The sequence below is a fragment of the Labrus mixtus genome, chromosome 1, assembly GCF_963584025.1.
Source record: "Labrus mixtus chromosome 1, fLabMix1.1, whole genome shotgun sequence".
NCBI lineage: Eukaryota > Metazoa > Chordata > Actinopteri > Labriformes > Labridae > Labrus > Labrus mixtus.
In genome coordinates this window covers 35,941,711-36,002,658 of record NC_083612.1, presented here as the reverse complement: position 1 = coordinate 36,002,658, position 60,948 = coordinate 35,941,711, and the positions used below count along the sequence as shown (strand labels likewise).

General features: G+C 42.4%; 2 protein-coding genes across 12 annotated transcripts in view; one reads left to right on the top strand and one right to left on the bottom strand.

Annotated features, from left to right (window-relative positions):
- Positions 1-1,141: 1,141 nt before the first annotated feature.
- LOC132978965 (aggrecan core protein-like) lies at positions 1,142-32,351 on the bottom strand. Its single transcript, XM_061044369.1, has 19 exons — positions 32,144-32,351; positions 21,958-22,049; positions 21,141-21,432; positions 20,631-20,805; positions 18,547-18,674; positions 17,996-18,289; positions 16,680-17,165; positions 16,384-16,558; positions 16,175-16,302; positions 14,635-14,928; positions 14,429-14,527; positions 12,854-14,245; positions 11,686-11,763; positions 9,920-10,033; positions 6,963-7,121; positions 6,798-6,880; positions 4,812-4,956; positions 4,157-4,339; positions 1,142-4,040 (listed from the first exon to the last, which is right to left on the bottom strand). The coding sequence occupies exons 1-19, from the start codon at positions 32,229-32,231 to the stop codon at positions 3,955-3,957; spliced, it is 4,491 nt and encodes a 1,496-aa protein (XP_060900352.1). The 5' UTR covers positions 32,232-32,351; the 3' UTR covers positions 1,142-3,954.
- Positions 32,352-58,827: 26,476 nt separating this feature from the next.
- The window catches only part of ppip5k1a (diphosphoinositol pentakisphosphate kinase 1a), a 52,364-nt gene continuing 50,243 nt past the window's right edge, over positions 58,828-60,948 (top strand). For all 11 annotated transcript variants that reach the window (XM_061043561.1, XM_061043606.1, XM_061043578.1 and 8 more), the window contains exons 1-3: positions 58,828-58,922; positions 59,965-60,389; positions 60,619-60,814. In XM_061043561.1, coding sequence (XP_060899544.1) covers positions 60,246-60,389; positions 60,619-60,814 — 340 coding nt within the window. In that variant the 5' untranslated portion in view covers positions 58,828-58,922; positions 59,965-60,245. The remainder of the gene's footprint in view (positions 58,923-59,964; positions 60,390-60,618; positions 60,815-60,948) is intronic.

The window sequence follows — 60,948 nt, the reverse complement described above, 5'->3', positions numbered from 1 at the left end:
CTGTCAAGATGTTTCCAGGGCATCCAGGCGCTTATATTTATCTACCTATTATATATGAAAATAAAAAGGAAAGGAAATAACTAAATCCTCTCTATCCATATTTTTCCTCAGGTTATGTGTTCCATGTCAGTGATTCAGGTTTAAAAGAAAGCAGGGTGAGACGTTTGGGGAGAAAATTCTACTTAAACATGTACAGGACGACATCAGCAAAAAGAGAAGAGGCACCACTCTGTCCACAGGGGGTGCTGGCGGCGGGGTCAGAGTGTTGTATGAAGCAGCAGTGACCTCCGTTGTCCAATCAGGCGTCTCTGCTCGTCCACATAGTGGGAGAGTAACTGTGTGTGTATGTGTGAGCGTGTAAAAAGTCCAGTTAGCATCTTTAGCAGCAGCCCTAGTTTGGTTAATTCTGCCATCGCACTAATCTCATGTAAACTGAAGTGACAGCGTCGCACGATGACGTCACACAGAGCGTGACCTTCTCCCCGTCTTCACAGAAACACCTTAAACAAGGTTTCTGAACATCTTCACCCTGGAAGGAGTTTTACTAACAAAGAGATTACAGAGATCTGAAACACAGTTCGTGTACGAAAGGTCAAAACGCAAAGAAAAGCTATGTGTTCAAATAAACACGCCTTGGAGGGTTTTCTAACAAGACTCCTTTTATTGAGGGACACAGAGTCTCACAGTTCAGCCATTATATTAAACCAGCTCTAACATGACATGGTCTCCGTCTGTGCACAGCCAGCAGAACTATATGTTCTCGTTAAAATCGGGTAAAAATCATCTGTGAAAGAGAGAGAGAGGTGAACCTGTGTGAGGAGCCACGGAGCGAGGGGCTGAAGAGTCCTTATAAAGACTTCATTCAGTCTCAGAGAAATGCTGCCACCACCGCCCAAAAGACACCAAACACACCTCACACACCCTGTCCTGTTCTACTTTGGCATCGTGTTATTTCAGCTGTTCACAGAAGAGACACACAAACAGATTATTTACCCTCAGAAATGGCGGTTTGTCGTCAGTACCTGGAATCTTTGGGCGTGGACCGTCCTGGAAACATGCAGGACAGACGGATCTCTGCCACCATGACATCATCATGAACATATTTCTCTAAAGCTGCAGTTTGAACAGAAACCAGAGTCACTCCTGAATCAACCAAAGAGTCTTTATTCGGCATGAAAAGAGGTACGGACAAACATTCACAAACAAGACAAAATGATGAAATATATGAACAGCATGTTTGTCTGAAATCAGTATTTAAACCATGACGTCCCTGAGCCTAGAAGACCCAGTGTTTCAGAGCAGATTTTAAAGACTTCAGATGTGAGGAAAGTTTGATTTGATACTGTCAACAACTAACGTGGTGAAAAGACCAAAACCAAGGATGTGTGCGTCTGCCTGTCGCTGCTGTCGGACGACCTTCAAAGAAGTCACAGAGAGAGTTCAAGGTGCTGAACTCTCTCTGGACTCTTTACTTCATCTGTATTAACTTCTCTGATAAGACCATGTCTCCAATAAGGAGGATCAGGCTAGTCCAAACTGGTCAGTCCACACTTTTGTTCTTAGTTGTAGTCTTTTCTTAACATAAAGTCATAGAACACATCATGAGTGAATAAACTGATGGAGTGTCTCAGTTCAGGGGCAGCATACTTTGAAGACAGAAAACGTCTTGTGACACAACAAAGGCTGTAGAGTCATGTCCCGGTGTTGTGGCTAATTGCATGTAGCCTACCTTGCAGGAGAATACAAAAATGGGGGACATAATTTCTCTGCGGCTGTACTTTGCATCCACCCTTACATCCTGTCCTGCCAGCACTCAATGCGAGCAAGCGTCAGCGACAAAATCAGCTTGAGTCTATTGTACTGTTGGAGTGTCCTAACTGCCCGTGAGTGACACAGCGCGATGGAGCGCCCATTACCCATTTTAACCCTAACACCTCGTTTCTATTTTCCAAAGAAAGAGAGGGCTCTACACAGCTCTGACCCTCTCTCGCCTCACTCAGCACAGCATGTTAGCTTGCTTTAATAAGTGGAGATAACCGTTTATTTAAAATATCCACATCTGTGATTGAAATGTTGACCTTTGACCTGTGTCAACACCTGAGCAAAACCTTTTTTCTGGCTGACCGCGAGCTGTTTATTGACGAGCCTCGAGTGTTGTAATTTGAGTCAACAGAGCACAAAGCACAACACTTCAGTTTGTACCCCTTCAAAATAAAAGCACCAAACTTCAGTTTGTCACCCTTCATAATAAAAGCACCACACTTCTGTTTGTCCACCTTCAAAATAAAAGCACCAGATGTCATGCTGTTTGCAAGGGGAAACAAAATTTCTCAGAGCAGAGAATGAAAATATTTAACTGATGAAGTGTAGCCCTAACCCCAATCTGTACCGTACCACAGCATGTCTTTTTTAGTCCGCCTTGGTTTAAAATGTAATCGATTAATACATTTAATTTAAAACGGGGCGAACAAATGTGTCCTTTCCCCAGCCAACAAAGGATACATCCTGCGCATGCTTCGTATCCCAAGATTCATTGCACACCAATTGAAATTGGACGATGACCTGCCAAGCTTCTGATATCTATATATGTCGATGATGCAGCTTTAAATATTGGTTACTGGTCTCTGTCACAGCAGACGATACATTATTAAAGAACAAATATAGAAATGAAATGAAAACGGCTCTGCGACCCACTTTTGGGTCCCCACCCAACATTTGAGAACCACTACTTAAAAGGATGACACTCCTGAAATGAGACAGAGGTGCAGCTTGTCTTTGGTTTATCAGGTGAGACGATGACAGGAGGCCCCGCCCCCAAACAAAACATTAAGATCACAACAGGCAAAGTTTCACACTGTCATGGAAACTGACGCTTATCCTCTGTGGTTACACGACATAAGAGACGTAAAGGGTCCATCACACACACACATACACACACACACACACACACACACACACACACACACACACACACACACACAGCACAGCACTGCACTGCACTGCACAGCGGTGTGAAAGACGAGAGAAAACAGACATGCTGACAAACTGCGGTTTGACATCACACATTCAAATCTGAAAGGTGAGCGAGTAGAACTGGTCCCACCTGTGTTCAGTGTGATGTCTAATCTGGTTGAAACACGCTGTGGCTGTGCGTCATTAATAAATAAAGTTAATATCCGTTTACTCACAAGTGTAGTGTGTACCTCTGATCTGGTTTACGGTCCAATTAAACAACACAGTACTGTGAAACAAACATCAGACCATCCCAACATGTCTTCATTCTTACATTAAAGCATCTTTTAATCCGGGATGAAAGGAGAAGATAATACACATCTGTGTGTCTCAGCTTCGGTGATTAGCTTAACTTAGCTTAGTTTAGCTTACCAGAAAGACTGAGAACAATGGTAAACTGTTAGCCTGCCTTTGGCCAAATTTGAGAGAGAGGTAAACTTTGAGCTTTAAAGCAAACTTTACAAACATTTTGTCTCATGTTTGATACACAGAAGGATAGTTAAAGTGCAAATGTGTCAAAAAGACACAAATCGCACACAAAGGGTTAGGGCGTCACATCTCTTAGAAATGTCGTGGCTCGGTTACCACCAACTCTCAGCAGACCCTCATTTTTCCACTGTGCAGAGTGCAGCTCCGTCAGTGTGAGAGTGCACCTCCGTCAGTGTGAGAGTGCAGCTCCATCAGTAACTAAATGTCATCCAGTGATTGTTTGCAAACTTCTCCAAAACAATAAACCAGTTTAACCAGAACAAAAATCCTGTCGTCCAATCAGACGCTGCCTTCTATAAAACGGATTTAACAGCAACAAAGTTGTATGACATCACACACAACTCGATAAACTCAGAGCATAACAATATGTATATTATTTAAATATATTAAAAGTAGAGAAAAATCACATCAGCATGATGCAGCACCCTTCAACATTTTAACCCTTAAATCATCTTAAATATAAATGTTCTTATCATTTATTCCTGGTTTGAGTTTGTGTCTGCTCTCCTCCTCCTCCTGTGTTCTTCTTCTGGACTTCACTGCACAGACAGATACACACACACACACACACACACACACACACACACACACACGTCAAAAATGTCACCTGTGATCATCTGTCGCTGAGTTTTTTTAAATTAGTGTAAAAACTCACCGTCAGTACACTCCACCTGTGGAGTCTCCCACTGCCCGTCTGCTTTACAGCGGACCACAGGCAGGTAGCGCTGTCTGAAGCCCGGGTTACACTGATACCTGATGATGGAGTTCACAGGATACTCCTCCCTCCTGGTACCAAACATGTGGGTGTTCTCCACCTGAGGGGGGGCGCTGCATGACACTGAGGACAGAGCCAGAGAGAGAACAAAGGATATGATGTCACAGCGGCTTGACACAGCGAAGAAGGACGAACGCGAACAAAGAGACAACATGTGTGAATTCAAACCGGTGAATATGACGGACGTGGACGTAGCAGCAAAGAACTAACCCTAACCCTATATAATCAGAGTGAGGAGAAACACCAAGCGTATAAAGCTCGTTCTAAAACAAGGGTGAACCTTGTGTTGTCTTTTACCTGTGGACGTGAAGTTGGTGTACTTCCTGTTGGACAGGCAGGTGACAAACACCGGCGGTTAGCTTGAGCTAGCATGCGTTAGCTTGCAGTGTAGCTACAAGCAGTAAACATACACACTACGTCCTGCAGGGGGTGGGGCAACGGGAGCAAATGGGGGTTAAGTGTCTTGCCCAAGGACACATCGGACTTGACCGAGCTCAGAGAAGCTACAGTAACAGGATGTCATGTCTGGACGTACCTGGGCCTTTCTTGCAGGTAAACGGCAGGTGGTAGTTGCAGGGCACGTCGTTCCACTGACCGCTCTCGTTCCAGATCATCACCACACAATCCTCCATAGAGTGAAAGTAATCATCCGGCTGGTTGGGCATCCAGTTCTCATATTGCTGAGGAAGAGGAAGAAGAAGAGGAGGAGGAGGAAGAAGAAGAGGAGGAAGAAGAGGAAGAGGTAGAGGTTGAGAAAGGTTCAGTCAGTTTCTTCAGGTCTGAATCAGGGACGGTACAAGAGAGTCCAGTTCGTCAGCGTAGCTTCAGAGTTTCGTACAGAGACGATAAACAAATATTCCATCAACGAATCAGAAACGTTACGGCTCAAGTACTCGTGCTTTTGAATCACATACTTTCCTATACACAAAGGAGGAAGAAGAGGAGGAGGAGGAGGAGGAGGAGGAAGAAGAAGAGGAGGAGTAGGAGGAGGAGGAAGAGGAGGAGGAGCAGGAGGAGGAAGAGGAATGAGAGGAAGAGGAGGAGGAGGAGAGGAGGAAGATGAGGAGGAGGAGACGAGGAGGAGGAAGCTCTCTGCTGTCACTATGCAACCCTACACTGCTCCTAGCCGTTTTATACATTTTGAATCTTAGGATGTATAGCATAATTTCAGAGGGCGTGCACCACCAACACTCAAACCCACCGCAGGATACACGAGGCTGATGTCATCAAATGATCCTTTATCGTCCTTGTAAAATAGTCCAAGCCGACTAAATGCTGGAGTTAAAGGTGACTCCAGGAGAACATTTAGTAAAACCAGGATAAAGGATCATTGGATAATGTGATAACCTGTAATCCTGCTGAATGCAATGTGTGACAAAGAATCCCAGGTGGACTTGGCTATAATGGATCCACACGTGTTGGTCTCCCTGTATGACAGCAGACATCACTACATGCTCTCTCTGAGACCAGTTGCAGATCAGTAGATTTTATCCCATCTCTCCCCCTATCCCTTTCCAAGCCCGGCGCAGTCTAGGCCTGTGAAGACTGTTTCGTCATGAGTCGGGGATCCGGCCGAAGATTTCTGCCTTTTAATAAGACAGTTTTTTCTAACCACTGTAACTTTTGCTGCTTTGCTAAAGTGCTCATGATGGATAGGCCGTATCTTTGTAACATAACAATGAGTAAGGTCTTTTACCTGCTTTTTGTAACATAACAATGAGTAAAGTCTTTTACCTGCTTTTTGTAACATAACAATGAGTAAGGTCTTTTACCTGCTTTTTGTAACATAACAATGAGTTATGTAAGTTACACTTATGTTTCCTCAAACTTGTTTTTAAATGTATCAACAATCTGGCCCCTGAACCTCTCTCCAGATATGTTCGAAAACAGGACGGAAACAGGGTAACGAGAAGCACTGTGAATGGAGACTGTAGCATACAACATCGTAGATCTACGTTTGGTCAATCAGCCTTCTCCATCAAAGGCTGTAAACTCTGGAACACCTTACCACCTGAAATAAAATTAATGTCCGACTTAAAATCTTTTACAAAACAGGTGAAATGCTCAAAGCAAGCCAGAGCTGTCCCCACTTTTAATTAATATCTTCAAACTTTATTTTAAACTGGTTCATAGCATTTGTATTGTTGTACATGTATTTTAATGTATCCTCATATCGTGTTATGGGGTTTTATGTAACTGAATGTTGTACATTTTAATCTGTTGTTTACACAAAGGCCCAACTGGGGACACAAGTTGGAAATTAGCAATAGCTATATACTCTTTATGCAGCACATCAGTTTCATGCTTTGTATTGAAATTATGTTAAATTGCATTGTCCCTATTAAAATAAATAAATTCAATTCAATTCAGTAAGGTTTTTTACTTGCTTTTTGTAACATAACAATGAGTAAGGTCTTTTTACCTGCTCTTTTGTAATATTAAAAGATAACATTTGTTATGAGTTGACGCTATACAAATAAAAATTGGTTGATTGATTGAATTGAGTAGAAATCACACTCACCAGAGGAGTCCCGTCTGTCCATCTGAAGTCGTTCTCCATCGTCTTATCGTTCAGGCCGATCCACTGGTAGTCCTGCACGTTCACTGTGGAGAGAAACATGTTTGATTGGATTCTTCACACCCTCTGTCTCTGTATTTATCAACACACACCACATGACACACTTACTATTAACAAAGTGCTGCTCCTCGGGGGTGATGATGCTGACCAGGTGTGCGTTCAGGTCCCTGCAGCTCTGCTCTGCCTCCAGCCATGTCTGTCTGTCAGAGACGTGCAGGTAGCAGTTCCCCTGAAACTTAATCCAGCTGTCCTCACACAGCTGCTTATCTGCAGCCACGACATCAAACGTGTTAGCATTCTGAATGAACTAAATATTCTTTTATTTGGCTTTTAGGGCTTTGACACTCTGAAATGATCCTCAACATCTACTAATGGATGGTAGGGTGAGCCTTAAATTGTAGAATCCTCAATGACTGGTTGGTCAGAGCCTCAGTGTTTAATGTCTCACTTTACATAGATGTGTCTCTTTTAAATCATTCATGGCTCATAGCCTCTCTTGGTATAAATATCACCTTATTAGTACTTTTAATGCAGCTCTGAAAACCACTCGTACTTTAAATCACTCTCCTCGGTGTGTGCATGAAGAAATCCCCCGCATTGATAGAGGCAGTTGATCCATGTTCAGAGTATTTCATTGGCTATAAGATATGTCAGTCATCGGCACAGTCACGTTCAATTCTTCGTCAGAACAGGGGGAGGCACCTCCTTTAAACAAAGGCTCTCATTGGCTGTTAAAGGCTGTTATGAGGTGTCATCAAAAGGTCAGAGAAACAGTGGAGGTACATTTGAATCAGTCTGTGGATCTTTATGGATGTAACGTGTTTGGATTCAATCTTTCTCTGGATTTCAATCGTGGGGGCTCATTAAGGTGGATTATTACCAGAGTCAGGAGAATCAGGAATCAGGAGAGTTCAGTCAGTTTGTTTGTCGCAGGTCTGACAGATGTGTAGATTGTGGCTGCTGTGGTGGTCTGTCCCGCAGACACGGGGTCGTCAGTGTGTGTGCCTGCTGTATTGGTCATGTGTAATATGGTTATAAGGTCACATTAATTCAGACTGAATGAGTGGGACGAAGGATGGATCGAGTCCTATCATAGAATAAATTGTTATTCCAAATCTTAAAGACAGTTAATTGATGTGGTTAAACTCAAAGGAGAATGAGGATCAATGAGCACCAAAAAACCACCAAACAATAACAGCAAAATCTGTAAGTCCTTAGTCGGGGACAGGCCTAATGGATGGTAACACTAAAGCACAGCATGTGATGAGGAAAGGTCGTCAGTGTTCATATCATTGAGTCTGCTGTCTGTGTTCTTATTGTGTGAGCAGATAGAGCTCCTTAGTGTTCATAACCTCTGTTCTGTTTGTGCAGTGAGTCAGGGAGGAACGCGTTTCTCTGCGACGCCATCAGTCTGTCCTAAACCATGTTTCCATCCTGACACACAAACAAACGTCTGCTCACAGAATGGAAAAGTCACAGTGAAGCTTCAGTTGAGCGGGGAGAGTCCCGCCCAACAGTGAGGTTGAGTGAATTTCCCATATTTTTCTTTGACGGTGACATTCAAAGGTCCTATTCATTCTGCTGCTCCAGGGAAACGTCTTTATTCCAACGATCAGTTCACCCAAATTACACCTAAACACACTCAGTGACACTCAGCCAGTCACCAATCTTCTGTTTTATGAATGTGCAGGTATGACACACCTTCACCACATGTTCTCCTAGAGACATTAACTCTTTGAGTCAACTCAAAGTCCATCTAACATCTCAAGGACTTCTTGGTCCGACTTGTGGCGGGCTGAAACCCAGCATGTGAGGTTCCCTGAACAGTCAGTGTATGACATGCTCCCAAATCCATCCAACCTAGTCTGCTGGGACAAAGTTTAGACCCCTGCTCCCTCTTTGTGTTCTGGGGCTGGACTCTGTCCATGCTGTCTGGCTCATCCACAGCCTGGTACAAACACCACAAACCAGCACAGCGAACCCCCCTTCATTAAGTCCAGGTAGAAGACCAGAATGCAGGACTTCATGTACTCTGTGTCCTTTCACTGCTTTTATGTAAAGTGCATTGTGTTCCTAAGCCTGGTACAGACTGTACAGTTTTGGGCCGTCCCAGTCAAATGATATTCAAGTATGGTCATGTGTTCCTCCGTTGTTCTGTGAGATTGGATCTGTAGCCATTGGCACTCCTTTATGCATCTCGTCTCTCTTAATGCATGTAAGATGAATCATTTAGGTCAATTTTTTCCTTTAGATCCCGATATGAAATTATTTTCCCATCCCTGATTATATCTCCCAGACAATGAATGTTAGAACTCTGCCACCTAGTGTTGACCAATGGTTTGCCACCTGCTCCAAAAAACACACCATTATGCCAAATTCTTGCACTGTAAGAGGACCAAAGATAGCCTGAGACTAATATCTGATGATCATCTCACATATGAATGCTTCTACAATCTACTTCAACTAACCAACCAATAGAAATGCAGCGTGAAACTTGGCACTGAGCAGTGTGCCGAGCTGTCAAAAGCGTATGCTAGCAATAATGTGACTTATCTCAAACTCTCTTTGTAACACTGGCATCCAAAGTTGGCCTCTTTTCCCTCGCCACAACCGTGTCAACATTTCTTTATTCCTCCTCATTTTTCTTTTTATCTTTGCACTATGGTGAGAGCTCGCTTTCTACTGAGTGCCATGGCAACCTCAGCCACACTGATGATGCTGATGATGCTTATGGCGCTGCGTGTTGACTCGCCTTGCAGTCTACACTTCACAGGTACCTCATGGCACAGTGTCCATGCATGTGGTATAGAACATGTGGTACCAACATTATGATGGTAGGATTTGTTGTGATTGCAGTGAACTGATCCCCGAGTTAATCAAACGACCTTTTCTCTGATAGAAACACAAACACAGCTATATGTTGTCTTTCTTCATCTGCTAGGCAACCAGGTATCCTCTTCACTTCATTTGTACACAGCAAGATTGGATGTGCTCGTTATGTATAGCATCAGTTGTTTTTTCCAGAAGCTGCTGTTAGTGTTGATTAGCTGAAGCTGATGTCGTACCGATCTCACAGCGCTCCCCTCCATAGCTCGGCAGGCATAAGCATTTGTAAGAGTCTGCGCTCTCCACACAGGTGGCTCCATTGGCACACGGGTTGGAATGGCACACATCTATCTCTGCAAGAAAGGGGGCAGGTGACACTACTGTATCAGCAAGGGATGTGTTGGTGGAAGGCGGGGGGGGGGGGGGGGGGGGGGGACTATCAGAAGTCAGGACTGAAGAGTTAGTAAAGATTCTGTCGTTGCTGCAACCTCTGATTCAGATTCTACTTACTGCACAGCGAATCATCAGACATGTTCTTTTTTATCTGATGAATCATATTATCTGCCGGCCACCATGTTACCACAGATTTAAACCTGCCGCTGCTGTCCACAGGAGCAATACATTGACGCAGTGGCCATCTTGGGGAGGGGTAGCCCCAGCTCCTAAAGACCATAAGTCTAAGACAGCAGGAGGTCTCTACACAATTAAAATATTCATAACTTCATGAAATGTGAAGCAGATTGTTTTGTCACAATCGTCAGACATGAAGGTTTTTATTCTGAAATTTTCTCCCACCTCGCATGTTATTCCTCACTCTCTCTCTCTCCCAAGTTTCTGACTCTATCCTCTGTCCTATCTCTAAAATGAAGACATTAAAAGCCCCCAAATCTTAAAAAAAAAGACTTAACTGAAGTCTGAAACGCTTTCAGGCGGACTACATGGTGACTCAAGCGATGATGAACTTTCTGAAACTTTAGAGATAGCTATCTTATTATTGGTGTCATTGCTGTCTCATGTTTAGATGACTTTCTGCACCTGCTAAAAGGAGCAGAAAGGTTTCAGGGACCTTCGATTGGCACCAAAGGGCTCCAAACTGTTCCTACTTTTTGTTGCTTTAAATAAGTATCCTGACTCATAAATACATATCTGACGTTTTTGACAAAACAATGCACTTGGGAATTGAATCACATTTCATGAAGTAATAAATATTTTAATCGTGTTGCGACCTCCTGCTGTCATGGACTTTCATTCATTAGAAGCTGCAGCCACACCTGTCCAAGATGGTGGCCGCATAGTCGCATCTCACAAGCCCATAAAGTGGCATCTAGGTGTTTATATCTATTGCAATGTTATCAGATGCGATTTATGAGATTTAATGCAATCAAATCAGACAATGAATGCAATAACATGTTTGTTTTCACCAAAGAGGACTGATAATTGTACTATCTGCAGTAAGTTCATGTTCAAATCTGTTTGAAGATTAGTAATACATGACATCCATGTGATGGCAGAGGGCTCATATGGTGCTCGGTTCTTTAGCATACAAACAGCAGAGCGCAGGTGGCCGTCTGGCAGCAAACCAAAAACTACATACAGGCTGAAGACATTTTTCGTATCTCGTTTGACACTGACATCGAAGACACATTTTCAAACAAGCATCTCAACATTTAGTCTACCTCACAAACACAGAGACCAGGAATCAGACGGACAAAATGAGTCAAAGGAAATCAACAGATGAGAAACAAAACAGCCAAATCATGATACAAACACATCCAGGCAGGACAGCAGAGAGACAAAGAAGATGACAGTAACTTTAATTCTACTGAATCACATTCAACATCACAAACAGTCCAATATTGATCTGAAAAGATGGTTAATTAATACATATTAATTGACAATACAAAAAAGAGGGAAACCAAACCAATCCTCTGAAAATATTTAAAATAGGATTTTTTAGGGAAATGAAAGGGAATGAGTCAGGTATAGCTGCTGTTTCTGGACTTACCATGGCAGTGAGGAACCCTGTCCTCTACTGTGCATGAAGAGTTTCCACAGGGGTTTGGTTCAGAGAGGTTAAAACCACCTGGCAAACAAAGTAAGAACTATTCAAATAAAGCGCTGAAATATGTAGCCAATGTTAAGGGCAAAAAAATTGCAGTTCCGTAAATGGCCACTCTTGCAGTTTCCTGTCTCCTGCAGGGAGTCAGTCCCCATAGAGCCCCATGTTAAAATGTCCAACTTTACAGCTGCAGTTCCTCCACTGTCCACTAGAGTCTGTCTCCTGCAGTGAGTCAATCCCTATAGAGCCCCATGTTAAAATGTCAAACTTTACAGCAGAAATAAACATGTTTACAGCCTGGTACTAATTCATTTTAACCCTGAATTCTTCTGGCCAGCCTTCTGGTGAAAATTCTGCGTGAAGCTTTGCATCATTAGCCTGCCCTGTTAGCAACAAGGGAAAGAGTCGTCGCCTCTCAACCCCAGCTGAGCAACATGTCCTTGGGCAAGACATTTAACCCTGAATTGCTCCCGCTGCTTCAGTGGCGGTGTATGTGTATGAATGGGATTAGTTACTTCTGATGGATGATACTACATAGTGATCACTACCATCAGTGTGTGAAAGGGTGTGAATGGGTGGGTGTGACATGCAGTGTAAAAGCGCTTTGAGTAGTCGGAAGACTAGAAAAGTGCTATATAAGCTCAAATCCATTTACCATTTACCATTAGCCTGCTAATAACCAAAATGAAGAATGGAAATATGCTCCCATTCATTTTTGTGGAAGGAGAAAGCTTTAGAGTGCTGATGGGGTTTGTTTGAGCTGGAGTATTGTGATTACTCGAGTACTTACAATTACTCAAGTTTTAAATTGCTGAAAATGCCCTTCCCAACTTTCTCCTTGCCTGTATAACATGCTCATCATTGTCATTCATAGTCTTCTATAAATATATTGAACCAGCATCACTTTGGCAAGCAAGTTGCTTCTTGTTGCTTAGAATGAGTCTGACTCCATCCATCACTGACTGTGTGACATGTGTAAGAACAACTGAAGGCTGAACATATATGTGTTTACGATCCTAAAACTCTATCCTTTCAAAGTTTAATAGAAGTCATATATTTGTTCATGACTTATGAAAGAAAATATTTAACAGTCACACAAAAATGGTTGACCAACCTTTAACTGAATCAGTTTCCGCATTACTGCCTGGGCTGTGAATGGAGGCTGGGGCAGCTAGGGTTGTAGGGGCAGCGAGTCCTGCCGGGGGGAGCACAGGATACAGGCCATCAGGGGTTTGTGACAATTCAGCCTCACTAAGTGTCTCCTCTGGTCCTGTTGTGCCCTTGATCAGTTCCATCTTACTAGATGGAACGGGGAAAACTAACTGTGGAAGATCTCCAGAGGAAGATCCTGAAGACATCCCGCTGGCTGAGGACATGTGGTCGACTCCACCACCAGAGAAAAACCCATTGCTGCTTCCTTCTCCTTTGAACTCCACCGAACCCTGTCCAAGCTCCAGAGATGGTTTACTGTGTCTATCAGTTATAAAATCCCCTGACAAGAAGGTAACAGTGCCTTCCTCTCCGCTTGATGAGGACTCACTTCCAGACGCTCCTAATCCAGATGTTCCTGATCCTGACACTCCTGATCCAGATGTTCCTGATCCAGATCCTGACACGAAACTTGAGCTCTTGTATCTGGACAGAAATCCACCACCCCCTTGTCCAGAGCTGTAAAGTAAAAACCCAGAGGCCTCCTGCTCTCCAGAAGCAGACACTGAGAGGTCAGTAAACCCTGAGCCCACAAAGTTTACACCTGAGAATCCAGAGTCCCCTCCAGGGGCTGACCCACTGAGATCCCCACTGAGAGTCCCAGATCCTGAAAGGTCTCCAGAGCCACTGAACACCAGGAGGCCCCCACCAAGCTCGTTCTCCCTGTAGGTTCTCAGGGCTGACGCATCGATCAAGTCACCATCTATCAATAAGATCTGAGACTCACCACTCCCTGATAGTTCACTTCCTGACAGTCCACTTCCTGAGTAGAGTCCTGATGAACCACTGAACTCAGAGAAGTCCTTGGTGGTGATGAACCCAGAGAATTGTACAGAGCTGTCCATAGAGGAGCCACTTTCTGCAGAACTGAAACCAGATCCAGACTGATCCCCACTACCACTGAGCACCCCAGATCCTGCTCCAGATGATGGGAGGATGAGGAGCTCTGTGCTCCCTTCTACAGCTTCCTGGAGTCCACCTGAACTAGATCCCTCTCCAGAGACAGCTCCTTCAGAACCAGAGAAAACCACAGTTAGGCCAGATGCGTCTCCACGGAGACCTGATCCAGATCCATATACGGGAGCATCACTACTGCTGAACCCTGAAGATCCACTGGGCAGACCAGAGCTCATACTGCCAGACCAGTCTATGGACGCAGACAGCTCTCCAGAACCAGACAGGTCTCCAGAGGCACCCCCCGAAGCACTATCAACTGCAGAGCCTGAGCCAAAGTCTGCTGAACCTGACCCAGACCCTGAAGACTCAACGGCGATAGGAGGAACGATGGAAGGTCCAGCTAAAGGGGCATAGACATAAAAAAGGTTAAGTAAGGGATAATGTACAGTGAAAGGGGTTGGTACAGTTGAGAATCAAGTATTTAACACAGCTGTGTAATAATTATAAATAATGAAATTATTCAGAAATAAATTGACATCTGAATAAGTAAGAACCTATTTGGATTATATGATGTATAACTTACCAGGCCTCAACAAATCAATAATGGATGTTTGGTTCAGGAGAGCCTTCTGAATATCTGTGATGTTCAGTCCAGTTTCATTAGCAATGAGTAGAATATCCACTAAAAGAATGAAACAAGTAGATGACAAATTAGATGACGTTAAGAAAACAAAGATGAAAGAGAATGAAACCTTAGGACAGGCTTCCTAGAAAAACGTCAGTGTTTACCTCTGAAACAGTATGCGTCATATCTGGACTCAGGTTCAGGGTAGCCTGTCTGGTTGGGGTGAGTGTACACCGTGTGAACTCCGGATTTCCCGCCTTCACACTCAGGACAGGGGCTGTTGATCGGATAGCGGACGCTTTTATCGGCAAGCCAGCCACCACGACACTTATCAAAACCCATTTTCCATGCTGCGTAGAGCTCTCCGGTGGAGGCCAGCACAGCATTGTGCTCCTGACAGCTGGAAGCTGCCTCGTTAAGGGTGAAACCCTCAGTTGAGCCCACATGGAAGACTTCCCCTGAGGAGCAGGAAAGGGTTCATATCAAGCTTAATTTACTTGACTACAGGCTCTTGATGGTTTGGCCCAAACTGTGTTGCCTTTTATCGTTTTTAAATCAAATGGACAGCTCAGCCTATTAACTCTCAGAACTCTGGAACTCCATTCATAAAGCTTAAATAGATGTAAAATGTGTGACTAATTAAACACCATAACTGTAAAGATATTAAGCCAACAATGTAATTTACCAACTGTTTGCATTACATTGTTCTACATGTGTTCCTGTTCTTGCTTTTGGTGTCTTTGTTGGGATTGTGTTATTGCTTGTTTTTTTGTGTACCTGTGTATGGTGTGTACTGTTTAAGTACTTGCTTGATTTAGCCTCTTCTGTTTTATACCCTTGTTTCTACACTCTATTCTAAAACACCTGAAGCTACTCCCCCATGTATCTTGGTATAATAATAATAGACTTTATTTGGCATGGACATCACAGATACATTGGACGAACCAGATGCATTGTTTAAGTGTTTTAGCAAGCATGCCAGTTCTCAACACCACAGGAGGATTTTGAAAGGAAAATAATTAAGATAGGGGAGAAAAGCGATAAACCAGAGAAAAAAATAAGGAGAGAGTAAATAAATAGACATAAACTGTAGAGCAGAGTCAGAAGCTTATTGATAAGAGTTAGCCATATATGCTACTGAAATTCCCCCTCTGCTCACAGATTAACATTCACTAGACGTCTCTCTTTGCTGTCTTGATATTATTGTATTATCTGATGTGCATGATATGCATCCAAAGATACATGAAGGATTCATGTTTTTATTGTGCTATTGTTCAACCACATGGAAAGGCAACACTATGACGCAAAATAAAAACAATTGATAGTTCTCCTTAAAGGTCCAATCAGTGAGATGTGTAGTGATTGAAATGATAAAGTGAGCTTAGTATATGATCAGACATAAGGAAACATGCTATGTTGAAGTGCTGGCTTCTCTGACAACAATGCAGCAGCCAGTATGTCTTCCTTCTAACTTTAGATTCTGGTCCTGAATGCTCTGGATTTGTTTGGACCAGAGAAGGTAGGCGGTTTTAAGACACCCCCACACGGCCGTTTTGGACGCCCCTCGGTTTGCCAGATATGAGACCAGTTATCAGGTCAAACACAAGATGTCAGAGTTACATATTGCTCCTTTAAATTAATTGAAGTTAAAGTAACAAGATCTTAGAAGAGATGATAACTTGACAGAATAAACTGTCTTCTTACCTTTGAGCCCATCGATGAAGCAGTACACATCATATCTTTCTTCTGCTGGCCTCAAACCATACGAGCGAACTCCAGGTTGATCCCCAAGATCTCCAGCACAGTTATCCCGAGGGGAAACAATTGGATACCTTGAAAAACAGAAACCATGGTAATGTGTTGTCCAGGAGATAAATCTCTCTACCTGCTCTAAAAATGCATTTTAGATTTACCTCACAGTCTGGTCCAGTAACCATCCTGCGTCACATTGGTGATACCCGGCCATATAGGATGCCTGTAGCTGCTGTGGGGAGGCGATGGAGGCTCCGACATTCCTACAAGCCAGCTGGGCCTCAACGAAGGTGAAGGCATAGCGTCTGGAGCCAGAGCGGTAAAGGAAGACCACACCTTTAACAAGATACAGCACATATGCTTGTGTGAAGGAACAATTTTGTTGTGTTTTCTTCATGAGAAACCATGACTGGACTTTCCATGTAATCAAAACGTGAGTTTCAGTTCTATCACTGACCAGTAAGAGGCATCACAGGGCCTGTGCTGGGCTGAAGGTCCATGTTTGGTCTGGTGGTGGCTGCCTCTATCAGGTCAGTGACAAAGTCTGTTACGTTTGTCTGCTGTGGCAGCTCTGATGGCAGTTCTGTTGGCAGTCTCGTTGTTAGCTCTGTTGGCAGCTCCGTTGTTAGCTCTGTTGGTGACTTTGTTGGCAACTCTGTCGGCAGGTTTGTTGTTAGCTCTGTTGGAAGCTCTGTCAGCAGGTTTGTTGTTAGCTTTGCAGGAAGCTCTGTCGGCAGGTTTGTTGTTAGCTCTGTTGACAGCTTGGTTGTGCTCTCTGTGAACGGGAAGTCGATGTTGGGATGAAGAGTCTCCAGCTCTCCGACCGCCTCGCTCTCTTTGGTGGTCTTTGTTAAGAAGACCTCAGTGCTTTGTATCATTGTGGTAAAGCTGACAGCGCCACTGCCTTCTTCTTCAGAACCTGAACCCTCCTCATCAGGAGACTCTGGATGTGATTTAAGGGAGAGAGTAGAAGATCCCACAGAACTTTTGGTTAATTTAGGTTTTTCCTCCAGAAGTGACAATGTATGAGTCCATTGCAAGAACCTTGTGCGGAAATTGTGAAAAAAAGATTGAACTGTGGCCACTTAACCTGCACAAATAAGATATTAAAAACAGTCTATTTCTAAAAGAAGCTGACAAAGATGATATATCTTCCAAACAGAGATGTAGACAAATTTGAAATAGTCAACGTCTACGTTGATGACACAATGCTGTTTCTGACAGTAAAGCTCAGCTCTGCTTTGAAACTCTGTGCTCTAAAGAACTGTCTCACATGAAGAAAGAACTGAAGAAAGAACTGTCTCACATATATATGACAGATTGATCTCAGTGTGAAATCAAACTGAGAAATCAGGTATCCTAACCATTGACCATGATAAGTTCCATCCTGGCAAACAGTCGTCTATTGGTTCAGTTTTAGAGAAAGTTGGAGTCTGATCTCTGACTGTAACGTCACATTTGAGACACAAACCAACAAAGTCATTCAGTCATACTACTGCAGACTCATGAAAACTGCAAGAATATGATGGATACTGAGTTTTTGAGACTGGAAAGGATTATTATTACTATTGAATGGCAATCTGTAAAAGTGTTTTAATTTGTATAAATCAAAAATCTGTGAATGGATTCAACACTCTCCTCAAATCTTGTCCCTGGTTCTGTTAGTCTTTGCTTACTTAGATCAGTGTTCAGTGTTTATGTAGGAAGAGGTAAATGTCTGAGCACAGAAAATCACCTTCACTACCTTTGATGTCTGTCTAAATATGATCTTACCTGTGTAGCAGAAGGCATCGTAGCGGGACTCAGAGCGTGGGTATCCTGTCTGGTTGGTGTGGAGGTAAACAGTCCTCACCCCCAGTAGACCCCCTCCACACTGTGGCCGGCGAACATTGATGGGGTATCTGACGCTCCGGTCTCCCAGCCAACCAGCGTTACACACATCCATCCCTCCCTGCCAGGCCAGGTAGAGCTGACCCGTATTGGCCAGCTGAGCTCCTTGAGCCAAGCATGCCACTGCCGCCTCAGAGAAGGTGAACTTTTCAGCAGAAGCAATGTGGAACACTCTGCCTGTAGCAGAACAGAGAGGATGAGAAAAATGATGAATCAATGAGCTTCAGATACTGAATGTGTTTAGTGTCATATACCTGAGGAAGAAGATAGGCCACTTGCTCACATGCCACAAAAAAGGTTTTTATTAATCACAACGTTTCGACCAGAGGTCTTCTTCAGGTGATAAAGATATCTTCTTCCTCAGTTTGCTGTTTTTGCACTGTTCTTCACCTACGTGATGTGCATATAACTACCTCCCTTTTCTAGTGTCATACCTGTCATCTTCTGAGCGAAGCAGTAGACATCATAGGTCTCATTGAGGTCTCTGACTCCGTAGGTCCTCATACCGGGCACTTCTTCTTTGTCCCCATAGCAGTTCACCCGGGTATCATGGATCGGGTACCTTGAAATGAAAACAGCCTTTGGTGTCTTTACAGTGAAAAACTATTCAGTAGGTACTAAGTGATTTATGAAAGTTCTCTAATCACAAACTGATAGCTAACATTGCTGCTGTACAGACTCTTTTACAAACACCAGGTATCTGAGCTCCTTTTCACCATATCAATATTCGTCTCCTGGCTGTCGTGTTGTCTTTGTCTCCCTGCTGACTGATACCTCAGATCGGGATCCTTCGCAAATAATACTTTTTGAACAAACACACTCTGACAAATGTGTCTTTAAATCTTTATCTTTCAGATTGATCTGAAGCAGGTTTTTGGGCTGGATTGTAAAACTGTATTAAAACATATGAAAACGGAGTCATTCTTTCACAGACTTCAACATGTTAGAGCTAAAAATATGTCATCAGACTTCCACTTTCTAATCAGAACATTTTTTCTCCCTGATGTTTTAACAATATGGATAAACAATATGTTACTCCGATAACTGACAGTAATATTCGTCTCTATGCAGATGATACTGCTCCACTGTACAACAAGATGTTGAGAACCTCAAACTTTCTTTCAACACTTTTAAGAATGTATTTATCAGCCTTGAACACCAGCAGAACCAATTCAAGCTTATTTTTTCAAATGAATAACTCTAACACAGAGAGAAGGTCAGAAGATTGTAAATCTGCTAAATATACCTTCAAGGACTAATGGTGACATAATATGCAATTCCAAGTGTGCTGTGTTTGCAGGTACTTTTACACTGCATACTTTAAAAACTAGAAACTGTATTTTGCTTGGATCAAACTGCTTGCTGTCAGCCTCACGAATAATGACTGTGCAAATTTCCCTGCTCTGACACGCCGGCGGGCCATATTGCCATCAAGCGCTCCCCGAGGACTGTGATGTCATAAGACATGTGCACAGGCCCCGTTCAGAGCGGGGCTGATAATTGAACAGGTGGTTTGTTGCCGTTATCGTCAGACTTTTCTGGAGTTGTGCGTACATGAAACCGTGAGTTTTATGGTTTTCAGTTATGTAGGATATTACCTATAAGTTGTTTGCATTTGCAGGATTGTTTATTTATCTTAAAGTCGTTATTTGTTATTTGTTATTTGTTGACTGGTTCAACAGAAGGTAAATGCCGGTAATTAGTCTATACTTTATGAAAGAGTTGTATTGAAGTCTGCTCACATTTGTAACAGTGATACAGACATATTGTGTGCATATTGTAGCAGTGTTACCGTGCTATACCGTTTAAAGTGTTAATTGCCCTTAATTGTGTGACTGAAGCGCCATATTTGATAACATGTGCTGTATTACATGTAATAGGGAGGCACCTGTTGGACATTGTGCAGAAGTGTTTTAATCATGTATAAATGCCTGGAATTTTCAGTTATATTTTAAGTTGTCTATTAATCTTTTGCTTATAAGGAGTAAGTCATTGATAATATATTTTGTTTCTTTGTTTGTGTTCTCTTTACAAAACCACGCTTATACAATCGCTCTTGTTCAATGACAATTGTACCCTCTTTGGACATCATTAAAGATTGTTGATGAAACTCCTGGACTGCTGCAGTCTTTCTAACCGAAGACTTAGGCCAGACTTGTATATGCCAGCATACTAATAATATCTTTCATTAACGCTCACTGGACATTGAATACTGCACCTTTTGTACACTTTCTGTTTTTATATTTTTTATACTCTATTATATATTTGTAAGTACTTCTTATATCTTATTTTATTTAAGATCTTGCTATTTTTGCTTTATTTCCTTTGCTAACTGTTTTTGCACCAAAACACCAAGACAAAGTCCTTGTATGTGTAAATGTACTTGGCAATATAAAAACGATTCTGATTCTGATTCTGATTGAATTGTAATTGTAAAGAGTGTTTGTGTTATGTGTGTGTCCCCCCTGCACCAAACTGTGTTTAATTAGAGCTGCTGTGCATCAGTTGTCACACTGACCGGACTGTGTGGTCGGAGAGCCAGCCGGCGTCACATTGGTGGAATCCATCATCGAACGCCGCCTGCAGCTGTTCAGGTGAAGCTATGATGGCGCTGTTCAGGCTGCACGCTGCCTCCGCCTTCTCAAAAGTCAGACTGTAGCGCCCCATGATGGCACGATAATGAAACACCAAACCTACAGACATAAAAACAGGCTTCAGTTTTCCTGGGAATGAGATAATTAAGTATTTTAACGACCACACACAGACAGCAGTCAGAGAGGATCTAAAAGGTCAAACATTTATGTCAGGCCCCGATTGGTGGCCACACCTACATTAAATTGGTACCAATACAGGGAAGATCAATTATGAAGCCTATTATAACAAGGGCTGTCAAATGTTCAAAATGTTCAATAGATTAATTGCTAAATTTAAATGTTAATGTAAATAGTTAATGTTTGAAAATCCATTATTTTGCATTTAAAAATAAAAAGTGTTAGAATTAGCATGTGTCTGTGGTACGTTTTCGTACCTTGAACCTGCACATGGATGATGTCATGGTTGTCTTCAATGCCGTGTTGGACCTCACAGCAGTAAAATCCAGAGTCACTGGACCGCAGCTCAGAGATCCTGATGGTGGCGTCTGTTGGGGTCCCCGGGTAGCCCACCAGGTGGACTCTGTCCAGGTAGCTCTCTGTGATACGCACTCGTCCCTCCAAGGCCACCAGGACGGTCGTGACCTTCTCTTTAGTGACCAGACTCCATTTGATGCGGTGAGAGAAGGGGGTGATGGGGGGGGCTCCGGGGTCAGGGACAGTGTGGTCCTACGTGGTAACAACATGACCTTTAACCTCCTGTTTGTATCCTGTGTTTACTCAGTATAACCACAACATCTGATTAAATGTATTATAACTTAAACAGGTGTTCTTTACCCAATCAGAACCTCTCCAGCTGTTAACCAAGACAAACTAATCAAGTCCATGGTCACAATGTTCGCAGTCATTAAAGCATTGAATTGGAAACTGATGACATCACTAAAGAGGCGATATCTGCTCGTATGTTCTGATCAGAATCAGCTTCATCTCGTCATGCTCACACTCACAGCTAGACGTTAGCAAACGTGCTCTCTATGTACAAACATTAAGTATTAAAGAATGTCGCCTGTTTGCCTGCTGCAGATACAAGAAAACATGAGGCTAAAAGATCATCTGTAAGGAGGCTGAAAGGCTCAACAGAGTCTCAGAGTTAAATGGAACTCAACCAGGTTAATAGTTGACTGATGAACATTAAAACACTAATAGCTAACTTAAAATATCTACATGCTGCAGGTGATGTTCATTACTCCTCACCTCAATGTAACATGGCAGTACCAACACTCCCCCCAGTAGGGGGCGCTGTGGCTCCTCCAGTGGGATGCTCACACTCAGCACATCCTCTGGGTCTGTCAAAGAGAAACAACATCATGGTTTTAATAATAATAATAAAGATCATAATATTGACTTGAATCTGTAGACTGTGTATGATGTCATATATATTATATCTATGATGATGACCACACTTCTATCTATCATCCATCCACCAACCATCCATCCATCCATCCATCCATCATCTATCCATCCATCCATCCATCCATCATCATCCAGCCATCCATCCATCCATCCATCCATCCATCATCTATCTATCAATCCATCCATCATCCATCCATCCATCCATTCATCCATCCATCATGCACTAGGGTTACGTACTGCTACGTACTACGGGTGAGCGTATTGCATAATTTCCTGTTCTGTTCTCCGCTGTACTGTGTTGTTCAGTGCTGATTGTTAGAGCTAAAAGCTTAATTGTTAATTCTGCCTAGTTTCTTGCTAAACCTGCTAAACAGTTTTGTTTATTTTAGCTACCTACTCTTAGCCTATCTTAGCAGTTAGCTTTATTTACAATGGCTTCTTTTTCTGCCTCTCCCTCTCCTGCTCTCTCCTGCTCTACGTGTCAGATGTTAAGTTACTCCTCGTCCTCCTTTAGTGATAATGATACATGGCGAAACATGTGAAGACGCGTCCTTGCTGAGCTCCTCACCTGAACTGCTGTATTTACCGACTTAATCAAACTTTCGCTAATGCCAGGTGACGAATAAGTGCTTATTTAAGTAGCGCACACCAGTAATAAGCCTAAAGGCACTTTTGATACGTGGACGGGGGGAAATGAGCAAGAAGAAGACCAACGAGGCTAGCGCTAGCTCACTGGCTAACACGCAAGTCGGACATACTGGGGAGTCTGCTATCCTCCGTGCAATTGACAAATTAAAGCACGAGATTACTTGCCAAGATTGAAGAGAAAGCAGAGAGTCAGAATGCTATGATTGACCAGCTGAGACAAGAACTGCAACAGGCTGCCGAAGCAGCAAAAGCTTCGCTCGAGGCGGCTACAAATGACCACTCTGATAACATAACACAGCTTGAGAAAGACGGGAGAAAGAGAGAAAATATTGGGGAAAGCAAGGTCTCTGAAGCAAGTAACAACGGCTGATGGGGATAAGATACGCATCTTCCCAGACTACACGAGAGCGGTAATGGAGCAGCGCGCGGCTTTCAGCGAGGTGAGAGGACTCCTGCACGGCTGTGAGGGGGTTCAAGCCGGATAACCGTTAATGGCACCCGCAAAAGCTTCAAGGACCCCGAAGCAGCGAAGGAATATGTGCTGGCCAATATAGTGAAGTGAGGGGGCTAAACCCCAGTAGCTGTGTGTTGAATGCTGCTCTTTTCTTCTTGTTTTTGCTCTCTTCGAAAGCCACTATCAACCTCTATTCGACCAACCAGCCTGTAAGACGGTAGTATTGCACTCTGACTGTTTTCTTCAGTACCCCACCCTGTTAATGTTTATAATAGGGAGTGTATAGAGCAATATACTGAACTTTTAAAATACATTCACCATGGTGTTGTGTTGGTGAGAGCCAATTCTATAATTTCACTTGAGCAGGGAACTTTCCCTATTTATTTCAAGGGCATCTGTAGGCTACCTGATTTAATTTAAATTTTTCTACAGGCATCCCATCATCACAATTATTTAGATTCGCATCATTAGTATTATTACTATTTTTGCTTAATTTACTGTCATTACAGGCACATATTCATGTTCATTTACACAGAATAGAGATATGGTTAATATTGGTAGAAAGTTACAACGCAATTTTCTTCTCATGTATGGCAGTTCAGGTTGAGGCTCAGACTCATTGGTAAGGTATTTCTGTATGCTAGTTGCTACAGCGCTGTTGGATGATCTAGCAGCCTCTCAGTTGGGGAGGGGCATGCAGGAGGGGGGCGGGGACTGGCCTGGTTTTTTCTTTTTGGATGTTGGGATATTTGTGTTCTGGCTATATACATTATTCTCTTTTACATTTATAGGCAATGTAGCTTTTTTTCTAGTGGTGGAGCGAGACATTACAAGGCTAAAAATGATACACAATTTCATATGTCAGGAATAGGTAACCAACCTAAAACTATCTTTTCCAGCTGGAATGTACAGGGTGCTAACCACCCAGTGAAGCGTAATAAGATCTTTGCTCATCTTAAGAAACTGAGAACTGAGGTGGCATTTTTTACAAGAGACACACTTGAAAAATTGTGATCAGGCCAAGCTTAGGAGGGGAGGATTTCAACAAATTTTCCATTCAAGTTGGGATGTGAAATGTAGGGGTACAGCCATACTTGTACATAGAAACATCCAGTTCACAAAATCTAAAGTAATATCAGATAGAAACAGAAGATTTGTCATTGTGCAGGGAAAGCTGTATAACATACCAGTTATTTTGGCAAACGTTTACGCTCCAAACTGGGACAATGTGGAATTCTTTAGAGAGTTTTTTGCTTTGCTACCAGAATTAAATCACCATCAATTAGTCCTAGGTGGTGATTTTAATTGCGTGTTGGATCCCATCCTGGACCGCTCAAGTCCTACCAGTAGAATTATGTCTAACTCAGCACAATATATCAATTCATTACTTCAATCTTATGGTTTAGTTGATCCCTGTCGTTTCAAAAACCCCACCTCCAGATTTTACACATTTTTCTCATCTGCGCACCAATCTTACTCGAGGATTGACTTCTTCCTCTTAGATAAGAGACTTATGCCCCTAGTTAATTCTTGCAATGTCGGGGAAATAGTAATCTCAGACCATAGTGTGGTGGTTTTATCACTTTGCTTCTAGACGTTTGTGGAGGATGAACACCCTTTTGCTTTCTGACGAGGAGTTTGTTTCATTTCTATCCAACCAGATAGATTTCTTTTTGGAAACTAATGATACACCAGACACCAGTGGGGGTAATCTATGGGAGACAATGAAGGCATACCTCAGAGGACAGATAATAGCATATACAGCAAGTATGAACAAAAGAAAGGCACAACGCTTGGAAGAGCTAACTTCTTTAATTAACGAAATAGATAAAAAACATGCAGCTTCGCCTACAGCGGATCTGTATAAAGAGAGGGTCAGGTGGCAAACGGAATTTGATAATTTGTTTACGGGCAAGGCAGAAGAACTCTATTTAAAATCCAGATTTAAATGCTACGAATCTGGAGAGAGGGCACATAGGTTACTTTCTCACCAGTTAAGACAGGCAGAAGCGACAGCATATATTTCAGAGATTGAGACAGCGGATGGTAATGTAACAATTGGCCAACGTGAGATTAATGAGCAGTTTGAATCTTTTTATAAGCACCTATATACATCTGAAGCCACAAATAGAGATAAAATACAACAGTTTCTGGACAAAGTCACTCTACCAAATGTAGGAGTCGAGGATAGGGAGGCTCTAGATAAAGCTATCCCAATTTATGAAATACAAAGGGCAATTAGTAAGATTAAAAGCAGTAAAGCTCCGGACCCCTATGGGTTTCCCATAGGAGTTCTATAAAAAGTTCACTGCAAAGTTCTCACCACTGCTACGGGAGGTATTTACAGAGGCGCTACTAAGAGGTTCACTGCCTCCCACAATGACAGAGGCAACTATCTCAGTTATTCCAAAAAAAGGGAAGGATCCGTTGAAATGCGAAAGCTACAGACCGATAAGTCTATTAGGGGTTGACTATAAGATTTTAGCTAAAATGCTAGCGGCGAGATTGGACACAGTCATGCAAAAGATTGTACACCCAGATCAATCTGGATTTATCTCGGGTCGACAGCTCTATGGTAATCTTCGTCGCCTATATGATATCATCTACTCTACAAAAGCATCAGATATAGCTGAAGTCTTGATTACCCTCGATGCCCATAAAGCTTTTGACAGAATAGAATATGAATACCTATTCAAAGTATTGGAGAAGTTTGAATTTGGTGCCTCTTTTTGCTCATGGATAAGATTGTTATACACGTCCCCCAAGGCAGCGGTCCGCACCAATAGCATGTTATCCCAATATTTCCGCTTAAACAGGAGTACCAGACAAGGGTGCCCGCTCTCACCTCTTCTGTTTGACCGTGCCATGGAGCCCCTGGCGGCCGCAATAAGAAGTGCTGAACAAGTGTATGGCATTACAAGGGGGGAGAGGGCACACAAATTAGCGTTGTACGCAGATGACCTTGTACTGTATCTGTCGGATCCTGATGTCTCTATCCCAAGTGTTATGGGCATTATAGCAGAGTTTGGGGAAATATCGGGATATAAGGTTAATCCTGCTAAAAGCCTGCTCTTTCCTATTAATGAACTAGCAAAATCAATGACATTCGGTATATACCCATTTAAAGTGAGCTGTGATAACTTTACGTATCTTGGAGTAACGGTTACCAGAAAATATGGGGACCTCTTTAAATACAATTTCAAACCTGCCCTTGATAGAGCTAAAGTAGACCTCCAACGATGGTGCTCCCTCCCTATCTCTCTAGCAGGGAGAATAAACTCTGTAAAAATGTCAGTTTTGCCTAGATTTTTATTCTTGTTTCAAACGATACCAATTTTTATATCAAAAGCTTTTTTTAAGGAGTTAGATAAATATATAAATTCCTTTTTGTGGAATAAAACTACCCCCAGAGTGAAAAGGATCTTTCTTCAGCGTCGGAGGGAGGAGGGGGGGTTTGGTCTTCCCAATGTTATGTTATACCACTGGGCAGCTAATCTACACAAAATAGCTCATTGGATTTCAGTGCCAGAGGATCATGGTAGTCCGGAGTGGGTGAACATGGAAAGAAGCCTCAGTGACCCAACAAACTTGGGCTCTTTAGTCTGCTCCCCATTGCCTATCAATTTTAAAGGGGCAGGTAACCCTGTCATTAAAGGCTCTTTCTGCATGCCACTCACCAATAATCCACTTTTTAAATCATCAATGCTAGATGCAGCATTCCTGCAATGGTCTAGAAAGGGCTTGAGCAAGGTGTCAGATCTGTTCAAAGATAATATTTTCATGTCTTTCGCTCAGATAGTAAGAGGTTTTGGTATTCCACAGTCTCATTTCTTTCGGTACCTTCAGATCAGGGATTTTGTTAAGAAGAATTTTACAACATTCCCTTCTCTAACCCCCATTAGCTGGTTAGAGGATTGTATCCGTGAAGGCCCTTCTGAGTATAATTCTATATCGCAAGTATATGACATCTTACTGTCGACAGCCTCGCCCAGCTTGAACCATCTAAAGTCAAAGTGGGAGGATGATTTTGGCGAAAGACTCTCAGAAGAAACCTGGAAATCAGCTGTTGCTGGGATCCACTCAGCCTCTATTTGTGTCAGACATAATGTTATTCAGTTTAAAATAATTCACAGACTTCACCAGGACCAGACTTGCCAAACTTTTTCCTGAAATTGACCCAACCTGTCAACGGTGTAACCGGGACCCAGCAACTCTTTTCCACACTTTCTGGTCATGCCCAGGGATGGGAACATTTTGGAATAGGATTTTTGAGACATTTTCGTACATGTGTAATAAGTACATTGATCCGGTGCCGCAGTTGGCAATATTTGGTGTGGCTCAGAGGGACCTGTGTCTCCCCCGAGCCCAGACCCGTGCTTTGGCCTTTTCATCATTACTGGCAATACGTCTAATATTGTTTAATTGGAAGTCCAACTTGCCTCCTTTGCATAGCCGCTGGGTCAGTGATGTCATGGCTCATTTGAAGCTGGTAAAGCTCAGATACACTACTCAAGGGTCAATCAACGAATTCTATAAAGTGTGGGGCCCATTCCTAGATTATTAGGATAATGTCTACGCTTCGAGAAATCCAATTTGATGCCTATATGTGCCTTGTACTGTATGGTATGTGATATTGTTTTTTTTGGGGGGGGGGGGGGGGGGTGTTGACTGTTTTGAATATTGTGTGATGTCAATGTGTGTTTTTCCTTTGATTGCTTGAAAAACCAATAAATATAATTGTATAATAATAAAGATGCTGACAAAGACAAAAGGTAGATTTGATACAATCGTAATTCATGTCGGCACTAATGACTCCCGACTACGCCAGTCGGAAGTCACTAAGGTTAATGTGGAGTTGGTGTGTACTTTTGCTAGGACGAAGTCGGACTCCGTAGTGTTCCCTGGACCCCTCCCAAATCGGACCAGTGATGACATGTATAGCCGCATGTCATCACTCAACCGCTGGCTGTTGAGGTGGTGTCCAGCAAACGATGTGGGCTTCATAGATAACTGGCAGTCTTTTTGGGGAAAACCTGGTCTGCTAGCTAGAGACGGCATCCATCCCACTTTGGACGGTGCAGCTCTATTATCTAGAAACATAGCAGAGGTTATCAGTCCAAAACCTTGACAACAACACAGAGTTCAGACCAGGAGGCAGAGCTGCAGTCTTACACACTTCTCTGCGCCTCCCTTAGATCTGTCTCCCAGTCACTATAGCTGTAATTCTGAATCTAACTGTAATTAAACTATAGGTACTGTGTCTGTCCCCCGGCCCAGACCCGTTTTTATAAGTCATCCAAACATAGAAAAAAAAGGCGTAAATCGTCAAAATCTCATTAGAATTAAAACTACGAATATGATTTTGCAAAAAAATCAGAAAATTCAGAAAATTTTGAACATTATCTGATATCAGATCAGCATATTGATTTACTTTGTTTAACTGAAACCTGGCTGTGTCGAGATGAATATGTTAGTTTAAATGAATCCACTCCTCCCAGTCATTTTAATACTCATATACCTCGAGACACTGGATGAGGTGGTGGAGTAGCAGCTATTTTTAATTCTAGTCTTCTAGTTAACCCTCGACCAAAGCTGAATTTTTCTTCTTTTGAAAGCCTTATTCTTAGTCTTTCACATCCAGTCTCAAGAACCTTTCAGCCAGTTCTAGTTGTTGTAGTTTACCGCCCTCCTGGCCCATATTCTGAATTTCTATCTGAATTTGCAGAATTTTTATCAAATGTAGTCCTTAGCAGTGATAAAATAATTGTTGTAGGTGACTTCAATATCCATGTGGATGTTGATAATGATAGCCTTAGCACAGCTTTCATGTCATTATTAGACTCTATTGGTTTCACCCAGGGTGTAAACGAACCTACTCATCGTTTTAACCACACCCTGGATCTTGTTTTAGCTTATGGCATTGAAATCCAAAACCTTACAGTTTTCCTTGAAAATCCTCTTCTATCAGACCATTTCCTTATTACTTTTGACTTTGTCTTACCAGAATTATCTCTGCTTAATAAAAATGTGCTCTCTAGAAGTGTATCTGATAGTGCTGTAGCTAGATTTAAGGAAGCTATTTCAGTTACTTTTGATTCAGTACCGTGTTTCGACACAGTTGGAAACTCTTATCATAGCTTTAGTCCCTCTCGGCTAGATCAGTTTGTTGATAGGCAGTGGATTCGTTGAGAGTTACTCTTGATTCGATTGCTCCCCTAAAACAGAAGGTTATCAAACTGCAGAGGCTAGCACCATGGTTCAACTCAGAAACCCGTACTCCAAAACAAACGTCGCAAAATTTTGAAAGAATAGTGCGCTCTACCAAAACGGTAGAATCTTGTTTATTCTGGATAGTCATAATAAATATATGAAGGCTCTACGTCACGCTCGAGCTGCCTACTACTCCTCTCTAATCGAGGAAAACAAAAGCAATCCTAGATACCTTTTCAGCACTGTAGCCAGGCTGACAGAGAGTCATAGCTCCATTGAGCCTTGTATTCCTTTAGCCCTCAGTAGTAATGATTTCCTGAGCTTTTTCAACAACAAAATTCTAGACATCAGAGACAAAATTGGTAACCTCCTGCCCTTACTTGGTGCAGATACCTCTGATCTGGCAGAAAGAGTTCCAGGACCTGATATTAACCTCGACTGTTTTTCTCCAATCGACCTTTCAGAACTAAATTCAATTATTTATTATTTCAACCTGTCTTTTAGACCCAATCCCAACCAAGCTGTTTAAGGAAGTCTTTCCCTTAGTTAGCAACTCTATATTAAATATGATCAATATGTCTTTACTGGCAGGCTATGTACCACAGTCATTTAAAGTAGCAGTAATCAAACCTCTACTTAAAAAACCTACTCTAGATTCAGTAACTCTAGCTAACTATAGGCCTATATTCCTTTTATCTCAAAGATCCTGGAGAAAGTGGTAGCTAATCAGCTGTGTGACTCCATGACAACAGTTTATTTGAGGAGTTTCAGTCAGGATTTAGAGTCCACCATAGCACTGAGACTGCACTAGTTAAAGTTACAAATGATCTACTTCTAGCTTCAGACAGGGGACTTCTCTCTGCTCGTCTTGTTGGAGCTTAGTGCTGCTTTTGACACTATTGACCATCAAATCCTATTACACAGACTAGAACATTTACTTGGAATTACAGGGACTGCTTTAAGTTGGTTTGAATCCTACCTATCAGATCGATCTCAGTTTGTACATGTTAATGATGTCCTCTATGCACACCAAAGTTAGCCATGGAGTGCCACAAGGTTCAGTACTTGGACCAATTCTTTTTACATTATATATGCTTCCTCTGGGAAATATTATGAGGAAACACTCCATACAGTTTCATTGTTATGCAGATGATACTCAGCTTTATGTATCAATGAAGCCCGATGGCACCAGTCAGTTATGTAAGCTAGAAATGAGCCTTAAGGACGTTAGGACCTGGATGACTAGAAATGTTTTGCTACTTAACTCAGACAAGACTGACGTTATTGTGCTAGGCCCTAAAAACCTCAGAGAGACTTTTTCTAGTGATATGACTGTCCTTAATGACATCAGCCTGGCATCTGTTAGGAATCAGGCAAATTTCAAGAACAGCCTATTTTCACCTTCGTAATATATCTAAGATCAGGCATATCCTGTCACAAAAGGATGCAGAAAAACTAGTTCAGGCATTTGTTACCTCCAGGTTGGATTATTGTAATTCTCTTTTGTCAGCGTGCTCTGGTAAGTCTCTAAAGACTCTTCAACTAGTCCAGAATGCTGCAGCTGACTAGAACTAGGAAAAGGGACCACCTTACTCCTGTGTTGGCTTCTCTGCACTGGCTCCCTCTAAAATCTAGAATAGAATTCAAGATCCTTCTTCTCACTTACAAAGCTCTAAATGGCCAGGCACCATCTTATCTTAAGGAGCTATTAGTGCTGTACTACCCTTCGGGAACATTACGGTCCCAGAATGCAGGCCTGCTAGTGGTACCTACAGTCTCTAAATGTACTATGGGAGGTAAAGCCTTCAGTTATCAGGCTCCTCTCCTCTGGAATCATCTTCCAGTCGGGGTCCGGGAGGCAGACACAGTCTGTATTTCTAAGAATAGACTTAAAACTTTCCTTTTTGATAAATCTTATAGTTAGGGCTGGTGCTGGTGTAGACCAGCTCCTAGTTATGCTGCTATAGGCTTAGACTACCGGGGGAACTGGCACCTTGAGCTCCTCTCTCTCTCTCTCTCTCTCTCTCTTTCTTTCTCTGCGCATATACAGTACATCATATTACTGCATGTATCTATCTGTAAATCTCAGTCACTAACCACCTACTTTCCTGGGAGCTCTTGAGCTCTCTTAGGCTCCTCGAGATCGTTGGTTGACGGCCTGCCAGAACAACCCCCCCCCCCCTCCCCACCAGATCAATGATGGACGGCTTGCCTGAACATCATCTATCCATTCATCCATCCATCCATCATCTATCCATCCATCATCTATCCATCCATCCACCATCTATCCACCCATCCATCATCTATCCATCCATCAGCTATCTTTAAGAAAAAGATTAGAACGAGTCCATCAAAAATCACATTTGAAATCGTACATGTGTTTGTGCAGTCTGGCAGTACATGTGTTTGTGCAGTCACTCCCAATGTTGTTAATGTATTTGTGCAATTTAGACAGAGGGGAGGAGTTTGCCTGCAATAGTAGTTTAAAACAATAAATAACCCAATATCAGATTTTCAAGGACCTCTATTTTAGTACCGTGGTATCAAACAGGATGATGGTGACGTGGTATTGTTTCATCTGTACTAAAACCATATCAAAGTTTGAATTCTGGTATCGCTGGTCTAACCCCAAATATGACATGATGCTTTTGACCATATGAGGTGTGGAACACATCGTAAAACTTCAGAGATGAACTTCATTAAAAACTTTCTCACCCATGAAGGAGTGCTCGTCGTACATGTAGTCCAACGAGGCTGAGAAGACGTGTAGACACGCAGACAGAAGCACAATCCACCTCAGCATGTTCAACCTGAAATCCAACAGAAGAGTGAGTCAGATATCAGTTATTAGGATTTACCTGAGCGGCGCATCGTCACACCTTACCGACTGAATCATAGATATACAGGTGTGTCTCCCCACTACATCTCATTAAACATGGGGGCCATCATGAATGTAAAAATGTTCGACCTGCTTTGTTCAGAGTCTTTAAATGAATTCTACCTGCAAGAACAAAAGGCCAACTTTTTACCTTCTTACCTGAGACTTTACCTGAGACTTCCCTTCTTACCTGAGACTTTACCTGAGACTCCCCTTCTTACCTGAGACTTTACCTGAGACTTCCCTTATTACCTGAGACTTTACCTGAGACTCCCCTTCTTACCTGAGACTTCCCTTCTTACCTGAGACTTAAACTGAGACTTTCCTTCTTACCTGAGACTTTACCTGAGGCTTCCATTCTTACCTGAGACTTTACCTGAGACTTCCCTTCTTACCTGAGACTTTACCTGAGACTTCCCTTCTTTTACCTGAGACTTTACCTGAGATTTTCCTTCTTACCTGAGACTTTACCTGAGACTTCTCTTTTTATCTGAGACTTTACCTGAGACATCCCTTCTTACCTGAGACTTAAACTGAGACTTTCCTTCTTACCTGAGACTTTACCTGAGACTTTCCTTCTTACCTGAGACTTTACCTGAGACTTCCCTTCTTTTACCTGAGACTTTACCTGAGACTTTCCTTCTAACGTGAGACTTTACCTGAGACTTACAGACCTTTCAATCACAGGTAGCCCCGGCCCTAACCCCTCTACCTCTTCCTGGTCTCTTTGACTCTCATTGGACAATAGTTGACTAAATTAACATCAGGCTGTGTTGAAGAAGACTTGATACTAGAGATTGAGACCATAAAGTCGTTTGCAAAATGTTTCCTGAGTAAATAAATCCACAGACTTCTATAAGATCAGACGGCACTCGCCACCTGCTGGTCATTAAAGAGAATGCAGGTTTAAAACACCTGTGAAATAAAGGACCACACACGCTTCTTCACACACGCACACACACACACACACACACACACACACACACACACACACACACACACACACACACACACACACGACCTCACAACCACACGTTTCTTTAAACAGCTCGCTTTCCTCCCTCTCCAACAACACGCTTTGATGTTCTCAGGAAACAAGGCGCTCCAGTTCTTCCAAAGTAAATGTTTTCTGTTTTTCCATCTGAGTAACATTTCCTGCCCCCCCCCCCCCCCCCCCCCCCTCCTTACGGACACACACTGAAACACACACTACTGCAGGGAGTCTCTTTCTCTCTCTCTGTCATCAGCAGCCTGGCCATGTGAGCGAGCCGCTGTTCTCTCCACACTGAGCTCATTGAGCCGCCGTAGAGTCCCCTCCCTCAGAGACCGGGACCATGAGAGCAGACCTGTTCCCCCTGAACTACACATTGTTTGACTTGACCAGAACACATAGACGAAAAGATTCCTGCTGCCTCTGAGCGTAAAGTATAAAGTTTAAACTTTTTAAAATTTTTACTTTAGCTTTTTTTTTAATTTTAAATCAAAGTTCTCAAAGTTGTCTCATCCTGTCAAGAAAGAAAACGATCTCGTCCCTCTGCTAAGATCTCAAACAGATCTTGTTACCAGTGAAATCTCTTTATGATGAACTTCGATTTATCTTGACAGCAGATGAGGAGATTCAGCGCACACTAGCGGCTGAATGACTTCATCTTTATATTCAGATATAAACATGATGAGATACGAGGTTTCATCTCTCAGATATATAAACATGATGAGATACGAGGTTTAATCTCTCAGATATATAAACATAATGAGATACAAGGTTTCATCTCTCAGATATATAAACATAATGAGATACAAGGTTTAATCTCTCAGATATACAAACATGATGAGATACGAGGTTTCATCTCTCACAGATATAAACATGATGAGATATGAGGTTTCATCTCTCAGATATATGAACATGATGAGATACGAGGTTTCATCTCTCAGATATATGAACATGATGAGATATGGGGTTTCATCTCTCAGATATATAAACATGATGAGATACGAGGTTTCATCTCTCACAGATATAAACATGATGAGATACGAGGTTTCATCTCTCAGATATATGAACATGATGAGATATGGGGTTTCATCTCTCAGATATAAACACAATGAGATACGAGGTTTCATCTCTCAGATATATAAACATGATGAGATACGAGGTTTCATCTCTCACAGATATAAACATGATGAGATACGAGGTTTCATCTCTCAGCTATATAAACGTGATGAGATACGTGGTTTCATCTCTCAAAAACATGATGAGATACGAGGTTTCATCTCTCAGATATATAAACATGATGAGATACGAGGTTTCATCTCACAGCTATATAAACATGATGAGATACGAGGTTTCATCTCTTATATAAACATGATGAGATACGAGGTTTCATCTCTCATATATAAACATGATGAGATACGAGGTTCCATCAGAAGAGCGTCGTCACATTTCATCTTCAGAGGGAAATAAAAAGAGGTCCAACCTTTGGGAGTTACTCATGCCCTCCTCTAGACTCGTCTTCCTTGGTGTAGTTTCTGTCAGCTGAGCTCCAGGTGAAGAAGTTTAAAGTCCTGGTGAGCAGCAAAAAGTTCAGGATGTGAGAGAGGAGGAGGAGACGGGGACCAGGAGGTCTGCCTCTAAAACCTCAGAGTTAACCGGGCCTCTCTGAGGACTCTAAAAGGGGAAAATAAGGAAAAGGAAAGGAGAGGAAAATAAAAGGCACACTGATCCTGCTGCTCCAAACGTGTTTCTGACGCGGAGCTGCTCCTATCAGACAATTTATACCTGCAGGAAGAGGAGGGGGAGGAGGAGGAGGAAGAGTAGGAGGAGGAGGAGGAAGAGGAGAAGGAGGAGGAGGAGGAAGAGGAGGAGAAGGAGGAGGAGGAGGAAGAGGAGGAGGAGGAAGTGGAGGAAGAGGAGGAGGAAGAGGAGGAGGAGGAAGTGGAGGAAGAGGAGGAGGAAGAGGAAGTGGAGGAAGAGGAGGAGGAGGAGGAAGCGAAGGAGGAGGAAGCGGAGGAGGAGGAGGAGGAAGAGGAGGAGGAGGAAGAGGAGGAGGAAGAGGAGGAGGAGGAGGGAGAGGAAGACGAAGAGGAAGAGGAGGAGGAGGGAGAGGGAGAGGGAGAGGAGGAAGGGGAGGAGGGGGAGGAGGGAGATGAAGATTGCAAGAATAAGGAGGTGGAAGTGAAGGTGAAGGTGGAGGAAAGGAGAATGACTTCAGTGAACAGGGTGCAGCTCTTTCAGTAAACTTGTACTCAAACTCAGAGACGCTCTTTGGTTTAATAATTTACTCTGAGTTACAGCTGACTCACTGACAGGGGTGTAGACGGGGAGGAGGCGTAGACAGGGGGGCCTACCTGGGGCCCCAATGGAGGGAGGGGCCCCTACATTAGAGAGATGCACATCTCTCTGAGCGAGGAATATAAAGAGAGAACTGGACGAATGATTCAGTCAAAATCCAGAAAGGATCATCACCAAAGGAAGGAGGAAAGGACCCTGAAAACATAATTCCTCGTTCCATCTCTCCTCTGCTTCGTTTCCTCACGTCTCTCGGTGCATCTCTGGTGGGAGAAGCACAAGGAAAGGATGCAAATGAAGGAAACGTGGAGACAATTTAAGAGACATGAGAAGCACCCTCTCCTGTTCACAAAGATCTGCTCCTCTCTCCTCTCTCCTGTATCTCCTCTCTCCTCTCTCCTCCCTCCTCTCTCCTCTCTCCTGTATCTCCTCTCTCCTCTCTCCTGTATCTCCTCTCTCCTGTCTCTCCTCTCTCCTCTCCTCTCTCCTGTATCTCCTCTCTCCTCTCCTCTCTCCTGTATCTTCTCTCCTCTCTCCTCCCTCCTCTCTCCTGTATCTCCTCTCTCCTGTATCTCCTCTCTCCTCTCCTCTCTCCTGTATCTCCTCTCCTCTCTCCTCCCTCCTCTCTCCTGTATCTCCTCTCTCCTGTATCTCCTCTCTCCTGTATCTCCTCTCTCCTGTATCCCCTCTCTCCTCTCCTCTCTCCTGTATCTTCTCTCTCCTCTCTCATGTATATCCTCTCTCCTCTCTCCTGTATCTCCTCTCTCCTGTATCCCCTCTCTCCTCTCCTCTCTCCTGTATCTTCTCTCTCCTCTCTCATGTATATCCTCTCTCCTCTCTCCTGTATCTCCTCTCTCCTGTATCCCCTCTCTCCTCTCTCCTGTTTCTCCTCTCTCCTCTCTCTCTCCTCTCTATTCACTCCTGTTTCTCTCCTCTCTCTCTCTCTCTCTCCTCTCCTCTCTATTCACTCATGTTTCTCCTCTCTCCTCTTTCTCCTCCTCTGCTCCTGTTTTCTCCTCAGAGAAAAAATAAAAATCGCTTTAGACCTGAGACAAAGCTGCTCTTTGAGTCGGACCTCCGGCTGTTCTCTGAGCAGGAAACAGCAACCCAAACAATCACACACTGTTCACACACACACATACAAATGCAACATGATGTTGCTATGGTTACAGATGAACTCCACTTAACACCTGTTGGCATTTTAGAAGAATGACAGTAATTCCCCCTCCCAACATGTACGGCAACACCTCAGTGCTGTCCCCGTCCTAAACCTGAGAGCAGAATGAGGACCACCTTACCTGTCTTAGCCGGTCTCTGAATCAGACAAACACGACCATATAAAGAGGCCGCAGACTATGCAGTTTATTTACATCAGAGTGGAAATCACCAAACCAATAAAACCAGGAGCCTCAGTATGAACTCTATGAAAGGTGGCCGGAGGAGGCAGAATGACACTTTGTGAAGGGGTCGGGTTTCAATCGTTTCTGTCTCTGGAGGTCTGATCCTGAATGGTGGGAGAAACTGATCCACCTGGACCTGACTTCAAAGAGAGAGAGAGTGGGAGGGGGGTCTCATTGTCTCGATGTTTTGACACGTTTAGACTTCACTGTAGGAATGTTTGTTCAGTAAGAATATTTATTCTGAAGGTGTCTGCAGACAAGGTTATTTAATCTGAAGGTGTCTGCAGACAAGGTTATTTAATCTGAAGGTGTGTGCAGACGAGGTTATTTAATCTGAACGTGTGTGCAGACGAGGTTATTTAATCTGAAGGTGTGTGCAGACGAGGTTATTTAATCTGAACGTGCAGACAAGGTTATTTAATCTGAACGTGCAGACGAGGTTATTTAATCTGAAGGTGTGTGCAGACGAGGTTATTTAATCTGAACGTGCAGACGAGGTTATTTAATCTGAAGGTGTGTGCAGACGAGGTTATTTAATCTGAAGGTGTGTGCAGACAAGGTTATTTAATCTGAACGTGCAGACGAGGTTATTTAATCTGAAGGTGTGTGCAGACGAGGTTATTTAATCTGAAGGTGTCTGCAGACGAGGTTATTTAATCTGAACGTGCAGACAAGGTTATTTAATCTGAAGGTGTGTGCAGACGAGGTTATTTAATCTGAAGGTGTGTGCAGAGGAGGTTATTTAATCTGAAGGTGCAGACGAGGTTATTTAATCTGAAGGTGTGTGCAGAGGAGGTTATTTAATCTGAAGGTGTGTGCAGAGGAGGTTATTTAATCTGAAGGTGCAGACGAGGTTATTTAATCTGAAGGTGCAGACAAGGTTATTTAATCTGAAGGTGCAGACAAGGTTATTTAATCTGAAGGTGTCTGCAGACGAGGTTATTTAATCTGAACGTGCAGACGAGGTTATTTAATCTGAACGTGCAGACGAGGTTATTTAATCTGAAGGTGCAGACAAGGTTATTTATTCTGAAGGTGTCTGCAGACGAGGTTATTTAATGTGAACGTGCAGACGAGGTTATTTATTCTGAAGGTCTCTGCAGACGAGGTTATTTAATCTGAACGTGCAGACAAGGTTATTTAATCTGAAGGTGTCTGCAGACGAGGTTATTTAATCTGAAGGTGTCTGCAGACAAGGTTATTTAATCTGAAGGTGTGTGCAGACGAGGTTATTTAATCTGAAGGTGTGTGCAGACGAGGTTATTTAATCTGAAGGTGCAGACAAGGTTATTTAATCTGAACGTGTCTGTAGATGAGGTTATTTAATCTGAACGTGCAGACAAGGTTATTTAATCTGAAGGTCTCTGCAGACTAGGTTATTTAATCTGAACGTGCAGACGAGGTTATTTAATCTGAAGGTGTCTGCAGACGAGGTTATTTAATGTGAACGTGCAGACGAGGTTATTTAATCTGAAATTGTCTGCAGACGAGGTTATTTAATCTGAAGGTGTCTGCAGACGAGGTTATTTAATCTGAACGTGCAGACGAGGTTATTTAATGTGACGGTGTCTGCGGACAAGGTTATTTAATCTGAAGGTGTCTGCAGACGAGGTTATTTAATCTGAAGGTGTCTGTAGACGAGATTATTTAATCTGAAGGTGTGTGCAGACAAGGTTATTTAATCTGAAGGTGTCTGTAGACGAGGTTATTTAATCTGAAGGTGTCTGTAGACAAGGTTATTTAATCTGAAGGTGTGTGCAGACAAGGTTATTTAATCTGAAGGTGTCTGCAGACGAGGTTATTTAATCTGAACGTGCAGACGAGGTTATTTAATCTGAAGGTGTCTGCAGACGAGGTTATTTAATCTGACGGTGTCTGCAGACAAGGTTATTTAATCTGACGGTGTCTGCAGACAGGGTTATTTAATCTGAAGGTGTCTGCAGACGAGGTTATTTAATCTGACGGTGTCTGCAGACAGGGTTATTTAATCTGAAGGTGTCTGCAGACAAGGTTATTTAATCTGAAGGTGTCTGTAGATGAGGTTATTTAAATTGACGGTGTCTGTAGACGAGGTTATTTAATCTGAAGGTGTCTGTAGATGAGGTTATTTAATCTGAAGGTGTGTGCAGACAAGGTTATTTAATCTGACGGTGTCTGCAGACAGGGTTATTTAATCTGACGGTGTCTGCAGACAGGGTTATTTAATCTGAAGGTGTCTGCAGACGAGGTTATTTAATCTGAAGGTGTGTGCAGACGAGGTTATTTAATCTGACGGTGTCTGCAGACAGGGTTATTTAATCTGACGGTGTCTGCAGACAGGGTTATTTAATCTGAAGGTGTCTGCAGACGAGGTTATTTAATCTGAAGGTGTGTGCAGACGAGGTTATTTAATCTGAAGGTGTGTGCAGACGAGGTTATTTAATCTGAAGGTGTCTGCAGACAAGGTTATTTAATCTGACGGTGTCTGCAGACAGGGTTATTTAATCTGAAGGTGTCTGCAGACGAGGTTATTTAATCTGAAGGTGTCTGTAGATGAGGTTATTTAATCTGAAGGTGTCTGCAGACGAGGTTATTTAATCTGAAGGTGTCTGCAGACAGGGTTATTTAATCTGAAGGTGTCTGCAGACGAGGTTATTTAATCTGAAGGTGTCTGCAGACAAGGTTATTTAATCTGACGGTGTCTGCAGACAGGGTTATTTAATCTGAAGGTGTCTGCAGACGAGGTTATTTAATCTGAAGGTGTCTGTAGATGAGGTTATTTAATCTGACAGTGTCTGTAGACGAGGTTATTTAATCTGAACGTGCAGACGAGGTTATTTAATCTGAAGGTGTCTGCAGACGAGGTTATTTAATCTGAAGGTGTCTGCAGACGAGGTTATTTAATCTGAAGGTGTGTGCAGACGAGGTTATTTAATCTGAAGGTGTGTGCAGAGGAGGTTATTTAATCTGAAGGTGCAGACGAGGTTATTTAATCTGAACGTGTCTGTAGATGAGGTTATTTAATCTGAACGTGCAGACAAGGTTATTTAATCTGAAGTTGTGTGTTGTTTTTTGGCGTGTTTGTTGGCATTTTTTTGCCGTGTTTGTTGGCGTGTTTGTTGGAGTCTTTGGCGTGTTTGTTGCTGTGTTTGTTAGAGTCTTAGGCATGTTTGTTGCCGTGTTCTTTGGCTTGTTTGTTGGCGTGTTTGTTGCCGTGTTTGTTGGTAGTTTGGCCTGTTTGTTGGCCTGTTTGTTGGAGTCTTTGGCGTGATTGTTGGCTTGTTTGTTGGCGTGTTTGTTGGAGTCTTTGGCATGTTTGTTGGAGTCTTTGGCGTGTTTGTTGGCGTGTTTGTTGGAGTCTTTGGCGTGTTTGTTGCCGTGTTTGTTAGAGTCTTTGGCGTGTTTTTTGGCTTGTTTGTTGGCGTGTTTGTTGGCATGTTTTTTGGCGTGTTTTTTGGCATGTTTGTTGGCGTGTTTGGCGTGTTTGTTGGCGTGTTCGGCGTGTTTGTTGCTGTGTTTGGCCTGTTTGTTGGCTTGTTTGGCGTGTTTGTTGGCGTGTTCGGCGTGTTTGTTGCTGTGTTTGGCCTGTTTGTTGGCTTGTTTGGCGTGTTTGTTGCCGTGTTTGTTGCCGTGTTTGTTGCCGTGTTTGTTGCCCTGTTTGTTGCAGTGTTTGGCGTGTTTGTTGCCGTGTTTGTTGCCGTGTTTGGTGAGTTTGTTGGCTTGTTTGGCGTGTTTGTTGGCTTGTTTGGCGTGTTTGTTGCCGTGTTTGGCGTGTTTGTTGGCGGGTTTGTTGGCGTGTTTGCTGTGTTTGTTGGCGTGTTTGGCATGTTTGGCTTGTTTGTTGGAGGCTTTGCTGTGTTTGTTGGCGTGTTTTTTGCTGTGTTTGTTGGCGTTTTTTTGGCGTGTTTGTTGGCGTGTTTGTTGGAGTCTTTAGCGTGTTTGTTGGCGTTTTTTTTGGCATGTTTGCTGGAGTCTTTGGCGTGTTTGTTGGAGTCTTTGGCATGTTTGTTGGAGTCTTTGGCGCGTTTGTTGGCGTGTTTGTTGGCATGTTTTTTGGCGTGTTTGTTGGCGTTTTTTTGGCGTGTTTGTTGGAGTCTTTGGCGTGTTTGTTGGCGTGTTTGTTGGTAGTTTGGCCTGTTTGTTGGCCTGTTTGTTGGAGTCTTTGGCGTGTTTGTTGGCGTGTTTGTTGGAGTCTTTGACGTGTTTGTTGGAGTCTTTGGCGTGTTTGTTGGCGTGTTTGTTGGCGTGTTTGTTGGAGTCTTTGCCGTGTTTGTTGGCGTGTTTGTTGGAGTCTTTGGCGTGTTTGTTGGCGTCTTTGGTGTGTTGGGTTGGACTCTTCTCTCTCACGTTACTGTGGTGTGTTATTCTTGTTCTTATTCAACTGTTATGTAAGACACTTGATGAATTCCTGAGTCAGAGGGAGGAGAAGGTGTGATGGATCTGATCCACAGCTCTTTATATGAACATCATAAACATTCAGCAGAAAACATCAGCACATGCTGTCGACCCATAAGCCAATACAACAGCCTAACAACTTTTACTTCTTTCTGCCAAGCTTTTATACCTGAGCTTCATTTGCTTTCAGCTGTTTTCACAGTTTAGGGCTTAGGGTTATATGGAGATTATGCAAATGATCAGTTATTTTGGGGACTTTTTTTCTTTATTAGCACCGGACCGACGCCTTAGATCTGTGGTGTTGTACGTTAAAGTTGACAAAACTACCACACAGCGGCGCTGGTCGACGGGCATGACAGCTGCCTCTGTTAGGGTCCTTTAGTTCGCTTTGTACCGGATCAAATCAAATGTTTCTTTTTTGGTTCTGTGCGGTTCGTTGCACTTTTCTCAAGAGGCCCAGAATTTGTAAACAAAACCACACGTGTGCAAAGAGAGTTCAATCATTGGACAAAAAGGTCAGGGGCGGGATAACGCAGTGATCGCAAAGTGGAGATCTTGCGTGCTTCACTCGTTGTCCTGGTATTGATTTGGTTCAGTTACAAATGCTTGAGCAGCAAAAGTATTAGATACGTTGTTTTGTTTTTATATGGTCCTCTGCCTCAACATGGAGCGCCGAGAATCTCCTCAGCGCTCCATGTTGAACCACCACTCATTTTTACAACATCGTGCTGCTAACCAAACTACTATTCCCATAATGCAACGGGAGCCTGTTATGTCCAAAAAGGCGTATGATTTTTATAACTGGGTCGGACTGAGGTCCGGTCGCTTTCACATCTTTTAAAACGAACCGTGCCAGGGTCCGTTTGGAAGCGAACCAAGACCACCTCTTCGGCTGGGTCTCGGACCAATGGTTTGTATTCACGCCCACCCAAAAGATCTGCACCAGGGTTTTCAAGTGAACTAAACAAGGTAGGTGTGAAAACACCCTAACTACCTCTGAAGACGGTACAGAGGGGGGATCAGGGGGGTACAGAGGGGGGATTATTCACCTCCACCACATTCAGATTGTGGCTTGTAGCAGTTATCAGCAGCCACGTTTTACAACCTCTCTTCTTGCAGGACTCAGGACTGTGGATTAACATCTGGGTTACTTTTTACCAAGAAACAAAGGAACTGATCAATGATTTAAGTCTCCCTCACAGACAGGCTCTGGAAGACAGGATAGGATAAACTTTTACAACACCTTGAGTCAACAAGCTAGCGGAAACAGAATACTCTGCTATCTACGAATTGCCCCCGAAGGCATGAACTATGACCGAAACCAGTCTCTGCAAAGTCGTAAAGTTGACCATCTGTTGAAGGACTACTGAGGAACTGAATTAAACCACAGCGTTCAATTCTGCATCAAATGAACATTTATGTCTTTCTTCATCTAGATATTTGTAATTGTCACACTGAATGTATTATAATCATCTTTTTAAACTCAAAATCAGATTTTCAGAATAGGAATAAGGGTTATATTAGTCTTAATAGGAATTTGACGTGGAGCGCTATTGCCATCTCGTGTTAGGATATCCATGAATACGTAACCTTCATAATTATACATTTAGACGTCTTTGATATTAGCTATAGAAGGTGTTATTTAAAGACACCAATTTATTTTCCTACTTTATTAATATGTCTTATTAAGAATGCTGACTGTATAACATGTTTTTGTTCACCTACAGGCTGGGATTAACTGAGGATGTTCCCAGATGGTGTGATTTTCATCTCAACATGAATCTGATAGAAATGTTTGTCTAAATATATGACATGAACCTACATCAACGTGGATCTGATAGAAATAATATCAAAATGAATGTATGGTGACATATATATGTTTAGATTCTTATTCTTAATCTTATTGAGTAAACTCGGTTTAGTTTAAACAATTGTCCTCGGGTCAGAATGGGAGTGACTCTTCTCCTGCAGGCCCCCCTCTGCAGCCCGCAGCTGATAAGAGTTCACACTCAGCTCAGATCTCCAGTTTTAGTTATAGTTTTTGGTTTGTGAAGTTTAGAGCTTCAGCTCTTGCTCGCTTCTCTTCGGACTTCGGTCCGAATCACTTCTTTTAAGTTTGTGCCGTAGAGACGACTCTCTACAGAACTTTCTTTTTCACGCACAATTTTTGGAAACATCAATTCTTTCTGACTCAAGCAAGGTTTTTGAACTTTCTTCTCTAAAGTCTTTGCTCTTCAATTTTGAACGCCAATTCCTTAGTTTGGATTCATTGAGATGGCCATCCGGTTAATCTGAATTGGAAATCGACATATCAAAAGACTCTTTAATATTTTTCCTGTTGGATCCTCTTGAAGCTTCTGAGACGACGGCTGAACCGATGTACAATCTCCATCCCGGCTGCACACTCCGACCAAGGTGTCAAGGCATCTAATCTGGCCCGTGGACCTCTCTGGGCCTGAAAAGAACCGCTTGCCAGAGACTGAAACGCGGGACCAGCCGGCGGAGTTCACTTGAACACATCTCACAGTAAGACTGCTGGTGGCAAGGGGTGTTGGAAGATTAAGTCTTGAGTCGTGTCTATTCAGAGCCCTCCTTTAAATCCAAATAGAATCCCAAAATTCCTTCATCAACTTTTTATTTTTGACCATTTTCTGATTAAGTCATCTCATAACTCATTACTAAATATATAATGTCACCATACATTATGATTGCATTATCCTGATCATAATAATCATATTCTTTATCTGTTTCATCTATACCTCATTGTTTACCCCTTTTTATATTAAATTTTACACATAAATTCAGGACTTTGTCTGTGTGTTTTCTTGTTTAACATTTCCAGAACTTACTTCTTTGAAGATATGAAACTGACTGATTAATTAATTAACTTATACCATTAAAGTTATTTTCTTCCTTTAAACAGGAAGTGGTGCCCCTTCTTAAATCTGAGGTTAAATAAAGAAATAACATCTTAATAATTTAATTACGCTACAGGCTTGAAACAGCGGTCTGAACAGGCAAAGAGTCCCCAATGGAGGGGCCTCAGTGAGTTTTTGCCTCAGGACTCAACAGACTCTAGAACAGGGCAAACTACGGCCCGCGGGCCATATACGGCCCGTTTGGGCTTTTTAATCCGGCCCGCCGAACTTGTCCAAATTATATTATTATTAAATTAAATTTTATTCATTTCCCCCTGTAATGCCCGCGTTTCCTCAATAGATGGCGCACTTCAGAGTGTGGTGTATTACGCCCTTCTTCACTTTTTCACTTTGCCCTATGAACCTGTATGAGCCCTTCTGTAAAAATGAGCGGACCAAAGAAAAGAAAAGTGGACAGTGAATGCCGAGTGTTTAATACGGAGTGGACAACTAAATATTTTTTCACTGAAGTCCGATTAAAGGCTGTATGCCTGATATGCCAAGAAACTGTTGCAGTTTTCAAAGAGTACAGTATCAGCCGTCACTTTGCTACGAAGCATGCTAACTACGCTGGCAAGCAGTTCACGCAAGAACGGGCGGCTGCAGCTCAGAGGTTGAAGGCTAATTTACAGACTCAGCAACATTTTTTTCACCAATAAACTGTGATTCAAGAGTCAACTACCAAGGCAAGTTTTTTTTGCTGGCATTCAAATTAGCAAAGGCTAGCAAGCCTTTCTCCGAAGGCGAGTTTTTAAAAGAATGCATGGTAGAGACATCAGGTCTCTTGTGTCCGGAGAGCCAAGGCCAGTTTGAAAAAATCAGTTTATCACGCAGGACTGTGACTCGCTGTGTGGAACTGATTGACGAAGATATAGCCAGCGAATTAAACAAAAAGGCTGAGTCCTTTAAGTTATATTCACTAGCTCTGGATGAAAGTAATGACGTAAAAGACACTGCTCAGCTCCTAATTTTTATCCGAGGGATTAATGACAGTTTTGAGATAACGGAGGAGTTTTTGACCATGGAGTCCCTGAAAGGAAAAACATGAGGAGAGGACTTGTATAACCAGGTGTCTGCTGTCATCGAGAGAATGAAGCTACCTTGGAGTAAACTTATGCGGATCATCAGGACTTACTGTACCACTCTCGTGTCCGCTGGTTAAGTTTGTTAAGTGTTTCAACGAGTGTGGGAGCTGAAAGAGGAGATCAGCGCATTTTTGGAGTTAATAGGGAAATCCGACGGATTTCCTGAGCTAAGCGACAAGAACTGGTTTTGTGACTTTGCATTTGCTGTGAACATATGTTCACACATGAATGAGCTGAATGTGAAACTACAGGGGAAAGATCAGTTTGTGCACGACATGTACAAAAATGTTAGAGCCTTCAAATCCAAGCTAACTTTATTCTCCAGACACATTGCAAACAAATCTTTCGCTCATTTCCCCACACTTGCCGTGCAGAAAGAGGCGATGCGAAATGCAAAGAAATACAGCAAATCCCTTTACGGATAATTCTGCCGTCGGTTTTCTGATTTTGAAAACATTGAAAAGTCACTTTTCAAAAAGACCCTGAAACAGCACCACAGGAGCTGCAATTGGAACTGATCGATCTTCAGTCTGACTCCGTCTTTTAAACTGAATGACTTTTATGCTTCACTTAACGAAGCCACGTTTCCAAACCTCTGGAGGACGGCACAGAAGATGCTGACTTTGTTTGGCTCGACCTACGTATGTGAGCAGACATTCAGCGTCATGAACATCAACAAAGCCCCTCACAGATCCAAGTTAACTGACCAACACCTCGGATCTATCCTGACAATTACCACTACAAAACTAACTCCAGACTTTAATGCACTGGCAAAAAAGGGAGATCAACAACACTGTTCCCACTGAAACTGAACGTGAGTTTCTCTACTGTGTTTATTAAAATTAATTTAATTAAATGAATGCATTTGGAAATCAATTTGTACAATGAGCCTTGCATATTCATGCTTTGCTACCTGTTAAATGCCAAATCCTTTCATGTAATGGCTTTTACATGTCATTTATAGTAGTTCACACAAACACTCCATCCATCTGTTCCTGGCCCGGCCCCTCTGTCAAATTTTAGAACCCATTGTGGCCCCCAAGTCAAAAAGTTTGCCCACCCCTGCTCTAGAACCACCATCATGTCCAGGAAACTCAGTCACAGGTAATCGGACCTGTAACAGCTGGAATACATGTCCGAGTGTTGGTACCAGTCAAACAGAATCAGGGCCCTGATTCCAGTGGACTGAAGTGAACTCTGTGTGAGCGAGCAGAGAACAGAGCACGTGTTCTCCTGACTGCAGAACCCAGAGCCATTAACCTGCCGAAACAGGAAGTGTTAACATCGCTGTCAAAATACCTGCAAACTGAAGCTCCTTCAAAAGACCTTTTCATACAGACACTCCTCCAAATCCCAGACGGCCTGCCCGGGAAGTCCTCCAGAGTTTCTTATTCACACATGCTCCTCACAGCGGGTCACGCGGGTCACACGGGGGGGGGGGGGGGGGGGGGGTCTCAGCTGGACGTGATGTATAATGGATGTCATTATTCTCAAAGCTCTGTGTAACTGGACAAACTCAAGGAATCAACCACAGAGTGTGAACGAATGAAAAGAGTTTCTCTGGTCATGTGACATAAACGTTATCAGCCCGCTCTCTTGTGGTTACTTTTCCTGCTGTGTCCTTAAATTAGCTCACCTCCATGTCACGCTGAAGTTTAACCAGGTACGCTGGCATGGGACCGTCTGAGTGAAAACATGCAGCTCAGTTTCAGGACTTTAGAGTAACGGTTTCAATGGTAACTGGACTTTATTTTAAAGGGACAGTGCACATTAATCAACATTCATTATGCCAGAGTTAGCCAAAAGGCTCGTTTCCATCCAGAACAGGCTCCATTAAAGGAGGCGTTAACACTTTATAATAACCATCATCTATAAAGGGTGAATAAGGGTAAATAGATAGTTAATTAACCATTAGTTAATAGTTATTTACTGTTAACAAACAATGAAATTATAGTTAATAATGTTTGCAAATGATTTGTAATGCTATAATTTATGTTATGTTAACAGTTTATTGACGCACACGTTATAAAATTTCATACACTTTATAAAGTGTTTGTTGATGATGACCAAATGATTTATAAACCTTTAAGAGATGGTTTATAAAACATCTATAAACATTACAGAGACACATGGACCAGATATTTGTTCATGGTTTGTAAATATTTTATAAAGCATCTTTTAACATTATTTGGATGGTTATTATAAAGTTGGAACTGAAGATTGTAATCCCTTATTAATACTTTTTAAAGCATCTATAAATATGTTTTAGATAGATAATTAATATTTTATCAATGATTAATTATTGGTTTATTAACCATCTACAATCATTATCCACGCACACCAATAACAGTATTGAAAACACTATTTTTTACAAACTTTTAAGTTAATGTTGACTAGAAGGACACCATCGGAGGACTCGGGGAATCGCATCGAGGACCTGCTAAGAGATCACCTGATTGTGATAGAGTGGAACGAATGGCTGGGTAAAAAACACTATAATGGTTCTTTAGGACGCCTGCTTGATGATATTGCTAAGTGTAGCCCAGGTTTAACTATGACACAATCCTTTAGCCTTCGCTCAGGCTATGCCTTCTTACTCCCGCGTTCGCTCTTTTGCCGCTGTAACATGAGCATGAGAGCTGCATTTACCCACTTGGTGAGAGGATAAATCATATTTAATGAAATCGAACTAATTCTAAATTGATATTGCCCATACTAAGGAGAGCTGTGCCTGAATCCACTGTCATCGCGGAGCTAAGGCAGTGAATTCAACTTCAGTGGTGAGTTGTTTTTATGTAGCCTGTTTGGCTAGTGTCGAAGTCGTTAGCATTTATGCTAGTTAGCGCTAATGGGTATGGTCATGTTAAGGTGCTAACTGTTCAAAGCTAATGTGAGATTGTGGTATTTAAATGCTATAGTCATCAGCCACAATAAAGCTAGCATGATACCAGAGGTGTAAAGAAACGAATTACATTTACTCGCATTACTGTAATTGAGTAGTTTTTTGGTGTACTTACTACTTTTTAAGTCGTTTTTAAAATCTGTACTTTTACTTTTACTTAAGTAGGTTTTCTGTTAAGTATTGTAATTCGCTACATTTTAAATCACATCCGTTACTGAGTAAAAAAGATAGGCCTGCTATGAATGATTTTTATGAAGGTAGATATGTTGCAAAATGTGAGAGCTTGTAGAATGAGATGTGAGCTTGTAGAATGACATGTGAGAGCTTGTAGAATGAGATGTGAGCTTGTAGAATGAGATGTGAGAGCTTGTAGAATGTGATGTGAGAGCTTATAGAATGAGATGTGAGAGCTTGTAGAATGTGATGTGAGAGCTTGTAGAATGTGATGTGAGAGCTTGAAAAAGTGAACTTGTATGTAAAAATCATAATTTAGTCAGATTTTTTTTAATAACTTTAATAACACAACTCTCCAATTACAACTTCTCAAATCTTCACAAACTACTTTTCTCGCGTGAATCTGCGCTGCTTGAGTTTTGCAACACATTTTGCGAGACGTCTGTAGCAAAACAAATTTGTACTTATATCCCCCGCTCTCCCGTGTGTGGGGAGGGGGGATTGACCAATCAGAAGGGAGGAATTGCAGGTACCGGGGTGAAGATGGTTTCATATTTGACAGTCGCCTGTGTTCGCGTCGATTACCGTCAATAGCTCCGAGTCAAAGCCTCGATTTCTCACAGTTTGGGGATATGTTGGAGAGCAGATTAAGGCAGACGTTTCACAGTTTTGATAAACTTCAAATAACCAAAAATGACAATGCAGCTGGGAGCGCAAAGAACTGAATGTCTGTCCAACGCGCCGGTGACTATAGGCGGAGTTAGGGACCGTCGTAAAAGTGCAATACAGCTAATTTCAATATTCAATAACTTCTTTGTTTTTCAACATAGACATCTCAATCCACTGCTATTATAGAAGGTGACATCCCTTAACATTTCAGACCTTTTAGTATTTTCTTAAATAGTTTAAAGGCTTAATATGTGATTTTTCGCACTTAAATGTAATAGAAATCAAGTACAGTATATCCTCTGAAAATGCTCAAGGGCGACACCTGCTGGATCAAAAAATCGCATATAAAGCCTTTAAAGATTTCCCTTCATAAAACAGCTGATTACTTGAACATATAATCCTTACTTGAGTACATTTTTGAACTGGTACTTTTACTTGTACTTAAGTAAAATTTTATCAAAGTAACAGTACTTTTACTTGAGTAGAATATATTAGTACTCTTTACACCTCTGCATGATACTGTCTATTGCGTGTGGAAAAGATAATGATTTTGTCTGTTGGTTATAAAATGGAAATGTTACTTTTCCATACTGTTACTGACTATGTTTTTTTGTTAAATGAATGATGACATATCTGTTAAATTTAATTGTGTTTTATTTCTTATAGTGATTAAAGGGGCCTATTTTTAGTGCATTCTCTCCACTGTTACCAGTGCAGGGAGTTATATTTCAGCACGTAAACGTCTTAATGCCTCGAAGTTACATAACTATAGTTAAAGTCCTGTAAGGAAATAATTCATGTTGATGAATGTTAACTTGCACTATGCAATTTATGCCATTTTATTTATGATAGTTACTAATGTAACTCAGGTTCTGTGAAACTTGAATTAGACATTTATTTTTATAAAAGTTTGTCTATTAACGTATTTACAGTTTTGATACTTGAGAAGAAATGTAAGCATTGTTGTACAACTAAACTGAGATTTTGATTTGCCTTATTGGTTTACTGAAGTACTTGCACTCATTTTTTTTAACAGTAGCCTGTAGCAATTGATTTGATTACAGAATGGTAAATGAGAGAAATGATCTGGCCTCATTTATAGGTCACGTTGTGGTGACGGGCTGGAAATCATCGAACAGCCCAGTCCAAAAAGAGTGGACATCTTCATAGCATGCTTTTTGATGTTTGGGTAATTGTATTTTGGGAGTGCTGCATAGAATTCAATGAGATTGTTGGGCTTGAATGCGTCTTTCAGAGCATCACAATTCTGCAACTCGCCAACTCAAACTGATAAGCAGGCAGGGCTTCATCAATGTCGGCAACAAAGTGGTTCTGGAAAAGACGCATTTCTTTCGAGTGAACATGTAATCCACGGAGAGTTTTTGGGTAGCAGGGAGATGGGTGAAGTTTCGCTTTTGCACCTGTCCCACAATCAGCGCTAGTTTCACCTCAGATGACTTCATGTGGGAATACATGTCACAAATCAGCTTCCCCTTGCCTTGGAGCTGCAAGTTAAGGCCGATTAACAGTTCTGTCACGTCCGATAAAAAAGCAAGGTACCATTTCCAAAATAATCATTTGTCCACTGCTGGTTAAATATCCTGCATTCCGAATCAATTTTTCTCTTCCCTAACCTTTTCACCATTTTTTTGGTTTCTAGCAGGCTCGCTGCTCCTGATCTGCCTTGGATGCGCTATCAACATGGAACGTCACTTGACGTCAAATGTCACGTTCTGTGCGTTTGTGAAAAAGTTACTTACTAATTAATTTACTAATAGATAATATTGAAAATAGTTAACAGCTAAGGAACATTTTATTTAAAAAGCCAGACTTTTACAGGTCTATGATAAAAAATAAAAAAAATAAAATTTTTATTTTCAGATTTTGGAATTGACCAAAATACGGCCAAATATGGGGAGGGGCCGTATCCGGCCCGCGGGCCGTAGTTTGGGGACCCCTGCATTAAAATAAAGTTGTCATTTCTGAGTTGTGTTAATTTTTTTGGAAGTCCCATGACTTTCTGTTTATAAATGTGTGTTACTTGATATTTTATAAACCACTTAATATTTCATTAATTATAAATATTACAAGCATCAGTTGCAACGTTATAATAGTCATTCATATTTTGTTCATGAATGGTGTTTAAACCATGTATAAAGCAATTGTTAGTTTTATAAACATAAATTCCAACTTTATAATAACCATCCAAATAATGTTAATAGATGCTCTACACATTATTTATTAACCATTTACAAAGTATTATAATCTTCAGTTCTAACTTTACAATAACATCCAGATAATGATTGTAGATGGTTTACAAACCAATAATTAATCATTGATAAAATATTAATTATCTATCTAAAAAATATTTATAGATGCTTTACAAAGTATTAATAAGGGATTATAATCTTCAGTTCCAACTTTATAATAACCATCCAAATAATGTTAATAGACGCTTTATAAAATATTTACAAACCATGAACAAATATCTGGTCCATGTGTCTCTGTAATGTTTATAGATGTTTTATAAACCATCTCTTAAAGGTTTATAAATCATTTGGTCATCATTAACAAACACTTTATAAAGTGTATGAAATGTTATAATGTGTGCATCAATAAACTGTTAACATAACATAAATTATAGCATTACAAATCATTAGCAAACATTATTAACTATAATTTCATTGTTTGTTAACAGTAAATAACTATTAACTAATGGTTAATTAACTATCTATTTACCCTTATTTACCCTTTATAGTTGATGGTTATTATAAAGTGTTACCAAGGAGAAGCCATAGAACGATATTAAATAATGACAGGGAAATAGAACCTTACTAAAAACTCTGAATAGAACAACATGACAGAGCCGGAGCGAGCAGGTGACGAGCCACAGGCGTTAATACACCATACATGCAGAGCAGCATCGAGCACACATAAATATAAATTAATATTAATATATATATAATCTACAGTCTGCAGCAGACCAGTCTCCCTCACTCACTGTTTCCCACAATGCAAAGCGCCAGGTCCGAGATGTGAATCATGTCTGAATCATGTCCTGGAGTGGTTTTTAGCTAACATGGTTCAGGACTCCCTTGAAAAAGAGGTTTTTAATCTCAATGGGACTTTCCTGGATAAATACAGGTTAAATAAAAAATAAAAGACAGAGACAAAGGAGGTCTGTTGTATTGAGTGTGAGTCAGATGTGGGACAAACAGAGACTCATTCAAAACTCTACATGAGGGTCTGGACTCTAACGGGTTAACAAAGAGAACTTTAGACTTTCATATCAGACACACCTCCAACTGTAAACACTTCTTCACTCGACCTGTGTGGAAACTTTCCACAGGACACACCTGAACCTGATCCTGATCCTGAACCTGAACCTGATCCTGAAACTGAACATGATCTTGATCCTGAACCTGATCCTGATCCTGATCCTGAACCTGAACATGATCCTGAAACTGAACATGATCCTGAACCTGAACCTGAACCTGAACCTAAAACTGAACATGATCCTGAAACTGAACATGATCCTGAATTGGAACATGATCCTGAATCGGAACATGATTCTGATCCTGAACCTGAACCTGAACATGATCCTGATCCTGAAACTGAACATGATCCTGAATCGGAACCTGATCCTGAAACTGAACATGATCCTGAAACTGAACATGATCCTGAACCTGAACCTGAACCTGAACATGATCCTGAAACTGAACATGATCCTGAATTGGAACATGATCCTGAATCGGAACATGATTCTGATCCTGATCCTGAACCTGAACCTGAACCTGAACATGATCCTGATCCTGAAACTGAACATGATCCTGAATCGGAACCTGATCCTGAAACTGAACATGATCCTGATCTTGATCCTGAAACTGAACATGATCCTGATCCTGATCCTGAAACTGAACATGATCCTGAATCGGAACATGATCCTGATCCTGAAACTGAACATGATCCTGAATCGGAACATGATCCTGATCCTGAAACTGAACCTGAACCTGAACCTGAACCTGAACATGATCCTGATCCTGATCCTGAAACTGAACATGATCCTGAATCGGAACATGATCCTGAACCTGATCCTGAAACTGAACATGATCCTGAATCCGAACATGATCCTGGTCCTGAAACTGAACATGATCCTGAATCAGAACATGATCCTGATCCTGAATCAGAACATGATCCTGATCCTGAAACTGAACATGATCCTGAATCAGAACATGATCCTGATCCTGATCAGGAAACTGAACATGATCCTGAATCGGAATATGATCCTGATCTAAGAATGATGACGTTAACTTCATCATGTTTGTACTTGTATATACCCCCTATTTTTATTTTTATTTATCTTATCTATTCTGTTTAATGTGTATTTTGTATTTTGAGCTTACTTGTCTGTGCTGCTGCAACGCCTGAATTTCCCCTCTGGGGATCAATAAAGTATTATCCTATCCTATCCTATGATCCTGAATAGGAACATGATTCAAGATTCAAGATTTTTATTTGTCACATGCTCATACAGATGTGCAGTGAAATGTAAAGACTGTTCCGCAAGGCCATGCAATAACACTCAAATTGCTAATGCACTTATATACAGTAAAATAGAAATATAATGTAAAATTTAAAAAGTAATATTTGAATATACAAAATATAGAATAATGTAAACACTGTAAAGTGTCAGTGTGTAAAGTGTCCAGGGTGTCAAAGTGCAATGTGCAGATTGGAATGTGTGGTGTGTGTGCATCATGTAATCACAGTTCTGTTTTGTTTAGTTCTGTTTTGTTTTTAACTGAGGAGAGCGGAATTAACAGTCCGGACAGCCTGAGGAAAGAAGCTCTTCCTGAGTCTTTCTGTGTTCACCTTGATGTGTCGAAGGCGCCTGCCAGTGGGTAGCCACGTAAACAGTCCGTTACCTGGGTGGTGGGGATCACTCATGATCCTCTTTGCCCTGCCTGTGCTCCTCCTTGTGAAGATTTCCTGAAGGGTGGGGAGTGTTGTACCCATGGTAAGCTCTGCTGACTTCAGCACCCTCTGCAGGGCTCTTCGGTCGCGTACAGTGCTGTTCCCGTACCACTGGGTGATGTTTCCAGTCAGCACACCCTCCACCGCTCCGGAATAAAAAGTCTTCAGGACCTTCACAGAGACTTTGAATTTCCTCAGCTGTCTGAGGTGATAGAGGCGCTGCCTCGCCCTCTTCACCTGACTGTCTATGTGGGTTGTCCATGTTAAATCCTCAGAGATGTGCACCCCCAGGTACTTGAAGCTGCACACCCTGTCCACCAGCGTCCCATCAATTATCAGTGGGGTGTAATCCCTCTGCAGTCCTCTCCTGAAGTCCACAATCAGCTCCTTGGTTTTGCTGATGTTCAGGAGCAGGTTGTTGTCCCGGCACCACTGTATACGTCTGCTCATCATTGTTGCTGATGCGACCAACAACCATGTTGGAGCTGCTTGTGGCCACACAGTCATGTGTGTACAGGGTGAAGAGCAGGGGGCTGAGGACACAGCCCTGTGGTGCTCTGGTGTTGAGGGTGCAGGGGCTGGAAGTGTGTCTGCCCACTTTGACCACCTGGGATCTGTTCGTCAGGAAGTCCAGGATCCAAGCACACAGGGAGGTGTTAAGTCCGAGGTTGATCAGCTTGGAATGGAGGTTGGCGGGGACTATGGTATTGAAAGCTGAACTAAAATCAATGAACAGCAGTCTCACATAGTCCCCCTTCCTTCTGTCCAGTGTGCCGCTCCGGCCTCGGAGATCCTGCTGGCTGCATCAGTTGGCATGCTAATGTTAGCAGTGCTAGCGTTAGCCTCGTTAACCTTACCCTAACCCATAAAAGTCATTCAGTTCGTCAGCCAGAGCGCCATCTGCACTCACCAAGACATGGGCTCTTTTCCTGTAGTCAGTAATTGTCTGCAGTCCTTGTCACAAGCTCCTTGAATCACGCTGCTGGAACTGTGATTCCACTTTGTCCCTGTACCTCCGCTTAGTGTCTTTCACTGCTCGTCTCAGTCTGTAAGATGCCGCTTTGTATTCCTCCGTCATGCCGGTGAGAAGTGACAAGTTGTATGAAGCGGTCCGTTCGTTCACAGCGGTGCGGATAGATTTATCCACCCATGGCTTCTGGTTTGGGAAAAAACCGGATAGACACCATAGGAACAGCATCGTCTACCAGCGTAGTCCGTCACAACTTCCGTAAACTCGTCTACGTCACTTGAGCTGGATTGGAACATGCCTCAGTCGACGTCATCCAGAGCGTCTCGCAGCGTAGCCTCTGATTGGTCGTTCCAGCGCCTAACCTGCCTCGTCACCACCTTTTCACGTACAATAGTCTGTTTGTACCTTGGCAAAAGGTAAATGGCGGAATGGTCTGATTTACCCAGTGGGGGCAGGGAAGTCGCCTTGTAGCCCTCTTTGAATGGCGTGGAGCAATGATCCAGTGTATTGTTGATCCTGGTGGAGCAAGTGATGTGTTGGAAAAAGTTCGGCATAACTTTCTTAAGGTTCCCCTTGTTAAAATCACCAGCCACGATGAGGCCAGTGTTCGGATGTTTGTTTTGGTGTCGGCACAGCACGTCATGCAGGTCCGATAAAGCTGTGTCCGTGTCCGCTTGTGGTGGAATGTAAACAGATGTAGCGATGACCGAAGTGAATTCCCGGGGGAGGTGAAATGGACGGCACAGGATGGTTAGGTGCTCCAGATGTGGCGAGCAGGAGTGGGAGAGAGTTTTAATGTTCTGTGGGTTACACCAGCTGTTGTTGGTCATAAAACAACCCCCTCCACCCTTTGACTTGCCAGATTACTCCGTCCTGTCCTTGTGAAACACAGAGAATGAGTCCGATGGCATGATGGCTTGATCCGGCACCACAGGAGTGAGCCATGTTTCCGTCAGGCAGATGATGTTACAGTCCCTCATGTCCCGTTGGTATTTTACCCGAGCCCTCAGATCATCCATCTTGTTATCCAGGGACTGGACGTTGGCAAGAAGGATGCTTGGCAGGGGTGGGTGGTGGGCCTGTGTTCTTAGCCTGTTTCAGACACCACCTCATCTTCTGCGGTGCTTTTTCCTCCTCCGGCCATTGTTCCCGTCCTGTGTTGTGTTACGCAGGAGTTCGACTGGCAACCACTGATCATCGTTGGAAACTGTGTTTGTGACCAGTCTCTTTATGTCCAAAAGCGTATTTCGGTCAGCAGTTATCTTTGCTGAAGTAAAAAAGTTCACAAAAACAACATAAATAAAGAAAAAAACACACAGCCTCAGCGGAGCAACCCGGACGGCCTCTGGACACGGCCGCGCCATCTTAATGAATTCACTCCTAACCGCTTCTGTTAAGACTAACTTAAGTTTGTTTGTGCTGGTGTGAAAGCTGTCAATCAAACTCTGCTGTAGACTAAACAACCGTTCAGAGACCACCTGAAGAGACACACACACACACACTCTCTGTCCGTTTGTGTTCAGTCTCTCATGAACCGACCTCGACCTACAGGAAGTAACCACCAAGGACCTTCTCTGTGGCGCGTGTATGTGTGTGTGTTTGAGTGTGTGCATGCGTGAGTGGGTGTGTGTGTTTGAGTGCGTGTGTGTGTGCATGCGTGAGTGGGTGTGTGTGTGTGTGTGTGTTTAAGTGTATGTTAGTGTGTGTGTGTGTGTCTGTGTGTGTGTTTGTGTGAGTGTGTGTGTGTGTGTGTGAGCTGTATATAAACTGTGGTTTAGAAACAGGCTGACGTCAGCGTTGGCCGTTGGCAGGTGTTTTACTCCGCTGACTCTCCTCACTCTTCTGAAGGTGGGCAGGGCCACCTGTAATGACACGCTCAGTTTGAGAGGGAGCGCCCTCCACTGAACTTCCTGTTGATGAAACAGACACAGAAACCATTGAAGCGAAGCAGGAGGTTACAGAGCTGCAGTAATACTTTCTCCTGGAGGGGGTGGAGCTAGAGGTGGAAAATAAAGATCCACGCCCTGTGTTCAACATTATCCTACAGTTCTCCACACAAACCAGTGATTGATACGTTCATATGGACAGTACGTCCAATGGAGAGATGTCAGGGTGAGGGGGCGCTCCTGAGCTGGTGCGGGGGTTCTGTCTGCACCTCTCCAGCTGCCAGACCAGTTTCCAGATTTGGTCTGCACCAGGACTTGAACCAGTGACTTTCCAGTTCCCAACCCAAGTCCCTACAGACTGAGATACTGCCGCCCCCAAAAGTACAGTCCAGGCGGGTGTGTATCAGAGGTGTCAAAAGTATTGACATTCATTACTCAGGTAGAAGTATACATACTAGGGTTTAAAAAGACTTCTGTAGAAGTCGAAGTATCAACTCAAGCTTTTTACTCAAGTAAAAGTGTAAAAGTACTGGTTTCAAAACTACTTCAAGTATAAAAGTAAAAGTAATGTAAGGGAAAAAAATGCCATTAAGGACAAAAGCTTAGGCCGCGCCACAGGGGCCTATAGTGCACTACCCACCTCCCCAAAAAAACATTTTTCTAAAGGCCATAATGACTATAATGTTATGTTAAAATGTTAATGTTGAAACATTTGGGATGCCCCTGTTTCGGCCGCATTTATGCCCATTGAAAATGAACGCATTTTAGTACAATGCAAATACATTAAAGAACCATATCTGTGTTCTACTGAGCATTAACATGTGTTTCATGGAGCTGAAGATATGATGACTAGTTGCCTATAGTGTGATGTGATTTGTGTCATGTGCAGGTGTGATGGATCACGTACAAACCAATAGGGTGTAGGAATGGTATATGTATATACTTCTCATCCAACCACAATCAAATTCACTCTATCCGGATGGTGCGATTTATCTGTATAGGTTGTTTTTTTTTGTGTTTTTTTGAATGATGACAAGCCGGAATGAAAACAAGCCGAAATTAAATAGGAGTAACGAGGCTATTTTTAAAATGTAAGGAGTAGAAAGTACAGATAATTGTGTGAAAATGTAATGAGTAGAAGTAAAAAGTCGGCTGAAAAATAATTACTCCAGTAAAGTATAGATACCCAAAAATTCTACTTAAGTAAGGTAACGAAGTATTTGTACTTAGTTACTTGACACCTCTGGTGTGTATACATGCATGTACATCAGAATCAGAATCAGCTTTATTGGCCAGGTAGGCTCACACTCACTCATACAAGGAATTTGACTTTGGTGAACTGTGCTCTCTATGTGCAAAACTAAAACATTAAATAGAAACGGATAAGCAGATACTAAGCTGAATAAGACAATAGTGCAAAAAAGCTGAGCCAAACATGATGATAAATATGTTATTATGTAACAGATGGTTTAAAATCTGAATGACAATAAAATGATTATGAATGAACTGTTTTATCCCCAAAAGACTGTTCTAACCTTAATCATGTGCTTTAAATAATCAATATATTTAATGAAAGAGGTATAAAACACATACAATTAGTTGTGACTGAAAACAGCTAAGAGCTCCATAATTTATGTCAAATGTTTATTATAACTATGATGCAGCAGAAAATTAATAATAAAGATGCTTAATGTTTATTTACCAGCAGAGCTCACTCTCTTTGTTGCATGCACGTCTCATTTGAACCACCAGAGGCCGCTGTCTTCATTTAGTTCCAGTAGTGAAAGCGGCCTGACTTTGCTCGACGCTTAATTGGTTCGTGTGGTTTTTATTTCACGCCCTATTTACTTCATGCTCCTTTCTCATTGGTTGTTTCAGACGTTGATGGCGCGTGCGTCAGAGCTGAACGCTGAGAGAGGTTTTGACATAGAAGAGCCAGGAAGCGGAGAGAGGACAGCGGAGGAGAGTCTCCACAAACTCCGTGAGTTCATCATTTAAAGATATTATTTAATGACATGAATATATAATCACCACGGCCCGGTGTGAGCGGGAACATGTTTAACGGAACATACTTTACACTGTGTGACTGTGACGCAGACAAAATGGACGACTTGTTTACACTGTCCGACCTGCCGCCGGGAGGTTAGCTCGATGCTAACGTCAGCTAACATTAGCCTGACTTGTTTTTAACGCCAAAAACACAACGACAAAATAACGTTTTGATTTCACCTCTCCTTGCTTTTTTAGTCAGTCGAGAATCATTTTAATTACCAGACGTTTTGTTTAAGCTCGTCATTGCTTAAAATGTGAGTTATTAGCTTCGTCCAGTTAAAAACATCGATCCTCTCCAACTATATATTTTATACAGAAACATCAAGTGTAATGTTATGTTAGTGTTTTTATACAGAAACATCAAGTGTGATGTTATGTTAGTGTTTTTATACAGAAACATCAAGTGTAATGTTATGTTAGTGTTTTTATACAGAAACATCAAGTGTGATGTTATGTTAGTGTTTTTATACAGAAACATCAAGTGTAATGTTATGTTAGTGTTTTTATACAGAAACATCAAGTGTAATGTTATGTTAGTGTTTTTATACAGAAACATCTGGTAAATGGGCTTGAGCTTATATAGCGCTTTTCTAGTCTTCCAACTACTCAAAGTGCTTTTACACCACATGTCACACCCACCCATTCATACCCTTTCACACACTGATAGTAGTGATGATCGCTATGTAGTATCATCCATCAGAAGTAACTAATCCCATTCATACACCACCACTGAAGCACTTGTGTCTTGCCCAAGGACACATCGGACATTTGGCCAGAACCCTCGACCTTCCGGTTGAGAGGTGGCGACTCTACCAATTGAGCCACAGCCGCCCCACAGGTGTAATGTTAGTGTTTTTGTACAGAAACATCGGGTGTAATGTTAGTGTTTTTATACAGAAACATCAGCTGTAACGTTAGTGTTTTTATACAGAAACATCAGGTGTAATGTTTGTCTTCTTCTCTTCCCGTAGGAGCGACAGTCGACTGTGAACGTGTCCTAAACTCGCTGCAAAGTTGATGCACTCTTGGTCACACAAACTGGCTTAACGACGTCATCCTCCCTCACGTAGCTCCTCCCTCCTCCTGTCACTGCTCTTCCTCCTCACGCTTTCATCCCAGTGTCTCTGCTGTCCCGCTCAGCAGAGCCCACTCCTCCCTCCCCACTGGCGGCCTCCTGTTGGTGGCCCCCTGCGACAGCGTGTTGGTGTAGGATGGCGTGGTGGGACGCTGAGGGCTGCCGCGGGGGACTGTGATGTCAGAGCCCAGCAGCCCGGGCGAGAGCCGGCGTGGCGCTCCCAGATTCTTCGTGGGCTGCGAGGACGATGAGAGCGAGGTCCTGGAAGACAGCATGAGGACAGACATGGAGCTGTACGAGGACGACGAGGACACCGACTCGGTGAGCAAACATGACCTCACAGCATATTTTTTTAAAGCAACATCAGAGAGGAATTCAGTCTGGTGCACTTTGGCGCCCCCCGAAGGTCTCTGAGTGTAACTGCATGATGTTAAACACACACAGTGTACAGTCTTAACCAGCTCTGCGTCTGATCTGCAGCCTGTTTCTTGAAGCTCTCTCCAACGTGTTAAAGACACTATGGTCTCTATTTCCCCCCCCCTCCCATCAGCCCCCGGAGCGACAGATCGTGGTGGGGATCTGCTGCATGATGAAGAAGTCCAAGTCCAAGCCGATGACCCAGATCCTGGAGAGGCTGTGCAGGTTCGAGTACATCACCGTGGTCATCTTCCCCGAGGACGCCATCCTCAACGAGTCTGTGGACAAATGGCCTCTGTGTGACTGCCTCATCTCCTTCCACTCCAAAGGTTCACACACAGACACACACACACACACACACACACACACACACACACACACACACAGACACACACACACACACAGACACAGACACACACACACTTTCACACTCACACACACACATACACACACTCACTCACAC

Bases quoted from the DNA above. Each gene is read 5' to 3' on its own strand.
- LOC132978965 (XM_061044369.1), bottom strand. From the start codon at position 32,231: ATGCTGAGGTGGATTGTGCTTCTGTCTGCGTGTCTACACGTCTTCTCA. The intron at 7,122-9,919 runs GTACGACATCAG...TCGTGGCTGCAG, and splicing joins AGGGGAGCGCTGTGAGATCG to ATAAGCAGCTGTGTGAGGAC. The intron at 4,957-6,797 runs GTGAGTGTGATT...CCTCTTCCTCAG, and splicing joins GGACAGACGGGACTCCTCTG to CAATATGAGAACTGGATGCC.